Here is a 66,623-nt window from a genome sequence, read left to right on the forward strand (position 1 = left end):
CCGAGAATTGACAATCACACTGAGCACCACAGAAGAGAGATGAGATACGGAGCTTCCCCAAAACCTACAATAACTCAATCCTAGTCTTTGTGCAGATTTGCGGTGGGAATTTACACACTGTAGCCAGCTGACAAGGTAAAACTCCCCAGCATGCTGGCATATTCCACCATGCCACGGATGTGCCCCCGAGACAACTGCTCAGTCCACAGACACCACACAAAACAAACATTAACCATGCCCAACATATTCCAAAAATTGAAACACGTCGCTAAACCTATCAGGGGGAAAAGGCTATAGCTCCGGGTAGCAAGTTCCACTACCCTACCCAAATCTCTCACCGAGGTACACAGCCGATTACTCACCTCAGACTGACATCCCAACAGAAAGTAGAACAAGAGTTCAGGCTAGGCAGGGCCTGGAAACTAACCATTATACTCTCTCCAACACAGCACACAAACCAAACAAAGGCAACCAATACTGGGCCTATCAAACTCAAACAAAATATGCAAACCAAACACGTACCTTCACGGTCTCCCAAACCAATAGTTCAAATATCCCGGATGAGCCCCCACTTGTCACGAACCGGCTCAAAGCCCGTAACAAAGGGGAGACAACGTGGAGATAAGGAGTAATAAAATATATATTTATTAAATAAGTACCTAAGTATAATATACAATGGTGTCTGTAATCAGTAGTCAGTAGTGTGAGTGTTTTGCATGAATGTGATAATGCAGGGTGTTGAAAGGTTCCAAAGCAAACAACAACAAAAAAAAAAACCACCAAGAAAAACAACCAAATCTATAAAGGTGTCTGCATGGAGAGAGTCTCCTCCATGAATGGGGAAGTGGTGTATTTATCCTGGGAGACACCGGGCCCAGGTGTTTCCCATGTAGCTGACGACCCTCCCAACTCCGCCCACCAGCATCCTAATAAGGAAATAACAGAGAGAATACGGCAGACTTGGGCGAAGGCCTTGCCTGCATTATCATTGGACCCAACACAGAACTTACCACATGTGAAACGAAATGCAGCATATGCAGTATCTGAGTATTACTGCCACTTTCTTCCTATGAAGCAGTTTCTATTAAATTAGTGTTTTTGGACAGAACCTGCAGCTAGGATATGATTGTAGGCTAACCTGGGCTGGCTCCTCTGTTCCAAGATAATCAGGAACAGTCAGAGGTGGAGGCTACTGTGAGCCATTATGGCGGTGTTTGTAAAATGATGGGTAGACTCTGCACACAGAACTAGCTGGAGCTCGGCAGAATTATCACTGTTGGGCTTTGCAGTGGCCTCAGTGGTTTGCTGCTGCTGCTCATTGCTCTCCTTCTCCTTTGTTTGGGTACTTTGGCAAAGCCAATTTCTGATATCCATCGTGGCAGATTAGCTGATTCGAGCTAGCTAAATAGTCTGAGGCTAATACCACTAACACTTTTTACAGCTATAGCTAAGAGGGAAGCAGCTTCAACTGTAAACTGGTGCTTAACCTGTTAATCCTACCCCCTACTTTTTCGAACATTCTGTTAAAAATCGTGCAACATTTCAGCGCCCTGCTACTCATGCCAGGAATATAGTATATGCATATGATTAGTATGTGTGGATAGAAAACACTCAGACGTTTATAAAACTGGTTAAATCACGGCTGTGACTATAACAGAACGTGCGTTTCATCGAAAAGCGCAGGAAAATCTGATCACTGAAAATGGAAATATATATCCATGCGCGACTTGAACCCATTGATAAAGGTGAACCACATTTAATGGGGCTGAGGTTGCAATACCTACAGCTTCCACACGTTGTCTAGAGTCTTGTCATTTGCCTAGGCTTTGACATTTTTTCCAGACGGACAGCTAAAGAATATACTTCGCCTCGTGATCAATTTGATTGCTTATGAACGTTTAATAATACCTAAAGTTGCATTACAAAAGTATTTCGAAGTGTTTTGTGAAAGTTTATCGTCGACTTTTTTAATTTAAAAAAATGACGTTACGTTATAAGACGCTATTTTTCATAGATCGATATCTAGGCTATATATGGACCGATTTAATAATAAAAAAAGACCCAATAGTGATTATGGGACATCTAGGAGTGCCAACAAAGAAGATGGTCAAAGGTAATGAATGTTTTATATTTTATTTGTGCGGTTTGTGTAGCGACGACTATGCTAATTATTTTGTTTACGTCCCCTGCGGGTCTTTTGGGGTGTTACATGCTATCAGATAATAGCTTCTCATGCTTTCGCCGAAAAGCATTTTAAAAATCTGACTTGTTGCCTGGATTCACAACGAGTGTAGCTTTAATTCAATACCCTGCATGTGTATTTTAATGAACGTTTGAGTTTTATCTAGTACTATTAGCATTTAGCGTAGCACATTTGCATTTCCAGATGTCTAGATGGGACGCCTGCGTGCCAGGTAGGACCAAGAGGTTAAGAACAGCCCTTAGGGCCTCCCGGGTGGCACAGTGGTCTAAGGCACTGCATCGCAGTGCTAGCTGTGCCACCAGAGACTCTGGGTTCGAGCCCAGGCTCTGTCGCAGCTGGCTGTGACTGGGAGGCCCATGGGGCAACGCACAATCGGCCTAGCGTCGTCCGGGTTAGGGAGGGCTTGGCCGGCAGGGCTTGTCTCATCGCGCACTAGCGACCCATGTGGCGGGCCGGGCGCAGTGCACGCTGACCAGGTCACTAGGTGTACGGTGTTTCCTCAGAACATTGGTGCGGCTGGCTTCCGGGTTGGATGCACGCTGTGTTAAGAAGCAATGCGGCTAGGTTGTGTTTCGGAGGACGCATGGCTCTCAACCTTCGCCTCTCCTGAGCCCGTACGGGAGTTGTAACAATGAGACAAGACAGTAACGACTAACAATTGGATACCATGGAATTGGGGAGAAAAAAGGGGGTAAAAAAAAAAGAACGGCTTTAAGCAAAACATACCAAACATGTAAATAAAGCAGAGCGTTTGTGGTATATCGGCCATATACCACAAACCCCTGAGGTGCCTTATTGCTATTATAAACTGGTCACCAACATAAATAGAACAGTAAACAAGTATTTTTATTCATACCCGTGGTGTCTGATACAGTAAACACATGGCTCAAATGTTGTTTCAGCCACTCAGCATCCAGGACCCAAACTACCTGGTTTTTAATCTGTATTACACAGAAGCTTTAGCCATTACTCTATTATGTTGTGTTTGTTACCAACATGGCACTTATCATACAGACACATTTATATACTGATACTTATATTGGACAAGAAGGATTAGCTATGCAAATCACTGAATGTTTTGGTTTTTCTGTGTTCTTGGTCAGACTTGACATGTTTTGCCAGTCTAGTTCACAGCTTTGTAGAGGAGCACACCACTAGTGTGTGTATTGTATTATTCTGATTGACATTAGACACTGCTTACTCAACATCAGGTGCAGTAATGAGTTTATACTCTTTATTCATTATTTATCTCATGGAGACGACAAATTTTCACACGAGGGACCTAAATGTAATATATTATTGTAATTATTGTAGAATTACATTCCTAAATAAACATCATTAAATGTGTATGGTGCTCTTGGCTAGGTAATTTCTTTCACTTTTCAAATGCATATCTACTGAGGTTAAATTTCTAAAAAAAAAAACAGTTGTCTTCCAAGATTCAGTGTTGAGCTGATACATTGCACTGAGACAGTTGTATCTCTGATAAGAGAACCAGGACTCAGTGTGTGTGTTTGGTTGTGAACCAGATGACAGCACCAAACATCTGTGTGTGTGTGTCAGAGAGCGAGCTACTCCCCTCTATCACAAGGACACTCAATAACCCATGTCATACATAACATTGCATCTTCAGAAAGGCATAACACACACACACAAAGACAGAGGGACTCACAGAAGACCATTGGATTACTGAAGAGTGGTACGAAATGATATAGTCCTTTAATTCCAGCCATTTAGAAAGTCCTGCAGAGAGAGAACCCCACTACAGTCATGGGGTTACAGAGAGAGAGAGTGGAGGTATGTGTGTGTTTGTGTGTGTATATCTGTATGCATGTACATGTATGGTGTGTGTGTGTGTGTGTTATGCCTTTCTGAAGATACAGTGTAGTGTATCACATGGGCATGGGTTATGGGGAAGGTTGATCAGTCCGTTATACTTTCTAAACCTTGGTGTCGTCCCACCACTGAGTCTGTTCCTAACCCAACCCAGAGTTGCCCTAGTCAGCGCCTTCTATTTACAATATCCACCTATTCATTTATGTTCTAAATAGAAGATTCTGGCCCCAGTGATTCCCAAACACTGCAGCCTTTACAGCCATGCAGCCTCTCTCTTCGACTGCTCATTCACTCATCAAATCAACAACATCAAATCAACATACATCAGTTATTACTCAAAGCTAATTAAAGAGATGCTACTCTGTGGTGAGCCTGGCTCCTGATTTGTTACTATGTCTTGAGCTTGGCTCTTGATTGGTTAAGGCCACCTATGTTTGGGCCCCTGCCCTCAGTGAGGTTTGTGAGATTTTAGGCACCACGCTGTTCTGTTCATTAACTTAGCCGCTAATCTACCGCGGTTAGCGCTGAAGCTCTACTGGCCCGAGGCAAGAAAAAATAATTAACAAAAAAAGAAAAGAAAATGTGATAAACAATTACAAAAAACACCTTACTTATAGAATAAATATAGTATGTACAATTTGCTTTGTGTGCATCTAAAAATAAATAGACAAAGCATTCCTTCCCCTGAAGAAGTATTCACAACCTCTGACCCGTGCTGGGGCAGAACGCTGGCACAGGTTCACTAACATCCAGGCTTCTGCTTCAAGAATCCAGAGGACTTTCTAGAATAAAATCTTGGATACAGCTTCTAGAATCCAGAGGGTATAGATGATATAATCAAGGATACAGGTTTTAGAATCCAGAGGAAAGGTTCTAGAATAGAATCTTGGATACAGCTTCTAGAATCCAGAGGGTATAGATTATATAATCAAGGATACAGGTTTTAGAATCCAGAGGAAAGGTTCGAGAATAGAATCTTGGATACAGCTTCTAGAATCCAGAGGGTATAGATTATATAATCAAGGATACAGGTTTTAGAATCCAGAGGAAAGGTTCGAGAATAGAATCTTGGATACAGCTTCTAGAATCCAGAGGGTATAGATTATATAATCAAGGATACAGGTTTTAGAATCCAGAGGAAAGGTTCGAGAATAGAATCTTGGATACATTTTCTAGTATTCAGAAGGTATAGTAGATTCTACAACCAAAGATAAAGGTTCTAGAAAAAAGAAGATACAAGTTCTAGAATCTAGAAAACACAGGTCCTAGATCAGAATCTTGGATACAGGTTCTAGAATCTAGATGAAGGGAATGGTGAACAGAGAGGCGATCAGCACAGAGGCGATCAGCAACATGACATGTTGCACTGTCTCATATTCACACATATGACAATCTCTCCATCTGGTATCTATGTGTATACTACAGTACTTTCCACACAGTGACACTATAATCCACTGGGGCTGCCTCAATTATAGACATGACATAATCATTCTCTATGACCAACACACAAGATGACAGAAGGATTAGGAAAAATAATCAAGTTAAAGAAAAATCTAACAGACTCAACTTCTACTTTGTAAAATGGGTCACAAACCTAAGCAGGAAAAAATTATAATTTTAAAGAGAAGGAAACTTAATTCATAACACACAAGTTTTGCATATTCATATTATGTGCCCTGCACATGCATTCTGCTGGCCCCTTAAAATCATATAAATCTAACAAGCACCTGATAAGGAAACATCAGATGATACATGCATTTTAACATCAAGCTGGGCTCTGCTGCGTAGAGAATTAGTGTCTATACTGACAGTAGGTAGATGAGGGTTGGATAAGAGACCATTTTGAAGCATGGCGTCTATCTGTCAGATATTGTCGGGCAGCTGCACATTGTGTGTGACGTTGTGTGTTGTACCATGATAAAGAGAAAGGGAGAGAGAGAGACATGACATTTTGTTACACGATATCCCTAACAGAAAGATCGAGAGAGAGAGACATGACATTTTGTTACACGATATCCCTAACAGAAAGATCGAGAAAGAGAGACATGACATTTTGTTACACGATATCCCTAACAGAGAGAGAGAGAGAGACATGACATTTTGTTACATGATATCCCTAACAGAGAGAGAGAGAGAGAGAGAGAGAGAGAGAGAGAGACATGACATTTTGTTATATGATATCCCTAACAGAGAGAGAGAGAGAGAGACATGACATTTTGTTACATGATATCCCTAACAGAGAGAGAGAGAGAGAGAGAGAGACATGACATTTTGTTACATGATATCCCTAACAGAGAGAGAGAGAGAGAGAGACATGACATTTTGTTACATGATATCCCTAACAGAGAGAGAGAGAGAGAGACATGACATTTTGTTATATGATATCCCTAACAGAGAGAGAGAGAGAGAGACATGACATTTTGTTACATGATATCCCTAACAGAGAGAGAGAGAGAGAGAGAGAGACATGACATTTTGTTACATTATAACCCTAACAGAGAGAGAGAGAGAGAGACATGACATTTTGTTACACGATATCCTTAACAGAGAGAGAGAGAGAGAGAGAGAGAGAGAGAGAGAGAGAGATGACATTTTGTTACATGATATCCATAATGGTGGGAATATTGGCTTGACAAATCATCCTTCAACAAACTTCAATTTTTGATAATGTTCATCTCACATCAGTTGACATCCTGTCTTTCCTCACTAACCACTGAAGCCCAGTTAAGTCTTCCAATCAGAACACACCAAACAAGTGAAGCCATATTTTTTACAGATTCTCCTAATTTCTTGCGCTGGAAAACATGTCATACAATTTGGAGAGCAGATTTCACCTAGAAAGGCCTCTTTCTCAATAAGAGCTGTTTCTACCCTCTCTGCTCTCTCTGGCCTCCCAGTAAGGGGGAGGAGGCAACGAATACACATGAACATTTAAAAAAATATTATTTTCGTTTTCTCAGATTTATCAGGGGGTGCTGCAGCACCCTCAGCACCCCTACTTCCTGCAGCTATGTTTGTGCATAACCGTCATCCTGCCAGAAACTTCGGCAGGCCGGACAAACATAGAGACAGAAATTTGGGCTAAGTGTTTGTGTGCAAAAAAAGTAAACAAAGAAACAACAATCTAATTTAAGACATTTCACTATCATAGCCCTTTGGGGGGATTTAGGGGAGAACAAGGAAGTGTTGACACTTAGTTGTGGGGCGCTGCTGCCCCAGGGACCACTAAGGACAGGGTTGGTAAGAACTGGGCTGACTTTAATTCAAGAAACAACCCTCCAACTGAGTGTGAAACATGATTGTGTATAGAGGTTCCTGGCACCTGACCTTACGACCTGGCACCACGTTAGTGACCTCTGTCCACAGAATAGTTTAAAGTTGCCTCTCACTGCTGATATATGGTTAGGTATGTTTTCATCTCTCCCCAATGGTTCAGGTTAGGATTTGGGAAGGGTAAGCTGATCCAAGATCTGTGCTTAAAAAGCAACTTCTACCCAGAGATGTTAACACTTCCTGTTTCTGTTCAGGTTAGTGTTCAGATGTCTACTGACTGGGATGGAAGGTTGTTACCTAAGTGGATTCAGGTCTATACATTCTGATCCGGGTCCCTGTGCAGCATACCCCACCGAATCACTACTCTAAAGGCAAGGCAATGGGATGGTCATTTAAGGCCCTGTGCACTCTCCTTCATCAAACATTTTTCACATAGGGACCGATTCCGACTTAGGAAATGAATGCCTTTGATACGCAATTCTCAGTAGTTGGTATTCAGACTTACCTTATGCAGGTACGAAACGGGCTTTGCAGACGTGGTTCCCTTGAGCATGCTGAATACGTTTAATTAAACTGCTAAAAACCCTACCGCTAGTTGGCCAACAGATTTTCTTGTGCTCTTTTCAATCAATACGGTTTTCAGTACATTTGTCTTAAGACATTCCCTAAATACGGGGTATTTGAAATTTGAATTTTGTCAACCAACTCATTAGAATACATTGGTTCAGAATAAAGGATTCAATGAAGGAAAGCCATCTAAATACACTACCTGTCAAAGGTTTTAGAACACTTACTCATCCAAGGGTTTTTCTTTATTTTTACTATTTTCTACACTGTAGAATAATAGTGAAGACATTAAAACTACGAAATAACACATGGAATCATATAGTAACCAAAAATGTGTTACACAAATCAAAATATATTTTATATTGGAGATTCTTCAAAAAGCCACCCTTTGCCTTGATGACAGCTTTGCACACTGTTGGCATTCTCTCAACCAGCTTCACCTGGAATGCTTTTCCAACCGTCTTGAAGGAGTTCCCACATATGCTGAGCAATTGTTGGATGCTTTCCTTTCACGTGGTCTGACTCATCCAAAACCATCTCAAGTTGGTTGAGGTCGGTGGATTGTGGAGACCAGGTCATCTGATTCAGCACTCCATCACTCTTCTTCTTGGTCAAATAGCTCTTACACAGCATGGAGGTGTGTGTTGGGTTGTTGTCCTGTTGAAAAACAAATGATAGTCCCACTAAGCCCAAACCAGATGGGATGGTGTTTCGCTGCAGAGTGCTGTGGTAGCTATTTAAAGAAATGTTTAAAGTTCTTACATTTTCCTTGTTGACTGACATTCATGTCTTAAAGTAATGATGGACTGTTGTTTCTCTTTGCTTATTTGAGTTGTTCTTGCCATAATATGGACTTGGTCTTTTACCAAATAGGGCTATCTTCTGTATACCACCCCCACCTTGTCACAACACAATTGATTGGCTCAAACGCATTAAGAAGGAAATCAATTCCACAAATTAACTTTGACGAAGGCACACCTGTTAATTGAAATTTATTCCAGGTGACTACCTCATGAAGCTGGTTGAGAGAATGCCAAGAGTGTGCAAAGCTGTCATCAAGGCAAAGGGTGGGCTATCTGAAGAATCTCAAATCTCAAATATGTTTTGTTTAACACTTTTTTGGTAACTACATGATTCCATATGTGTTATTTCCTAGTTGTGATGTCTTCACTATTATTCTACAAAGTAGAAAATAGTAAAAATAAAGAAAAACCATTGAACGAGTAGGTCTTCTAAAACGTTTGACCGGAAGTGTATATGCATATTCGTCTCCTTTTCAGCACCAACTGATTTAGAAATACTGTGCTTGTGTAGATTATTTGGGCACATTTTAGGGTTAGGAAAGTATGTATGAATCATAAGGGGAAAAAATGGTTTGGAGAGCCTTTACACACTAAACATATTGATGAATCAAAAATACAGTAGTTTAATTTATCCTGAATCAAGTACAATCCATTAAATATTGGAAGGTGGCCTCCCGAGTGGCGTAGTGGTCTAAGGCAGTGCATCGCGATTCTAGCTGTGCCACTAGAGATCCTGGGTCGAGTCCAGGCTCTGTCGCAACCGGCCGTGACAATTGGCCCAGCATCGTCCGGGCTAGGGGAGGGTTTGGCCGGCAGGGATGTTCCTGTCCCATCGCACTCTAGCGACTCCTGTGGCGGGCAGGGCGCAATGCACGCTGACACGGTCGCCAGGTGTACGGTGTTTCCTATGACACATTGGTGCGGCTGGATTCTGGCTTAAGCGGGCATTGTGTCAAGGGTTGGCTTGTGTTTCGGGGGACGCACAGCTGTCAACCTTCGCCTCTCCGTACGGGAGTTGCAGCAATGGGACAAGACTGTAACTATCAATTGGATATCACAAAGTTGGGGAGAAAAAGTGGTAACATAAAAATAAATAAATAATTTAATAACAAATATTGGAACTGTATGACAATGGTCAAACTGCTACGTGTGGTCCGAGTTCCATAATGATTCAAATAGGCTACATGTCCCTAATTATTGGACAGCATTAACCTAATATGATCCAGTAATGCTACCCTCAGGAACAACTTCACAGACGTGACAGAGGAAAGAAAGTTAAACGGAATGGAATGATGCAAAGGGTAAGGTACAAATTGAAGAACTAACACTAAAGTGACAGTTATAAATGTATGTGGGTATTACTGATGGTGGCTCCCGATAGTGGCTAATATTTAACATGATACAAATTGTAAAATAAAATGGAGAAAAGCCAGGGCATATAATTAAAACATTTTAAAGCGCTTATATCAACTGGGCAGGTTCAGCCCTACAGAAGCCTAAAGCGTGGGTCTCCAAATTTCATCTACGCAAATTATGAGGGCACTGTCACAACTTCCGCCGAAGTCGGTCCCTCTCCTTATTCGGGCGGCGTTCAGCGGTCGACGTCACCGGCCTTCTAGCCATCGCCAATCCACTTTTCATTTTCCATTTGTTTTGTCTTTGTTTTACACACCTGGTTTCAATTCCCCAATTACATGTTCATTACTTAACCCTCTGTTTTCCCCATGGTTTTTGTGCGTGATTGTTTTATGTATGTTCGGTCCATTATTGTGGGCTCGGTATTACGTCATGTTATTGGAATATTTGAGTAAAGTTACTTGTGTTACTCATCTCTGCTGTCCTGCGCCTGACACCTCTGCACCAGCTACACCCAGACCATTACAGGCACACAATACAACTGTGGAATAACAGCACATCTATTTATAGCCTACTTCACAGTGGAAAAGGGGCCACAATACATGTCATGTTGATATGATTTTCAGTTTGGTTTCATATTCGTCTCCACGGATCATTAGGAAAAATCATCTAAAACAATTGCTGTGTGTATTTACAATCCCCTTCTCCAAATGGATTACTCATGTATCTAGATCTTATCTCCACTCTTATCAATTTACAATTTATAGTTATTGGAGAAAGCTGTTATTTCTATTGGAAAAAAGAAAGTAGACGCTTTTTCCACTTGGAACCGGCAGGTTCGCTCAATCTTACTCCTGGTTTCATCGCGCGTAAAGGTGGTGGAATCAAGTCAAGGTCAGAATACAGTGTCCTCCACCTCCACCACACCTTCATTTCTTAGATCTCCACCCTGAATGAATAGCGGGTGAATATCATGCTATTCTCATGCTTAAATTCAAGGTCAGAATACGCGTACAGAGAAAAGTGCATAAAAGGGGAATTCACTTCCATTTACAGGCGCTTAACTCGGATCGGAATCGGCCCCTTATCTCATCATTAATTCATCTCTTTATATATATATATATATAGCACTTGGTGATAAAGCATTCTAGGCTTGTGTGAGTTTTTTTGCTGTCTGTCTTCCCAAGTCTTTAAAATATATCTCATCTTTACAAATGTGGCCAACGTGACTGGCCCAAGGGAGAATGTCCCCATTGAAAATAATGAGGATTAATCTGCCCAAAGATAAAACAGATATAGATTCATATCAAATTCACTATTACCAATAATAATCAGAATCATTGTAGTAATAATAATAAAAAACAATAGTAGTAGAACTCTCTTATTTAGTCAAATAAAGAAAGAGTTGAGTCGTCTGAGACCCAGTGAGGGGAGGGGGGAGGAGGTTGGGTCAAAGGATCAGGGGTTAGGTCTGGGACTGAAAGTCATTCAGCTGTTCTGTGGTTCAGATGTCTAAAGGGAGATACTGTACAGTTCCGTTGTTCAGGTTGTTTCCGGTGTTCTGGTGTTGATGCCGTGTATGTATGCTGTCCAGGTGTGTGTGTGTTCAGTCTCCCACGTCGGTGTCTCTGTCTCCAATGAGCCAGAGGACATGGAAGCAGAGGGCCAGGAAGCCGGTCCCCAAAAGATCTCCCAGGGCCGTCAGGTAAGGAATAGAGAAGTTATCAGGGTTCATCCCCCTACTCCACATCCAGTGGACCATCCAGTCAGCCAGGTACAACAGGATCAACACCTAGAGACAGAGAGGGAGAGTTGTGAGGAGGAGGGGGGAGGGGGGTGGGTGTGAGTGAGTGGTGCGTGTGTGTGCGTGTACCTGCAGTAGAGCAGCTGCCATATAAAAGGCAATGAATGTGGATGTTAGAGTGGTGTGTCCTCCCTGCATGGAGTTGATAGTGTAGAGGAAGACCAGGTGACCTGGAGCGACCAGGAGGAAGAGCACCCGCGCCGAACGAGAGTTCACATCTGAGATAGGGGGGCAAGAAAGACGTGTTTACATAATAACACTCAACAAACCAACATTTTGCCTCCTTCACTCACGCCGCCAAACTTACCCTAGTAAAACTGACTATCCTACCGATCCTCGACTTCGGCGATGTCATCTACAAAATTGCTTCCAACACTCTACTCAGCAAACTGGATACAGTTTATCACAGTGCCATCCGTTTTGTCACTAAAGCACCTTATACCACCCACCACTGCGACTTGTACGCTCTAGTCGGCTGGCCCTCGCTACATATTCGTCGCCAGACCCACTGGCTCCAGGTCATCTACAAGTCCATGCTAGGTAAAGCTCCGACCTTATCTCAGTTCACTGGTCACGATGGCAACACCCATCCGTAGCACGCGCTCCAGCAGGTGTATCTCACTGATCATCCCTAAAGCCAACACCTCATTTGGCCGCCTTTAGTTCCAGTTCTCTGCTGCCTGTGACCGGAACGAATTGCAAAAATCGCTGAAGTTGGAGACTTTTATCTCCCTCACCAACTTCAAACATCTGCTATCTGAGCAGCTAACCGATCGCTGCAGCTGTACATAGCCTATCTGCAAATAGCCCACCCATTTTTACCTACCTCATCCCCATACTGTTTTTATTTATTTACTTTTCTGCTCTTTTGCACACCAATATCTCTACCTGTACATGACCATCTGATCATTTATCACTCCAGTGTTAATCTGCAAAATTGGTATTATTCGCCTACCTCATGCCTTTTGCACACATTGTATATAGACTCCCCCTTTTTTTTCCTACTGTGTTATTGACTTGTTAATTGTTTACTCCATGTGTAACTCTGTGTTGACTGCTCACACTGCTATGCTTTATATTGGCCAGGTCGCAGTTGCAAATGAGAACTTGTTCTCAACTAGCCTACCTGGTTAAATAAAGGTGAAATAAATAAAAATGTTGATTGCAATCTTGCATCAGTAAACATTTACCCTTAACATAAAACCAATCAATACTCACGTGTGCCAAAGAAGGAGGTGCAGGGAGTGGGGCATTTTCTGGGGTTGGGGTCAGGCTCTCCCATTGGGATACCGTTCATGTGCAGATAGGTGGAGATTCTACTGGCCTGCACTGCAACCAGGTTACCTCCCACACCTGGCAGAGCACATCACAGTACACGTATGAGACAGACAGGCATAGTCTATGAGGGGTCTCGTATCAGTGGTTGTGTATGAGTGGTTATGTGCTGGGTATTTCAATGCCAGGAGTCTCACCGTTGATAACAGGAGTGAAGACAGCCATACCAGCAAAGTTGGGGTTGGACACAGTCTTATCTAGGATCAGACCCCCAACACTAAGGAGAGCACAGAGGAGGGGAGGTGAGACACATGACAGACACGGGTGAGACAGAAGAGATGAGAGGTAGGAGAGACAGGTTAGAGAACAGTGACATAGATAAGAGGTGGGTGAGACAGGTTAGAGAACAGAGACACAGATGAGAGGTAGGTGAGACAAGTTGGAGAACAGACACAGATGAGGTAGGTGAGACAGGTTAGAGAACAGAGAAACAGATGAGAGGTAGGTGAGACAGGTTAGAGAACAGAGACACAGATGAGAGGTAGGTGAGACAGGTTAGAGAACGGAGACAGATGAGAGGTAGGTGAGACAAGTTAGAGAACAGAGACACAGATAAGAGGTAGGTGAGACAGGTTAGAGAACAGAGACAGATGAGAGGTAGGTGAGACAAGTTAGAGAACAGAGACACAGATAAGAGGTAGGTGAGACAGGTTAGAGAACAGAGGCACAGATGTGAGGTGGGTGAGACAGGTTAGAGAACAGATACACAGATGAGAGGTGGATGAGACAGGTTAGAGAACAGATACACAGATGAGAGATGGGTGAGACAGGTTAGAGAACAGTGACACAGATAAGAGGAAAGTTAGGCACAGAGAGAGGAGAGAAGGGGCGAGACACAAGAGACACAGGTGAGAGAGTGGCTCAACATAGGTCTTATACCTGCTGATTGCCATGGCGATGATGACAGGTTCCCAGCCTGAGTAGAGCACCTCTCTGGTGGACGGGATCCTCCGAGCGATCAGCACCCACAGAGGGGTCATTGCCACAAACACAGCACACACCAACGGGTTGGCATAGTCGTTAAACTCTATAAGAGAACACGAACACACACACAGGGGTTAACATCAACGCTATGCTATATAACACACACTTCATCAGCTCAATATAGAAACTCAGACTGGGTGTAAATGGGAAATCGTGAGTGTTTCCATGTACAGTGCCTTGCGAAAGTATTCGGCCCCCTTGAACTTTGCGACCTTTTGCCACATTTCAGGCTTCAAACAAAGATATAAAACTGTATTTTTTTTGTGAAGAATCAACAACAAGTGGGACACAATCATGAAGTGGAATGACATTTATTGGATATTTCAAACTTTTTTAACAAATCAAAAACTGAAAATTGGGCGTGTAAAATTATTCAGCCCCCTTAAGTTAATACTTTGTAGCACCACCTTTTGCTGCGATTACAGCTGTAAGTCGCTTGGGGTATGTCTCTATCAGTTTTGCACATCGATAGACTGACATTTTTTCCCATTCCTCCTTGCAAAACAGCTCGAGCTCAGTGAGGTTGGATGGAGAGCATTTGTGAACAGCAGTTTTCAGTTCTTTCCACAGATTCTCGATTGGATTCAGGTCTGGACTTTGACTTGGCCATTCTAACACCTGGATATGTTTATTTTTGAACCATTCCATTGTAGATTTTGCTTTATGTTTTGGATCATTGTCTTGTTGGAAGACAAATCTCCGTCCCAGTCTCAGGTCTTTGCAGACTCCATCAGGTTTTCTTCCAGAATGGTCCTGTATTTGGCTCCATCCATCTTCCCATCAACTTTAACCATCTTCCCTGTCCCTGCTGAAGAAAAGCAGCCCAAACCATGATGCTGCCACCACCATGGGGATTGCTTTTACGCCAAACATAATGTTTTGCATTGTTGCCAAAAAGTTCAATTTTGGTTTCATCTGACCAGAGCACCTTCTTCCACATGTTTGGTGTGTCTCCCAGGTGGCTTGTGGCAAACTTTAAACAACACATTTTATGGATATCTTTAAGAAATGTCTTTCTTCTTGCCACACTTCCATAAAGGCCAGATTTGTGCAATATACGACTGATTGTTGTCCTATGGACAGAGTCTCCCACCTCAGCTGTAGATCTCTGAAGTTCATCCAGAGTGATCATGGGCCTCTTGGCTGCATCTCTGATCAGTCTTCTCCTTGTATGAGCTGAAAGTTTAGAGGGACGGCCAGGTCTTGGTAGATTTGCAGTGGTCTGATACTCCTTCCATTTCAATATTATCGCTTGCACAGTGCTCCTTGGGATGTTTAAAGCTTGGGAAATCTTTTTGTATCCAAATCCGGCTTTAAACTTTTATAAGCATTTATATGGAGACTTGATTACACACAGGTGGATTGTATTTGTCACCATTAGTCATTTAGGTCAACATTGGATCATTCAGAGATCCTCACTGAACTTCTGGAGAGAGTTTGCTGCACTGAAAGTAAAGGGGCTGAATAATTTTGCACGCCCAATTTTTCAGTTTTTGATTTGTTAAAAAAGTTTGAAATATCCCACTTGTTGTTGATTCTTCACAAGAAATACAGTTTTATATCTTTATGTTTGAAGCCTGAAATGTGGCAAAAGGTTCAAAGTTCAAGGGGGCCGAATACTTTCGCAAGGCACTGTATTTATGTGTGGTCGTGGGGGCAATAAAAAACACCTTATTCTGAATCACATGCCGCAGAGTGTGGTGATGAGCTAACACTGGACGGCATACAGTGAGGGAAAAAAGTATTTGATCCCCTGCTGATTTTGTACGTTTGCCCACTGACAAAGAAATGATCAGTCTATCATTTTAATGGTAGGTTTATTTGAACAGTGAGAGACAAAAAAATCCAGAAAAATGCATGTCAAAAATGTTATAAATAGATTTGCATTTTAATGAGGGAAATAAGTATTTGACCCCTCTGCAAAACATGACTTGGAGGCAAAACCCTTGTTGGCAATCACAGAGGTCAGACGTTTCTTATATTTGGCCACCAGGTTTGCATACATCTCAGGAGGGATTTTGTCCCACTCCTCTTTGCAGATCTTTTCCAAGTCATTAAGGTTTCGAGGCTGACATTTGGCAACTCAAACCTTCAGCTCCCTCCACAGATTTTCTATGGGATTAAGGTCTGGAGACTGGCTAGGCCACTCCAGGACCTTAATGTGCTTCTTCTTGAGCCACTCCTTTGTTTCCTTGGCCGTGTGTTTTGGGTCGTTGTCTTGCTGGAATATCCATCCACGACCCATTTCCAATGCCCTGGCTGAAGGAAGGTGGTTCTCACCAAAGATTTGACGGTACATAGACCCATCCATCGTCCCTTTAATGCTGGGCTGATTCCTCACTGTTCTCATGATCTTTGCAACTCCACGAGGTGAGATCTTGCATGGAGCCCCAAGCCGAGGGAGATTGACAGTTCTTTTGTGTTTCTTCCATTTGCAAATAATCGCACCAACTGTTGTCACCTTCTCACCAAGCTGCTTGGCGATGGTCGTGTAGCCCATTCCAGCCTTGTGCAGGACTACAATCTTGTCCCTGACATCCTTGGAGAGCTCTTTGGTCTTGGCCATGGTGGAGAGTTTGGAATCTGATTGATTGCTACTGTGGACAGGTGTCTTTTATACAGGTAAAACACTGAGATTAGGAGCACTCCCTTTAAGTGTGTGCTCCGAATCTCAGCTCGTTACCTGTATAAAAGACACCTGGGAGCCAGAAATCTTTCTGATTGAGAGGGGTCAAATACTTATTTCACTCATTAAAATGCAAATCCATTTATAACATTTTTAAAATGCGTTTTTTTCTGGATTTTTGTTGTTATTCTGTTCAAATAAACCTTCCATTAAAATTATAGACTGATCATTTCTTTGTCAGTGGGCAAACGTACAAAATCAGCAGGGGATCAAATACTTTTTTCCCTCACTGTAGCTATGGGATCACACAGTCAGACATACATCCCCTACCACTGTGAGGTTAGTGGTGGAGCCAAACCTCAAGTAGGCCTATGTTAAAATAAGATCCTTACTTTAAGAGTCTAGCAGTTATTAAGGGGTGAGTTAAAGTGTTTCTAATGGGACTTTTACTGCCACACTCACACCCTGGGGTGAGACAGATAGGTGTAAAGCTGGAGTGGGGAACTCCAGTCCTTGAGGGCCTGATTGGTGTCACACTTTTTCTCCATTCCTAGCAAACACAGCCGATTAATCAAACTGCATTCTAAACTGAAGATCATGATTAGGTGATTATTGGAGTCAGGTGTGTTTGCTGGGGAAAAACTGTTACACCAATCAGGCCCTCGACGACTGGAGTTGCACACCCCTGGTGTAACGTAAAGTGGGTGTTTGTGATGAGTGTGTTTGAGTGTGTGTGTATCTGTATCTCAAGCATAGCGATACTATGCACTATATATACACATGTTCTATTTAATTCTGAGATCACAAGTGTGTGTTTGTGTGTCTGTGTTTGTATCTGTATCACAAGTGTGTGTGTGTGTTTCTGTATCATTTGTGTGTGTTTGTGTGTGTGTGTGTGTGTGTCGTACCTAGCTCCTTGTACAATCCTGTGCTGATGCCAGCCAGCAGAGAGAGGGTGATCAGGTCTCCCAGACTGGCAGCGATGGGCGTGGCCACGTTGTCAGGGTTGATGCCCACCTTCCTGGCTGCAATGATCACACCAATCATAATGATCCCTGCAGACAGAAAGAGGGGCTTAATGTTAAACCCACCAATCATAATCAGTTTAGAATTTGTAACATAAACTCAGCAAAAAAAGAAATGTCTCTTTTTCAGGACCCTGTCTTTCAAAGATAATTTGTAAAAATCCAAATAACTTCACAGATCTTCTTTGTAAAGGGTTTAAACTCTGTTTCTCCTGCTTGTTCAATGAACCATAAACAATTAATAAACATGCACCTGTGGAACGGTCGTTAAGACACTAACAGTTTACAGACGGTGGGCAATTAAGGTCACAGTTATGAAAACTTAGGACACTAAAGAAGCCGTTCTACTGACTCTGAAAAACACCAAAAGAAAGATGCCCAGGGTCCCTGCTCATCTGTGTGAACGTGCTTTAGGCATGCCACAAGGAGGCATGAGGACTGCAGATGTGGCCAAGGGCAATAAATTGCAATGTCTGTACTGTGAGACGCCTAAGACAGCGCTACAGGGAGACAGGACGGACAGCTGATCGTCCTCGCAGTGGCAGACCACGTGTAACAACACCTGCACAGGATCGGTACATCCGAATATCACATCTGCGGAACAGGTACAGGATGGCAATAACAACTGCCCGAGTTACACCAGGAACGCACAAACACATGCTGAGAGAGGCTGGACTGAAGGCTTGTAGGCCTGTTGTAAGGCAGGTCCTCACCAGACATTACCGGCAACAACGTCGCCTATTGGCACAAACCCACCGTCGCTGGACCAGACAGGACTGGCAAAAAGTGCTCTTCACTGACGAGTCGCAGTTTTGTCTCACCAGGGGTGATGGTCGGATTCAAGATTATCGTCGAAGGAATGAGCGTTACACCAAGGCCTGTACTCTGGAACGGGATCGATTTGGAGGTGGAGGGTCCGTCATGGTCCGGGGCGGTGTGTCATCGGACTGAGCTTGTTGTCAATGCAGGCAATCTCAACCCTGTGCGTTACAGGGAAGACATCCTCCTCCCTCATGTGGTACCCTTCCTGCAGGCTCATCCTGACATGACACTCCAGCATGACAATGACACCAGCCATACTGCTCGTTCTGTGCCTGATTTCCTGCAAGACAGGAATGTCAGTGTTCTGCCATGGCCAGCGAAGAGCCCGAATCTCAATCCCATTGAGCACGTCTGGGACCAGTTGGATCAGAGGGTGAGGGCTAGGGCCATTCCCCCCATAAATGTCCGGGAACTTGCAGGTGCCTTGATGGAAGATTGGGGTAACATCTCACAGCAAGAACTGGCAAATCTGGTGCAGTCCATGAGGAGGAGATGCACTGCAGTACTTAATGCAGCTGGTGGCCACACCAGATACTGAGTGTTACTTTTGATTTTGACCCCCCCTTTGTTCAGTGACTCATTATTCAATTTTTTGTTCGTCACATGTCTGTGGAACTTGTTTAGTTTGTCTCAGTTGTTGAATCTTGTTATGTTCATACAAATATTTACACATGTTAAGTTTGCTGAAATTAAATGCAGTTGACAGTGAGAGGACGTTTCCTTTTTTGCTGAGTTGATATTATCCATTTTCCTCTGTCAAATCGTATCTAGGGTTACCATGTGCCTATGAATAATTACAGTCTGAAAAACGTGAATCAGTATTAAAGATTATTGTCTCCTATCCTCCTAGTGGTACCTAGTATCAGAGAGGCGATGAATGCGGTAGCCACACTGGAGGCACACAGCAAGATAGCATGTCCCAGTCTAAAGTTCCCCTCTGGGATCCAGCCAAAGATCACTGCTGCGATGGATGCCAGGAACCCTACTACTGTGGCCTGGACCTAGGAGGCAGAGAAAGGGAGGGAAGGGTTACTGTAAACTGTAGTGTGTGTGCGTGTGTGTGTGTGTGTCAGTTTCCTGTAACCCCCTGGTGAGCTGACCCAGCACGCAGGGATCCATCTAGCAGGTTACGTGACTGTTGGGGATCCAAAGTCTGGGGTTGAGGGGTTCCATGAACCACAGATTCATCACTTTTACATCTGACACTGTTCATGTATGGTAACACAATGATTGGGCATATTTTGTTTTATATCTGTGACCTGTTTTGTTTGGGAATATGTTGAATGTTGTTCTGTGTTCCCCAGTGTTCCATCCAGGTATTATGGGATGTTCCATAGTGTTTCGTACCTGGATGAGGGCGAGGTTTCCAACGATCATCTTCCACATGTCCTTGGCTGAGTCCATCTGACCAACATTAGCCTGCACAGAGAGACACACACAGAAGACCATAAGAGACCACGACCAGAACACAACTATAACACAACCACAACACAACTATAACACAACTATAATACAACCATAACACAACAATAACACAACCATAACACAACCATAACACAACTATAACACAGGAGACCATAAGACCATGAGTCCACGACCACAACACAACCATAACACAACTAGAAAACAGGAGACCATGGAGTCCACAACCACAACCATAACACAACCACAACACAACCATAACACAACTATAACACAGGAGACCATGAGACCATGACCGCAACACAACTATAACACAGGAGACCATGAGACCATGAGTCCACGACCACGACCACAACACAACTATAACACAGGAAACCATGAGACCATGACCACAACACAACCATAACACAACTATAACACAGGAGACCATGAGACCATGACCACAACACAACCATAACACAACTATAACACAGGAGACCATGAGACCATGAGTCCACGACCACAACACAACCATAACACAACTATAACACAGGAAACCATGAGACCATGACCACAACACAACCATAACACAACTATAACACAGGAGACCATGAGACCATGAGTCCACGACCACAACACAACCATAACACAACTATTACACATAAGACCATGAGTCCACGACCACAACACAACCATAACACAACTATAACACAGGAGACCATGAGACCATGAGTCCACGACCACAACACAACCATAACACAACTATAACACAGGAGACCATGAGACCATGACCACAACACAACCATAACACAACTATAACACAGGAGACCATGAGACCATGAGTCCACGACCACAACACAACCATAACACAACTATAACACAGGAGACCATGAGACCATGACCACAACACAACCATAACACAACTATAACACAGGAGACCATGAGTCCACGACCACAACACACTACCATCTGACTGGCCACGGTTTGAATCCAGAAAAGGTAACCAGAATCATGATGTTTCAAAAACATAGAATGTGTTCGCCTGAGTGTGAAAGTGTACATGAACACGTGTGTGTTTGAGTATGTGTGTGTGTCAATGTGTGTGTGTGTGTGCGCTGTGCCATTGGCCCTGGCTTCTATCAGAACAATCAGGGGTCAGTTCTCTGGACAAAGGAGCTCTGGAGTTCTGACCCCTTCACCCTGTGGCCGACTCCAATTATCTCATCTCTCTCCACACACACACACACACACACACACACACACACACACACACACACACACACACACACACACACACACACACACACACACACACACACACACAGCTAACCTTGTGGGGACACACAATTCAGTCCCATTCAAAATCCTATTTTCCTTAACCCCTAACCCTAACCCATACTCTTACCCTAACCTTAACCCTAGCTCCTAAGATTGGACTAAGAAGCATTATCAATGGAGGATCTCAAATGAAAATACTTCCCCGTCCAAGACTAGGCTTAATGTGTCGGGGAAAAGGCCCTTAGAGCTGTAGCAGGACAGGTGTGTATGTGTGTGTGTAGCAGAGAGCTGATAGAGGAAGACTGAGTCAGTGGCTGTGTTTGAAACCCATCTCTCTTTACTTCCTCTCATTCACGGATCCTTCCATTGATTACCCAGTTATGTAGGAAACAAGATGACATGATGTAAAAGTGATCGTTACAGTAGATGCTCTTTACAGATGTGTTACACAACTATACATACAACTGGATGAGCTATGCAAATGAATTAATATCATATTAGATCTGTGATTAGGCTACTTCTCTGAAAGGCAGAAGGAAGGATGCTTTTTCTAAGTATTCAAACAGGGTGAAATGCTGAGTATCTTCTCCCCCCCACCCCCAACACTACATCAAGCTCTAGTGACTAGCCACATGACTGCCAAAAACAGAGAGAATGCTTTGGAAGGAGAGAAAAGAACATGTTTGAAGGAGAGAGCAGAGAGCAAGAGTGAGAGTGAGTATATATATATATAGAGAGAGAGAGAGAGAGAGAGAGAGAGAGAGAGAGGGAGAGAGAGGGAGGAGAGGGAGAGGGAGAGGGAGAGGGAGGGGAGAGAGAGGCAGAGGGAGAGGGAGAGAGGGAGAGGGAGAGGGGGAGAGGGGGAGAGGGAGAGGGAGAGGGAGGGTTTGAATGGAGAAGTTGGCTCAGAACCAGACCACATTGGCATCTAGGTCTCAGCTTGAGCTTCTGTTCCCAATGGGAACACACATATGGGGCTAGTACTAAACACTACTGCCACTCATGTGATCCTGATTCAGTTACAGCAACTCTGCCTCAGTATCAGCAGTATTTTTATTTGTGTGTGCCTGTGAGTATCCGAGTGTGTGTGTGGCAGAGAGTTAATAAGAGGAAGACTGAGTCAGCAGCTGTTTTTCAAACCCATCTCTCCTTCCTTCCTCTCTTCCACTAATCCTTGCATTGATTACCCAGCTATGTAAAAAAAGACAAACAGATGACATAATGCAGTAAGCTGGCTCTCAACACTATGTGTTAGCTAATGCGATTATGCCTGCCTGCAGTCATTCACTAAATATGATTATTCCAATACTTATAGTCAATTAGGGTCACAAACAAGGATCATAGAGAGTTACAAAAACAAATGTTTGTAAGAAGGAAAAAGAGGGAGGGAGAGAGATAGAGGGGCAGAAAGAGAGACAGAAAGAAAAGAGAGAGAGAGAGAGAGAGAGAGAGAGAGAGAAAGAAAGAAAGAAAGAAAGAAAGAAAGAAAGAAAGAAAGAAAGAAAGAAAGAAAGAAAGAAAGAAAGAAAGAAAGAAAGAAAGAAAGAAAGAAAGAAAAAATTATACTAGCCTCATTTCCTCTCCTATTCTTTAAACAAAGATGACAAGTTACAGCAGACCAAAATAACAAGCAATTCAAGGAGAAGCGTGTTCATGTGTATGGCATTCTGCCTTAGCCCCTGGCGGTTCTTTTTTATTTGATAAGTGCATTAGGAAACTTACAGTGGGCTTAATCTGCTGATAATTAGTAATGCCATGGAAAGAAACGTGGCCGACCGGGGCCAGCCAAGATCCTCAAAGAAAAATAATAACTCTGGGATATACAGGGAGTCTATCATACCATACATATTACATACTCAGGTCACCTGCCACACAATACACACTAAGCTCCCTTGTCATCAAGCCTCAGCAAAGAAACAGCCTCGACAAGGAAACAGCCAGGAAACGCAATGGAGAAGCTTCTCATCCTGGAACGGGGTACGTATACCCACCACAGTAATATCAATAAACACATGCGGGGGCCATGATTTCTTAAGAAACCCTATAATGAATTGCGTACTACGTCATACTGTATATGTGCAGATATGTGCACCACATCATTGCTCTCTCTCGCTCTCACTCAACTGTTTGTGCATCTTGCTAGCTGTCACTCAAATGCAGATGGGCTGAACCTCATTCACTGGAACTTCAATTGCTAAGGGCCCATGTGGTGTAAAATGGCACTGTACATCTTCCAGTAAACAGTTGCTTTCAAACTAGGGATTGTGTTGCTAATTGACATAAAAACAGTAATTCTGCTCATAGACACATCCTGTCCAAAGCGGGAGGTTTAAAAATGACTCACTAGTCGCCAAAGTTCCGGTGCATGTCTTTAATAATCAGGACAGGAAAGAACTGGAAAAGCTTATCACATTCTGCTGTGTTTGTCAGACTGTTTTCCCACAAGCCAATGGAAGGAATGTGTGGATTGGTGTACTTAAGAGCAGCAGTGGACTAATTCGCATTTAGCACCACATAGCTCCAGGGATAGGAGGCTAGGCTAGCTAGCGCCTCCTGTTAACAACACCAGTGTCCCAATGACCCCTCTGCCTGCTGCCTACAATGGACAATAGTGTTGTGTTGTTCTAATGGTGTGGTTAGCTGAGTGTTAGCTCATGATCTAAGAGCCTAATAGAGATTTAAACACTTGCCTGGTGGCAGGTACAACAGACCCATGGCGTTAAACTTTGAGCAAAATCAGAGAAATCAGTTTAAACCAGAGAAATAACAGGAAAGCTGGGATCTGTTACGGTTAGTTAGCCTGTCAAATGTCTTACGAAACCAGAAACATACAGTACAAAACTCAACTGACTAAAGTCTAGCGAGAAAATGCAAACAACACTTGGTTGTCAGGTTGGTAAGTGTTGTTGTTGATAAAGTGTATGTGTGAGATATTCAGCCTTTCTGAAAATATTTTCCCATTGACACAATTCTTCAGACATTGTTACGTCTGGAGAGGAGACCGGTCAACAAGTGCCCAAACTGATTACACACTCCCATACACCTAGGGCAGGTTGACGCTGGATCAGATAGCTGTGTTGGATCAGTAGAGCAGGGGAGTGGAATGTTGGCTTGAGGTCAGGTCACAACCCAAGATAAATAACATTGAGCAATCATGACCTCTGACTTTTGACTGTTGACCAATCACTTGAGAGGTTCCAAGTGAGTGATTAAAATAACAAACTTTTCCCTGAATGAGTAAAAACCCTTTTGGAATCTAGTCACCACTGAGCATTATTTTGTTTTCCATGGGGTTCTAGATACATCAAATAGAATGGAACAATTGATTACGTTTCCATGACAACACTGACAAAGCTCTTTCAGACACTGAGGTGAGTGTGAACCCCTGTCTCTTGTTAAGACACGTGATTAGTGCTTGTTCACCTGTAGCCCACCTGCAGGCCCCTGTTAGTCAAACACTCTACAGTCATGGCCAAAAGTTTTGAGAATGACACAAATATTAATTTTCACAAAGTCTGCTGCCTCCGTTTGTATGATGGCAATTTGCATATACTCCAGAATGTTATGGAGAGTGATCAGATGAATTGAAATTAATTGCAAAGTCCCTCTTTGCCATGCAAATGAACTGATCCCCCCCCCCCCCAAAACATTCCACTGCATTTCAGCCCTGCCACAAAAGGACCAGCTGACATCATGTCAGTGATTCTCTCGTTAACACAGGTGTGAGTGTTGACGAGGACAAGGCTGGAGATCACTCTGTCATGCAGATTGAGTTTGAATAACAGACTGGAAGCTTCAAAAGGAGGGTGGTGCTTGGAATCATTGTTTTTCCTCTGTCAACCATGTTTACCTGCAAGGAAACACGTGCCGTCATCATTGTTTTGTACAAAAGGGCTTCACAGGCAAGGATATTGCTGCCAGTAAGATTGCACCTAAATCAACCATTTATCGGATCATGAAGAACTTCAAGAAGAATGGTTCAATTGTTATGAAGAAGGCTTCAGGGCGCCCAAGAAAGTCCAGCAAGCGCCAGGACTGTCTCCAGAAGTTGATTCAGCTGCGGGATCGGGGCACCACCAGTACAGAGCTTGCTCAGGAATGGTCCTTCTGTAGCTCAGTTGGTAGAGCATGGCGCTTGTAACGCCAGGGTAGTGGGTTCGATCCCCGGGACCACCCATACGTAGAATGTATGCACACATGACTGTAAGTCGCTTTGGATAAAAGCGTCTGCTAAATGGCATATATATATATCATATATATATAATGGCAGCAGGAAGGTGTGAGTGCATCTGCACGCACAGTGAGGCGAAGACTTTTGGAGGATGGCCTGGTGTCAAGAAGGGCAGCAAAGAAGCCTCTTCTCTCCAGGAATAACATCAGGAACAGACTGATATTCTGCAAAAGGTACAGGGATTGGACTGCTGAGGACTGGGGTAAAGTCAGTTTCTCTGATGAATCCCCTTTCCGATTGTTTGGGGCATACGGAAAAAAGCTTGTCCGGAGAAGACAAGGTGAGCGCTACCATCAGTCCTGTGTCATGCCAACATTAAAGCATCCTGAGACCATTCATGTGTGGGGTTGCTTCTCAGCCAAGGGAGTGGCTCACTCACAATTTTGCCTAAGAACACAGCCATGACTAAAAAGATTGGTACCAACACATCCTCCGAGAGCAACTTCTCCCAACCATCCAGGAACAGTTTGGTGACGAACAATGCCTTTTCCAGCATGATGGAGCACCTTGCCATAAGGCAAAAGTGATAACTAAGTGGCTCAGGGAACAAAACATCGATATTTTGGGTCCATGGCCAGGAAACTCCCCAGACCTTAATCTCATTGAGAACTTGTGGTCAATCCTCAAGAGGCAGGTTGACAAACAAAAACCCACAAATTTTTACAAACTCCAAGCATTGGTTATGCAAGAATGGTCTGCCATCAGTCAGGATGTGGCCCAGACGTTAATTGACAGCATGCCAAGGCGGATTGCAGTGGTCTTGAAAAAGAAGGGTCAACACTGCAAATATTGGCTCTTTGCATCAACTTCATGTAATTGTCAATAAAAGCCTTAGACACTTATGAAATGCTTGTAATTATACTTCAGTATTCCATAGTAACATCTGACAAAAATATCTAAAGACACTGAAAACTTTGTGGAAATTAATATTTGTGTCATTCTCAAAACTTTTTGCCACAACTGTATTGTTAAAACCAGTGGGTCTGATTAATCTGGCAAGAACATTATGATAATGTTATGGTTTCTAGTGTTACACTCTGCTGCACCTGATTAATCTGACAAGAACATTATGATAATGTTATGGTTTCTAGTGTTACACTCTGCTGCACCTGATTAATCTGACAAGATCATTATGATAATGTTATGGTTTCTAGTGTTACACTCTGCTGCACCTGATTAATCTGACAAGATCATTATGATAATGTTATGGTTTCTAGTGTTACACTCTGCTGCACCTGATTAATCTGACAAGAACATTATGATAATGTTATGGTTTCTAGTGTTACACTCTGCTGCACCTGATTAATCTGGCAAGAACTCTGCTGCACCTGATTAATCATTGATAATGTTATGGTTTCTGTTACACTCTGCACCTGATTAGTGATCATTATGATAATGTTATGGTTTCTAGTGTTACACTCTGCTGCACCTGATTAATCTGACAAGAACATTATGATAATGTTATGGTTTCTAGTGTTACACTCTGCTGCACCTGATTAATCTGACAAGAACATTATGATAATGTTATGGTTTCTAGTGTTACACTCTGCTGCACATGATTAATCTGGCAAGAACATTATGATAATGTTATGGTTTCTAGTGTTACACTCTGCTGCACCTGATTAATCTGACAAGATCATTATGATAATGTTATGGTTTCTAGTGTTACACTCTGCTGCACCTGATTAATCTGGCAAGAACATTATGATAATGTTATGGTTTCTAGTGTTACACTCTGCTGCACCTGATTAATCTGGCAAGAACATTATGATAATGTTATGGTTTCTAGTGTTACACTCTGCTGCACCTGATTAATCTGACAAGAACATTATGATAATGTTATGGTTTCTAGTGTTACACTCTGCTGCACCTGATTAATCTGACAAGAACATTATGATAATGTTATGGTTTCTAGTGTTACACTCTGCTGCGCCTGATTAATCTGACAAGAACATTATGATAATGTTATGGTTTCTAGTGTTACACTCTGCTGCGCCTGATTAATCTGACAAGAACATTATGATAATGTTATGGTTTCTAGTGTTACACTCTGCTGCGCCTGATTAATCCAAACAGTATAGCAACACAATGGTTGCCAAATGTAGAGACCACAACAAAACACACTCACTGCTGTTGATAGTCTGGAGGCCAATGTCATCTCCAGGTTGCCCTTTAACCCCAGCAGCGCCGGGACCAGGATGAAGACCTCTGTCACCTCCGTAAACACCGTCCAGTGCTGCAACACAACAACACACAATTACACAACTACACACAACACAATACCAGGTGTGTATTCATGGATTCCAAGGGAAGCCAGGCTTCCCCAAAAATGTGATCATTAAAACCATTTTTATTATATAACAACTTATTTTTCGTCTCTCTGTCTTTTCATAATTGTCCTTCAATTCTCACCGGAGAAATCATCCGAGCGAGGGAAACAGCGCCCCGCTATCTCAGTATGTGTAGACCAAGTATATGATGCTGTCTCGACAAAAATAGTATGACATGTTGCCACCGTAGCATTTCATTAATTGATTCCAGCATTTGACCTTCATTCATAAAAAAATATATAAAATAATTATCCAATCAGTGTTGAGCTGAGCTCAACTGTGGGTGGTCCTGGCGCAGCTAACTTAACGGGTTCATGATAAATCAGGGAAGTTAGGGGCCTGGCAAGTGTGTACTATTGTTTGACAGTCATAGACCATTTTGGCAACATAAAAGAGAGGACAATTGCTTTGGAGTTCATCCAGTCTAGTTGATAGGACTAAATTGTCTTTGGTGTGTTTAAGTTTGTTTTCACTGTATTAGGATAAGTATATATAGCCTAGTTGATTTGATTACGTTTAAGTTGAAACCCACTGGGCACAAATGTAATTGGATTTAAAAGTTGGGTGATAAAAATAAGCAATTCCCTGACGTTGATGACTTTTTGCAAATCCAATCAGTTTTCCACATTGATTCAACGTCATCATAAGGCGGTGGCCCGTTCCTGTAGGTTCATGCTCTACAACATCCGCAGAGTACGACCCTGCCTCACACAGGAAGCGGCGCAGCTCCTAATCCAGGCACTTGTCATCTCCCGTCTGGATTACTGCAACTCGCTGTTGGCTGGGCTCCCTGCCTGTGCCATTAAACCCCTACAACTCATCCAGAACGCCGCAGCCCGTCTGGTGTTCAACCTTCCCAAGTTCTCTCACGTCACCCCGCTCCTCCGCTCTCTCCACTGGCTTCCAGTTGAAGCTCGCATCCGCTACAAGACCATGGTGCTTGCCTACGGAGCTGTGAGGGGAACGGCACCTCAGTACCTCCAGGCTCTGATCAGGCCCTACACCCAAACAAGGGCACTGCGTTCATCCACCTCTGGCCTGCTCGCCTCCCTACCACTGAGGAAGTACAGTTCCCGCTCAGCCCAGTCAAAACTGTTCGCTGCTCTGGCCCCCCAATGGTGGAACAAACTCCCTCACGACGCCAGGACAGCGGACTCAATCACCACCTTCCGGAGACACCTGAAACCCCACCTCTTTAAGGAATACCTAGGATAGGATAAAGTAATCCTTCTCACCCCCCCCCCCTTAAAAGATTTAGATGCACTATTGTAAAGTGGCTGTTCCACTGGATGTCATAAGGTGAATGCACCAATTTGTAAGTCGCTCTGGATAAGAGCGTCTGCTAAATGACTTAAATGTAAATGTAATGTAAATGTAAATCATATAGATGTTTTGTTATTTAAATGAATTGGAAACATTCAAACAGTTTTTGCCCAGTGGGAATGGTTCTGGAATGACAGAGGAAGTGCACCAGTTGTCTTTGTGCTGACTTGCTGTAACTCCACGTGGTTCTAAATCAGTAATTGTTTAGTAAACTGTCGGAAATATTAACTTGCTTGACCACTCTTTGTTAGGTGGAATACTTGCTATTGTGAACTTCAGCAGACGGATGTTGCTCTCCGGTTTTGTGATGGAACAAATGTATGTGTGGTTGAATTTATTCCGCCACTGTGTGACTGTTGTCTTTTTGTTGTCTCTGCCTTATTGTACTGTATATGACAGTGGCGTATGAACAAATGGGTTAACTTCTTTGGGATAGGAGGCAGCATTTTCACTTTTGAATGAACTGCCTCCTACTCAGTCCCAGATGCTAATATATTATTAGTATTGGATAGAAAACAATATGAAGTTTCTAAAACTGTTTGAATGATGTCTGTGAGTATATCAGAACTCATATGGCAGGCAAAAACCTGAAAAAATCCAAACAGGAAGTGGGAAATCTGAGGTTTGTAGTTTTTGAACTCAGCCCCTATCGAATTCATAGTGGGGTATGGGTTATTTTGCACTTCCTAAGGCTTCCACTAGATGTCAACCGTCTTTAGAACGTTGTTTCAGGCTTCTACTGTGAAGTGGGAGCGAATGAGAGCTGTTTGACTAAGGGGTCTGGCAGCAGCCTCGTTCTCAGTCATGCGTGTTCACATGAGAGGTATCTCTCATTCCCACTGCTTTTCTACAGACAATAGAATTCTCCAGTTGGAACATTATTGAACATTTAAAAACATCCTAAAGATTGATTCTATACTTAGTTTGACAAGTTTCTTCGACCTGTAATTGAACTATTTGAAGTTTTCGTCCGACTGGACCTGAACACGCGTTTGGATTTGCCCTAACAAAAGAAGCTATTTGGACTTAAATGATGGACATTATCGAACAAATCAAAAATTTATTGTTGAACTGGGATTCCTGGGAGTGCATTCTGATGAAGATCATCAAAGGTAAGTGAATATTTATAATGCTATTTATGACTAATGTTGTCTGCGCAACATGGCGGATATTTTGGCTGTTTTCGGCTCTGAGCGCCGTACTCAGATTATGCTTTTTCCGTAAAGTTTTTTTTAAATCTGACACAGCGGTTGCATTAAGGAGAAGTTTATGTATATTTCCATGTATAACACATGTATTTTCATCAACATTTATAATGAGTATTTGTGTAAATTAATGTGGCTCTCTGCAAAGTCACTGCATGTTTTGGAACTACTGAACATAACATGCCAATGTAAAATTAGAGTTTTGGTTATAATTATGAACTTTACCGAACAAAAGATACACAATACATGTAACATGAAGTCCTATGAGTGTCATCTGATGAAGATCATCAAAGGTTAGTGATTAATTTTATCTCTATTTGTGCTTTTTGTGACTCCTCTCTTTGGCTGGAAAAATGCCTGTGTTTTTCTGTGAGTTGGTGGTGACTTAACATAATCGTTTTTGGAGCTTTCGCTGTAAAGCATTTTTTAAATCAGACACTGTGGCTGGATTAACGAGAATTGTATCTTTAAAAAGGTGCCTAATACTTGTATGTTTGAGAAATTTGATTTATGAGATTTCTGTTGATTTGTATTTGGCGCCCTGCAATTTCATTGGCTGTTGGCGAGAGGGGTTCCCCAGTCCTAGAAAGGTTCATTGCACAAACAATGCAGTTATCACAACAGGTTGCAATATGGCTTTTTTCCTGGCTTGTCTTCCTCAGTGAATTTACCAACGCACCACTACTGCACAATACAACACGCCACCTACACAACAAAATAACCTTTACTGACCTACAAATTAGTATAAAGTCTGATTTAGATTGTGATAAAACAGTTATCGTGATGCAGTTATCACTGAGTTTTCATGCTACAATATCTCATTATATTACAAACCTAACAGCGTATCACACTGGGCACTTGCTGAGGTCGACAATGTCTTGCTGATATTGAGTTTGACATTGATTCAATGTGAAACCTGATCTCTGTCTCATATTAGTAATATTCTATTTGTCGAGACTGTGTTGGGATCATATGATCTTATTCACTCTGGAGAGGAGCAAGGTCATTTTGACCTCACACTGCATCAATTCACCACCCTCTTTCTGCCACTTCTCTCTCCCTCTCTTCTCTCAACCTCCACCCGCGCTTTCTCTCTCTCTTGCTCTCTCTCTCCACCAGCCTCTCTCTCTCCGTGGAACAACAGTGGACAAGAGGGCATTTTATTATCACCTTTCGTACAGTACTTGCAACCCACAGTGTTTTAATGTAACCCTCCATCTGCCTGCTACCTCACTGCCTCAGCACAATTACCCTACCTTTCCACAGTGAACAACTTGGGGCAAAGTCAGCCAGGAGCAAGAGCAGCTATACTGAACAAAAATATAAACACAACATGCAACAATTTCAAAGACTTTAGTGAGTTACAGTTCATATAAGGAACTCAGTCAATTGAAATAAATAAATGAGGCCCTAAACTATGGATTTCAAATGACTGGGCAGTGGTGCAGCTATGGGGGGGCCTTGGAGGGCATAGGCCCACCCACTTGGCAGCCAGGCCCACCGACTGGGGAGCCAGGCCCTACCAATCAGAATGAGTTTTCCCCCCACAAAAGGGCAGAAATACTCCTCAGCACCCTGAAACATGGGACCAACACTTGTCCCATGTTGCATTATATTTTTGTTCAGTGTCAATCTGAAAGGTAATTTAGGCTTGTGGAAATAAATAAATCATACACACAAATGCATGTGCTCACACAGCTAAGGTGTTCTAGAATCAAATAGAAATTCAGTGGATGACTCTGTGGTACTGGAGTTGATTACTGGCCCACTTTGGCCCCCACTTTGGCTGTTTTCCAGCCCTTGAGATGGTCTCTATGAGTCCCTGAACTAATGAGTTTGGGCTCCCGAGTGGCGCAGACACCCTGGTTTGTATCCAGGCTGCATCACAACCGGCTGTGATTGGGAGTCCCATAGGGCAGCGCACAATTGGCCCAGCGTCGTCTGGGTTTGGCCGATGTAGGCCGTCATTGTAAATAAGAATTTGTTCTTAACTGACTTACCTAGTTAAATATATATATATTTTTTCAAAAGACTGGGGTGAAGTACATCTCTGGTGTTTCTCCATTAGCCCAGTGCAATGGGAGGAGAAGCAGAGTGGGGCTGGGGTATGAGGATGAGTTTGGGGTAAATAGCTAGGGATGGGCTGAGTTAGCCTAGAAGGCTGGGACGGGGGTATAAGCCTGGGGTATAAGGTTGGGGCTGAACATTGATCCATCAACAGAGAAAGTGCTGATATTTAGAGCCAGTCCCACTGGCCCCCAGCACTTACAGCTCAGCCCAGCCAGCCCACAGCTTAATCAATACTGAGAGGCTGTCAGAGAAAGGAGAGGAGGAGAGAAGAGAGAATGGAAAGGAGGAGAGGAGAGATGAAGAGAAGAGAAGAGGGAATGGAGAGGAGGAGAGGAGAGAAGAGAGAATGGAGAGGAGAAAAGAGGAGAGGAGAGAAGAAGAGAAGAGAGAATGGAGAGGAGAAAAGAAAAGAGGAGAGAAGAAGAGAAGAGAAGAGAGAAAGGAGAGGAGAGGAGAGAAGAAGAGAGAATGGAGAGGAGGAGAGGAGAGAAGAAGAGAGAATGGAGGAGAAAAGAAGAGGAGAGAAGAAGAGAAGAGAGAAAGGAGAGGAGAAAAGAGGAGAGGAGAGAAGAAGAGAAGAGAGAATGGAGAGGAGAAAAGAGGAGAGGAGAGAAGAAGAGAAGAGAGAATGGAGAGGAGAAAAGAGGAGAGGAGAGAAGAAGAGAAGAGAGAATGGAGAGGAGAAAAGAGGAGAGGAGAGAAGAAGAGAAGAGAGAATGGAGAGGAGAAAAGAGGAGAGGAGAAAAGAAGAGAAGAGAGAATGGAGAGGAGAAAAAAGGAGAGGAATAATACCTAGATGATGTTGTCCTGCCTACTGGGCAAAAACTGGTTGAATCAATGTCGTTTCCACGTATTTATTAACAAAATAATTCAATAAGTCATAAATAAGTCATCAACCTAAGGGAATTTCATCTGTTTTTCAACCAACTTTTAACCTAAATCAAATGACACGGTGCCATTTCTGGTTGATTTCACATTGAATTCATGTTAGTTGAACATCTATTTTGTAAATCCAAAATAGATGTTGAACTGTCTGTGCCCAGTGGGAGGTTAACACTGCTGCTCTCTGTCTGTCAGCAGCCTGAGCTCTTTAAAGCAGCCGACTCCGCAGGGACCCCACCACCCTACCTCCTGGCACTCTGCCACCCCAGCTCTGATTCCCCTAGTGCCCCTAGACCCCCCCCCCCATGTCATTTCTACCCTTTAACCCAATTTACTCTCTCGTTCCCTTCCTATCTACCCACAATCTTTTCCCCAATCTCTCTATCTTCCCCAACCCACTTCTCTCTCTCTCTGCCTCTCTTCCATAAACCCCCTTTTCCTTTCCTGACCCACCTTTCACCCTCTCCTCCTCTCTCTACTCTCTTCTCCAGCTGTGATATATGTTGTTATCTCCAATGGAACAGTGGAGCCCAGCCAACAACCCCCTCACTCCCCAATGACCAGCCCCAGTTCTGCGAACTCTGTGGACAGTCAGTATCATGATGTATCAGAGGCATACAGGCTGTGGTATGCCGTCCAAGGGGTCAGGTTGCAGAGTTAGGTAATGCAGCCCCGTTTGCCCACTGTTGCTGAAATGAAACCACTGTGCATATAGAGGGCTGTGAAAAAGTACTTCCCCCCTTTCTGATTGTATCTATTTTTGCATATTTTTGATACTGAATGTTATCAGATCTTCAACTAAAACCTAATATTAGATCAAATGAACCTAAGTTACCAAATAAACAAAATTGATACTTATTTCATTTATTGAATTAACAAAGTTATGCAACACCCAATTCCCCTGTGTGAAAAAGTAATTGCCCCCTTACACTCAATAACTGGTTGTGCCACCTTTAGCTGCAATCAAACACTTCCTGTAGTTGTTGATCAGTCTCTCACGACGCTGTGGAGGGATTTTGGCCCACTCTTCCATGCAGAACTGCTTTACCTCAACAACACGTGTGGCTTTTCAAGCATTAACTGCTCGTTTCAAGTCCTGCCACAACATCTCAATTGGGATTAGGGGTCATGGGTCCCATTATGCCTGGCGAGAACCAAACACTGAATTCTACACTAAGACCCTCATACCAGCATTCAAGTGTAGTGGTGGTAGTATAATGATTTGGGGATGCTTTGCTGCCTCAGGACCTGGACGACTGTCACGCCCTGATCGAAGTATAGTATGTTTGTCTTTATTTATTTGGTCAGGCCAGGGTGTGACATGGGTTTTTGTGGTGCGTTTTTGTCTTGGGGTTTTGTGGGGTGTCTAGCATAGACTATGGCTGCCTGAGGCGGTTCTCAATCAGAGTCAGGTGATTATCGTTGTCTCTGATTGGGAACCATATTTAGGCAGCCATATTCTTTGAGTATTTCGTGGGTGATTGTTCCTGTCTCTGTGTAGTTTCACCAGATAGGCTCGGTCACTTTGGTTTTTCTTTTTTACTTGTTTTGGAAGAGAAGAGAACGAGCGCCATTCTCCTTGCGGAGATGGTGCTAAATACATCAACACAGCACACAGTGCCCATTTTCTACTGTGTCGGTCCCTGGGATTGGGCTGGCCAACACGATTCGGTTTGCTTGGAAGGAAAAGGAGTTGGAGCCTTTAGGACGGGAATCTTTTGGAAGGATAATATTGATGGGGATTCTAAAGCTGACGGTGAAGGACGTGTTTTGTTTCCAAGGCAACTCGTTGGAGGGAGCATACGACGTGGCACTATATACAGAGGAAAAACACGATGATATCCTGAGAAGGGCAAGAGCAGTGGGAGGTGAGAGGCCGATGTGCCACTACGAAATAACAAGCCTGGCGAAGAATAACTTTAGGGTTGTAACTGTCAACATTTACAACCCTTACGTTAAGGACGAAGAGGTGAGGGCTTTTCTGGGGAGATACATGGATAACGTCTCCTCAGCAAGGCACCTCAAAGACTCCCTTGGGTTTTGGAATGGGAGGAGAGGCTTCCAGGCCCTCCTCAGAGAGGACCCAAAGAGACATGGTGGCTACCTCCATCCTCCTGCTATGTTCTCCTTAGGGGCTGACAGGGGGACGTTGTTTTATGCACGTCAGCCCCCATTTTGCAGGCGCTGTATGGCCTACGGTCACATATTCGCCTCGTGCAGTACAAGAAAATGCAGATTTTGTGCATCTGAGGATCACGAGGCGAGGGATTGTGACAAGCCTAAGACGTGCCATGGGTGTGGCTCGTCAGCACACCTGTGGCGGGGGTGCCCGGCCCGTCAGAGGTCATATGCGTCTGCGGCTGGGGGGGGAGCAGGAGCTGGAGATGGGGGAAGAAGAGGAGGGGAAGAAAGCACGCCTCATGACCAGAGTACAGGTCCAGAGGGGAAGGCCACAAGGAAGGAAGAGGAGCAAGAAGCGGCGGATGGAAGAGAGAAGGAAACGGAAGGCACGGGAGTAGGAGAACCAGGAAAAGCGGCGGAAGAAGGCAACCGAGTGGAGGAGCATGAGAGAGAAGAAAGCGAGGGAGGAGTGGTGGAGAAGGAGACGGTGGAAGAGCAAGTGGACTGGGGGAAAGTGCCCTGGTGGAAGAGATGAGGGGTATGGTGGAGGAGCTGGCGGGGGGGGGTGTATCTCTCCACTGCCGCCATCACCAAAGAAGAGAATGAAGAGGAGGGTGCGATTGGCCGACAGTGAGGGGAGGGGATGGCCAAGAGAGTGATGGGGGTGGGAGAAACCTCTGGGTTGCTGCTGGTTTCCCCAGGCCCTCAACTTCTGTTGGGTGGGGACACACCTAACAAGACTCCGGACTGGGTACAGGAGGAGGTGGGGAGTTTTTTGTTTGGGGACTCAGCCTCCCCAATTTTTTTCCAAACCAGCTGCAACACTGGGGAGGGGGAGGATTGTGGGGGTAGAGCCAAACACTATTCCTGCATCCTGGGATGGTGTGATGGAGGAAGAGGGGGGGATGTCGGGATTACGGATGGTGTTCTCACCGGTAGATATGGAGCAGGGGAGCATCGGGTGAGTCTCCTGTTTTTTTTTTCTGTCTGGGTTTAGAATTTGAGTGTATTACATGTTTTTATTTTTTCATGGAGTCTAATTTTACTTTTGTTAGTTTAAATGTAAGGGGTTTAAGGGATTTTGTTAAGAGGAGGGCGGTTTTTAGTTATTTGGAGGGTGTGGGGTTTGATTTTTGTTTTTTTACAGGAGGAGTTGAGCGGAGGCTCGACTATATTTTTGTACCCAGGTCTTTGGGTAAGTTGTCTGGGCGGCTGTTGCCTGTTTTCTTTTCGGATCACGACGGGGTGCTCCTGCAGGTGGGGTCGCCAGTCTGCCTCTTTGGTAGGGGGTACTGGAAGCTAGATCGGGATGTGCTGGAGGAGCAGGCTTTTGGTGACGGGTTTTATGGTTTCTTTTGGAGGCTTGAGGGCCTCCAGTCCATGTGCGAGGGGGTGTTAGAGTGGTGGGAATTAGTTAAGGTGAGGATTAGGGCTTTTATAATAGGGTATTGCAAGAGGGAAAAAAGGGAGGAGAGGAGGGAGGTGGATCGTATCCAAAGGTTAATTGAACTTGAATACGAGGCAGGCAACCTCGACGGGTCGTTTGACTGGGAGAGATCCGCAACCCTAAAGGCGCAGCTCAGGGAGTTGCAGGAGCGGAAGGCTCGGGCTTTCCTGGAGCGTGCGCATAGTGGCTTTCTAGAACATAATGAGACTTGTTCTGCTATGTTCTTTAAGTTGGTTAGGGCAAGACAGAGTAGGAAGGTAATGCATGGTGTTAGGGAAGAAAATGGTAGTATAGTTAGAGAACCAGAGGATATGGTCAGGGTGAAAACTGATCATTTCCAAGGTTTATTTAAGGAAAGGGAAATAGATGTAGAGCAGGGAAATGTGTCTTTAGAACACTTGTCCAGGCGGTTGCCGGAGGACATTAGAGAAGTGATGGAGGCCCAGATCTCACTAGAAGAGGTTGAGAGCGCTCTTAGGAGGATGGGAAAAGGGAAGGTGCCTGGGATGGATGGGCTGCCGGCTGAGTTTTATCTCAAGTTTTGGGGTATACTTGGACCAGTGGTCCTCGAAGTCTTGAAGGCCATCCTTGAGACGGGGTCCCGGGGGATCAATGGCTGTTGGTGTGCTGTCACTTTTATATAAAAAGGGGGAAGTAACAGACCTTGGCAACTGGCGGCCGTTGACCATGCTGTGTGTAGATTACAAGCTACTTGCAAAGGTTTTAGCAGACCGGTTGCGCACAGCCCTTCCCTACGTCGTTCATGAGGATCAGACGTGCGGGGTAGAGGGCCGCTCTATTAGATGGAACCTACAGTTAATCAGGGACTCCATCGCTTGGGTTGAAGATAGAGGACTGCCTTTTATGGTAGCAGCGCTAGATCAGGCGAAAGCCTTCGATCGCGTGAATAGATTATTTTTATTCAGAGTGTTAGGTCGATTAGGATTTGGGGAGAAGTTTACAGGATGGATTCGTACATTATATGTCGGAGCGGGGTGCCGAGTTAGTGTAAATAGTCACTTGGGTGACGTTTTTGACCTCTCGTCTGGGGTCAGGCAGGGGTGCCCACTCTCGGCTCTCCTCTTCGTTCTGTACATGGAGCCTCTGGGGGCTGCCATTAGGGCAGACACAGGGGTGGAAGGTTTGCTGATCCCTGGAAGTGGTGGGCTGCGTGTTAAGATGACGCAGTATGCCGACGACACTTCCTTGCTGTTGTGCAAGGACTCGTGCCTGACAAGGTCCCTTGCCATCTTTGGGGATTTCACCCGAGCGTCTGGAGCAGTTCCGAACCATGCAAAGTCTTCCGTCAAGTTTTTCGGAAGATGGCGCGGTAGAACGGATGTGCCTGGGGGGTTATCTCTCTGTGAGGGGTCCCTGAGGATTCTCGGGGTCCATTTTGAGACCTCCGGCTCAGCGACGCTAAACTGGAACATGCGTATCGCAGTGGTACAGAGGAAGCTAGCAATGTGGAAAGCTAAGTATTTGTCTTTTATGGGCAAAGTCCTGGTCCTAAAGGTGGATGTGTTGCCGTCTCTTTTGTATTTGGCGTACATCTACCCATTGCCGGCTTGTCTGAGGAGGCCTCTAGTGAGGCTTGTGTTTCAGTTTATGTGGAGTGGCAGGTGCGAGTGGGTCGCCAGGGCACGCATGATCTGTCCCATCGGGGAAGGAGGTAGGGGGGTACCACATTTCCCCCTCAAGCTGGACACAATTTTTGTTTCTTTCTTGTTAACGGAGCTTGCTCAGCCAGTGATACACCCGTCCGGTTACCTCCTGCGGGTGTTTTTCTCGTATCAGGCGAGAAGCATAATGGTGTGGTCTAATACGGGTCCTCGGGCGGAACAGCTGCCGTGGCACTTTGGTCATGCGGCCAAGTGGCTGTGTGCGCACCCTGAGGTTGAAGTTGCCCGAGTAGGTTTAGATCATAGGCACCTGTACGAGGAGGTCAGAAAGGCAGGGAGTCCGGCGCCTGTAGTGGGCATCTCGGAAGTGGTCTGGGAGGGAGTGCAGGCGCGGGGTCTGGACAACAGGCTCAAGGACCTGAATTGGTTGAGCCTTCATAAGTGTTTGCCGGTACGTTCCATCTTGTACCGGTATAGTTTGGTGCAATCCCCCACCTGTCCAAGATCCTCTTGTGGCAGGGAGGAGACTGTGCGCCATGTCTTTTGGGACTGTGCCTTTGCCGGAGTAGTATGGGCTAGGGCACGGGTGTTGTTAGGTTTGGTAAAGGGGATTTTGTATTGACGTGGGCCAGGTTAGAGAGGGGTGTAGGGAGAGCGAGAGGGACGGATAGGGACAGGTTTCTGCTCTGGCTTCTCATGAGTCTCTTTAAACGGGGGCTGTGGGAAGAAAGGCAGAACATGGTGAAGACAGGGAGAGATTGGGGGGTGGAAGGGATAGTGAGGAGGGTGGAAGGAGATTTGAGGGGGAGGATGAAGAGGGAGGAGAGGAAGTGTGGGCAGCATGCTCCTCGGGAGAGGTGGAAGGGGGGTTTAGGGCTGGGTGTCATTTAGATTTGTAAGAGGATAGATTAGGGACGGGGAGATAGGGAAAGGTATTTTTTAGGGTGACGGGGAGGGAAGATGCTCCCCTGAGGTTTTTGTTTGGGGTTTATGTTTAGTTTAATTAGTTTAATTAAAATACCATTATTTGAGTATGTATGTAAATTATGAGTTGTAAAGAATGAATGGTATTGAAGGTACATTTTATATAAAAATAAAAAAATAGGCTGTATAGGTTCTCGTTCCGTTTGTTGTTTTGTATATTTAAGTTATTTCATGTATAGTTCATTTTTTCATTAAAGAACATGAGTAACCACCACGCTGCATTTTGGTCCGCTTCTCCTTCGACGGAAGAACACCGTAACAACGACTTTCCTTAATAGTAGGAACCATGAATTCTGCTCTGTATCAGAGAATTCTACAGGAGAATATCAGGCCTGAAATCAAATTTTATTTGTCACATGCGCCAAATACAACAGGTAGATCTTACAGTGAAATGCTTACTTATAAGCCCTTAACCAACAATGCAATTTTCAGAAAAAAAACAGAAAAAACAATTAATTAAGGAATATGTCTCTCATCCGTCTTTCTGTCTGCCTTACATTGTGGCATCGGATGATGTGCAGATGACCAATATAAAACAGCAAGGCGAGACGTGGGTTCAGCCTCAGTGCCTCAAAAACAGACAAACAATCTACAATCTATCATTTTGACCCCTAGCTTTAAAAATGAGTATTTCTTGTTAAATAAGATATCTTTCTCTGAGCAACTGTATTAATATAAAATAACATAATTTACCAATATTTTTGAACACACGATATAGCTCAGTGTTTGAATTATTTATTTTATACAGTAATGTTTGCTAATCTTTAAAAAGGGTGTCAATAATGTCAGACCCCCCTGTATGTATCTAACCTGGCTTGGTCTCAATAAACTAAACAAGCTTCCTTTCCTTGTGCCCATTCCTCAATGATCTCTGATCTGGTAGAAAATGTAAGTTTAAAGCAAATATTTAGTAGAAATAAGGAAAGCACGTGAAGGGAGGGAGGTGATGAGAGACATCCATTTTGTCATTCATGATAGTGTGTGTGACAAGAGCTTAGCAGATCAATTAAATGATTTTTAGCAACATAGAGATTATATCTTTATTATCTTCTGTGGATAACATTCCAGATTAAAATGAGAGAGACAGCTGGATTTACCAGATTATGAGGCGGTGACCAAGCCCACACTCTGGTTTCCCACAGGCGACCAAGCCCACACTCTGGTTTCCCACAGGCGACCAAGCCCACACTCTGGTTTCCCACAGGCGACCAAGCCCACACTCTGGTTTCCCACAGGCGACCAAGCCCACACTCTGGTTTCCCACAGGCGACCAAGCCCACACTCTGGTTTCCCACAGGCGACCAAGCCCACACTCTGGTTTCCCACAGGCGACCAAGCCCACACTCTGGTTTCCCACAGGCGACCAAGCCCACACTCTGGTTTCCCACAGGCGACCAAGCCCACACTCTGGTTTCCCACTGGCTCCTGTGGATGTGGTTGACTGAAAATGGCCTCCCTTGGGCAGAAAGGGCTTGGCTGTTGTGAGGCCTTTGTGTTGATTGTGTTTTCCTGTTTACGGTTTCCTATATTTTTAGATTGTTTGTCTGTTTTTGAGGCACTGAGGCTGAACCCACGTCTCGCCTTGCTGTTTTATATTGGTCATCTGCACGTCTTCCGATGCCACAGTGTAAGGCAGACAGAAAGACGGATGAGAGACAGATAGCTAGGATAAATTCCACAAACCAGCAGACAAACAAGTTACCACACATATTTACACTATTTAATCTGTGAATGTCAATAAACTGTGTCTAACACTATCTGGGGTGTTCTCCCTTTCTACTGGAAGCATCACCCTCCTTCCAGACAAACATGAAAACAACCATTGCACCAGTCTTGACCTTTGACATACCTAGGAATGTAAACACAAAAATCACATCCAACGAAGAACAAATCTGTGACCTGTCCTCTCAATGACCTACAGTAACCAGTGGTGGAAAACGTTCTAAATTGTGTCAAATGTAACGAGTACTTTTGAGTGTCAGGCAAAATGTATGGGAGTAAAAAGTAGATATTGTATTTAGGAATGTAGTGGAGTAAAAGTAAAACCGGTCAAAAATATGAATAAATAAAGTACAAATAGCCCAAAAAACTACAGTACTTAAGAAGTATTTCCAAATATTTTTACCACTGACAGTAAGTGTCCATTTCAGAGGACCATTTCAGCTAGGGCCATTTCAGCAAGCCCACTGCTCATGGATTGGCATTGACAGACAGTCTTGGGACACTGTGTCTTGAGGTATGGGGTTGAAAGACAGTACTGAACCAAACCATGGTTTGTTGATGCAAAATGTTGGCCATTGAAAGGCTTTAAAGCCACGAGTAGACCATATTGGCACTCCCCAGTAGGAACTGTCCTCCATAGTAATTCATGGATTTCTATAGTATTTAAATTAAATTATTCAAGTATTTAAGTATTGTTGTTGTTGTAGTGGGGACAGTAACATTCCTAATCTCTCAAAATTATACTTGAAGGAAAATGATTTTATATTTGTAATGTTTTTTTTCATGTTTTATGTTTTTTAATGTTCTTTTTTAATGTTTAGCACACATAATATAATTGAAATGTATGCATTAAGGTGTCCGTAATAAAATACAATGGCAAGAGAAAGTATGTGAACCATTTGGAATTTCCTGGATTACTGCATAAATTGGACATAAAATTTGTTCTGATCTTCATCTAAGTCACAGCAATAGACAAACACAGTGTGCTTAAACTAATAACACAAATTATTGTATTTTTCTTGTCTATATTGAATACATAATTTAAACATTCAGGTTGGAAAAAGAGTAGGTTGGAAAAATTATGTGAACCCCTAGGATAATGACTTCTCCAAAATCTAATTGGAGTCAGGAGTCAACTAACCTGGAGTCGAATCAATGAGATGTGATTGGAGATTTTGGTTAGAGCTGCCCTGCCCCCCAAAAAACACTCACAACATTTGAGTTTGCTATTCACAAGATCCGCAACTACAGAAAACATTTATTTGAGGTTATTGCTGCCAAAGGAGGGTGAACCTGTTATTAAATCCAATGGTTCAAATACTTTTTCCAACCTGCACTGTGAATGTTTACACAGTGTGTTCAATAAAGACATGAACAATTATAATTGTTTGTGCGTTATTAGTTTATGCAGAATGTGTGTCTATTGTTGTGACTTAGATGAAGATCAGATTAAATTTGATGACAAATTTATGCAGAAAACCAGGTAATTCTAAAGGGTTCACATACTTTTTCTTCCCACTGTAAATGTGGCAAAAACTAATGTAGATATTAATAAATATATTTATATAGCTTCTAAAATATTTTTTTGCCATGGTGGGGGAGTGCCAAGATGGAGTCATTTTCGACTTCAACACAGCGCCCATTACCAATCATCTAGTGTATTTATAAATCAGTCCCTTCCTTTTCCATACTGTCCTGTGTTGTCTATCCTGGGCAACTCTGGCGGATTTGGGCTAGAGGGTGTGTGTGCATATGTTTGTGTGTTTGTGTGTAAAGGGGGAAACTAAGTGAAGTTAAAGAGGTGGGTCACATTTTACACAGACATTGTAGAGAACACTGTTGAGAACATGAACATGCATCACCCTGGGCAACAATTACCTTTCCAGAAGCTGAGACAAGGGGCAACATACACACACACTGAGGAGATGAGATATTTTGCATCTACCATACATCTGAGTCAGAGCCAGCTTGCTTAATTAATTAATATGAGAGAGAGAGAGAGAGAGAGAGAGAGAGAGAGAGAGAGAGAGAGAGAGATGCCTCCTGCAAGGGCAGAAGGGGATTAGCTGAGTTAGCAGTTAGCAGTGTCAAGGGAGGGGAATTAGAATGTGATAGAATCTACTAGACAAACTTCTAGAACCATTCACTATACTGACAACATTGTCATTATTATGTCTCTTCACATAGGGAATGATATAACTTTCTCTTATCTTTATCATCACAGCTGTTGTTATTGACTCTGAGATCAACAATTGCTTAGATGAATCAGCATGATATGAACGAATTAGAAAATGAGAGAGGTAGACAGACAAGGAGAGAGAGAAATTCTGAAGTGAACAATTCCTGAGCACATGGTTAACGGCATGAGAGTGCAGGCTTTAAACCACAGTAAGGCAGTAATCTGTCCTTATAACAACAGTTATAACACTAGAACCACTCCCACCTCACAGGTAGGCACTTTCTTTCTCTTCACCCTCTCTCTCTCTCTCTATCTCTATCTCTCTCTCTCTCTCTCTCTCTGTTCATTCCACTCCCTACTTACCCCTCTCCTCTCCTTCTCCCTCCCTCCTTCCCCCTCTCCGCCTTCCCTCTCTCTCTCTCTCTCTCTCTGTGTGTTCATTCCACTCCCTACTTACCCCTCACCTCTCCTTCTCCCTCCCTCCTTCCCCCTCTCTGCCTTCCCTCTCTCTCTCTCTCTGTGTTCATTCCACTCCCTACTTACCCCTCTCCTCTCCTCTCCTTCTCCCCCTCCTCCCCCCCTCTCTCTCTCTCTCTCTCTCTGTGTGTTCATTCCACTCTCTACTACCCGTCTCCTTCTCCCTCCCTCCTTCCCTCTCTCTCTCTCTCTCTCTCTCTGTGTTCATTCCACTTCCTACTTACCCCTCTCCTCTCCTTCTCCCCCCTCTCCGCCTTCTCCCTCTCTCTCTCTCGCTCTGTGTTCATTCCACTCCCTACTTACCCCTCTCCTCTCCTTCTCCCTCCCTCCTTCCCCCTCTCTGCCCCCCTCTCTCTCTCTCTCTCTCTCTCTCTCTCTCTCTCTCTGTTCATTACACTCCCTACTTACCCCTCTCCTCTCCTTCCCCCCCTCCGCCTTCCCTCTCTCTCTCTCTCTCTCTCTCTCTCTCTCTCTCTCTCTGTCCAGAGTTCCTGGGGTACACCATGTTGGCATCAAAATGGGTAGTCGGAGCCAGCGCTTGGTCTCCCAGCAACCAGGCACCTCCAGCTTTATCTGTAGCAGAGGCTGACCTTAAAGAAATATATGACCTGCCAGGCGCCCAGGACCGTATTTTTACACTGTACACACTTGTACGCAAGTGTTCACACACACATGTACCAACAATAATACCCACACCATGTGTTCACACATACACACACATGTACCAACAATAATACCCACACCATGTGTTCACACATACACACACATGTACCAACAATAACACCCACACCATGTGTTCACACATACACACACATACCAACAATAATACCCACACCATGTGTTCACACATACACACACATACCAACAACAACACCCACACCCAGTTTACACCAGGCTAGTCAACAGGAAAGTTGGAAGGAGAGTAATTATAAGTTAGTTGAATTGTTTTCCCTGTGGCTCTCAGAACCCAGCGGTTCTGTTGTTGGTCTCCTTCGGGTTACAGTCAGCTACAGTGGCTGAAATACCCACTATATTTACAGCTGCATGCACATACTATCCTCTGTTCCACACTATGTGTTATTCTATTCTGTTCTGCTATATTATTTTTTATCAGAACCATGAGGATAAACCTATGTGTTTGAGTCTCTGTCTCAGCAGTATTCACAGATATGTCAGATAAATCATCAGACAAGTCTTTATTAAACGGCCCAGCTGTCCTCTCTACCTCCTCAACCTCCCCTCCCCCTTCCAAGAACAGACTGTGTTCCAACATGTGCCAGGTGGGGGGGGGGGGGTGAAGGGGTCATATGTTACGTAGATACTCCCATGGTCTCCGATAACCTCCCATTCTGTCCATCATCAGAGCTGAGCTGTCACATTGGCTGGCAGGAAAGGGATTGACGGGCGCTGGGCCAATCTGACTCGAACCAAGCAGTTCATTGAAACATGCCCAAGACCAGCCCCTTAGTAGTCATCGCTCATCATCATCACACAATGACAGCAGCTTAGGCCAAACATTGCAATGCTATTTAGTTTAGGATTAGTTATGCATACTAATATAAGAATATATGTGACTAAATCAATCAGACAGGCAACAGTGTCTATTCCACTTCCTCCCTCCCTTTGTGTCAGTGACAAGCATGACTAACAACACGACTGCAGCAATAGGCTGAACACTGGGCCCTTATTGTCTTAATAGGACTGGGACTGTAGTGACTACTAGATTGTGGATGAGGTAGCATAAGCACATCACAGTACAGTTCCTGACACAGGGAATAGTGTTGTCTATAGCCTACAGGTGGAAAAGAACTATGTCTCAACATTCTGTTTCTTAGTCCATACTGCAGATTGAATCAGTAGGAGTTTTTATCTGACCATGTGACCTGTCACATCAGAAATAAATTGGTGTGAATCTAAAACAGGGTAGACACTAATCAGAATCCTAGGGACAACCCTCCCCTAAACCCTAACCATTACCTTAACCCTTTAAAATGTCTTCTTCAATGGGGTGACGTCGGAATTAGGTTGTCCCAAGCATCCCGATTAGCAATAAACATCAAAATAGTCTCTCCTCACCTGAACGATGTCCAGCACCATACCCGCCGCCACTGTCCCGAACCCGGCCAGCAGGAACGGTAAGACCACCTGGAGACCAATGGAGAAGGAGGTCTCCTTCAATGGCGCCGGTGGCTCTGGGCTCTGGTCAGTGCTTATGTCGTCACTCTCGTTGCTCTGGCTGGCGTTCTCCAGGAGAGCGTCCTCCTCGCGCTGGCCCTTGGCATTCGCCCTACAGTCTATCACCACTATCTCCCGGTCCTCATCTCCTGGTTCACCAGACCTGTCCGCGACGGATGTCACCTCCGTGAGCTCGTACTCGCCCCTCTCCTCAGGTCTCATCTCCTCCGGGTCCTCGGTGAGGATGGCTGGGTGAACGGAGCCGTTGGAGTGGAGGTATGCTGGTGGCACCACTTCCTTCTTCATCTCTATCGCCCCCAATGACATGTCAGTGTCCAACGGTTTGTCTTGATCTTTCGACCAAAGTACCATGCGGAAGCTTTTGGGGACAGTAGACTGAATGAGAAATATAGACTATGGCCAAAAGGTGTGGGACGTTTAACTGAGTTTAGATTTGCCTTGATCGGTTTTTAATAACCTGATCTCACAACATAATTTATCCCATTAAAAAATGCTGGTGAGTGGCACTCAGGTGTGGTCACGAACGCGAAATTATGTGGTAATAAAAAAACGATTCAAGGTCGCAACTAGGCTACTCTTGCGTCTGCAAAGGCAGGTGTGAGTCGCCGTTCTCCCCCAGGCGTGCGTACCCTCTTGCCGGTGCTTCGGGAGAAGCTCGAGTATGTTCTCCATTCACTGCGTGCTCAAGGTAGGCAGATGGATAGAAGAATGAAACATATATTTTCCAAAAAGATATCAAAAACAAAGAAACAAACAAATTGTTATCTGGTCAATGTTATCTGATAGCATAATCTGGTCAATAACGTCTGGTAGCCAAAGGGTATTGAAAAGTTGGTCTTAAAAGGTAAATGAAGTAGCCTAGGTCCAGTTGTTATTTTCAGAAAGTCATCCAAGAGCGCAGTCCAGTCCTGCACGCACTCTGACAGTTCTCTCAGACTAGCTCGCGCCAGTCGGTGTCCGGGGCTGGGAAGGTCTTACCTTACACCACGTGGTTATTTTATGAAGAGTATTTAAAGATCTGCAGCACGGATTGGGTTACTGAACTGCGGAAAAGTATTTATCCTCCAGCGCTCTGGCCACGGTTCTCCTGAAAGAGAAGAGATTATGAATAACGTTTATGCATAGGCTACATGTTCTGTCTCTTTCACATGAAATATTAGCTTTATAAAATTTATTCAAACTAGTTTTATTGGCTTTTGTAGCCATTTGCCTTTAAATAGCATTATTGCGCGCACATTTCCAATGGAATGGACATGGCAATACTGAATTTATTTGGTGGGCACTGGTGAGATATTTAAAAATACAATTTTAAGCTGTTTGCCCATGTTATCCTCAAACGGGTGATATCCATATCAATAGGCCTACATTGTTACCTAATTCCACAGCGGCATCATTTATTGACATGATCATGTTCTATGGATGAACAGAACCCTTAAAAACGTAGGCTCTAGCCCACCTAAATCAGCATTTACTTTCAGCTGTCTACTTCAAGATGAGTTTACTAAGGTTCGGCTAACCGTTAAAAGCGGTGTTTTGTGCCAACACCTCTCCACGCTTTACACTCTTGTTTGGCGTTGTGAAGAGGGGTTTGCCTATTGGAACGTTTACAAATGGGTATATATATACAGGATATAGCGCCAAACATGTCATTTCCTCTGACCGGCTATAAATAATCTGCCTTCAATCAAGGTGTACATCCTCTAACGTTGATTCTCTCCCAGCATGTTATGACATCCGTAGAGGATACGCTGAAACGTCAGTGCGCATTTGGTTTCCCCCCTGGTCCGGGAACAATCCTTTGCTCTGTTTAGTAGTCAAGACCAATACTCCGCAGCCCAACATGGCAAAGGCGTAAATTAGTACAAGCTTGGTCGTAGCTGAATAGGGGGAATCCTCCTGTTTTAGTAATAATTCCAACACGATCGCTGTATTACATGACAGATCATGTGGATTTTTTCTTTCAAAGTGAAGCAACTGGCTTGACAGATAAACTAGCCATAACATAACGCTAACATGAGGCAGGAAATATTCTCTGAAGTGGCCATGACAACAACAAAAAATATTCCCTTACCGATAATAAACATTTATTCACACACACACACAGAGAGAGAGAGAGAGAGAGAGGGGAGAGAGAGGGGGGGTGCAGTGAGTAATAAAACATGAAAATAGTCTATGGTCAGCATCCAATCGGTCTGGATCGGTACCAGCACATCAGGTATAACAGACAGTTCTTTACCTAAACCGCGTAGATCCACAGAGGAGACGAGAGAACTCAAAACAGAAGCAGAACAGAGGGCACTGCTGAACGCCACACAACGGTTGTCTCATATCCTACACTCGGTTATAATGTGTGCTGCAGCCTGTGTGGGCGCAGGTGTGCATGCCTTATGTACGGTAACGGCCCGTACCAGGTTTAATCGTTAACCCCGAGTGGTTAAGGCTGTCACTTTCCGACCGTCACATTGTTCCATTCAGAAGAACCATGCGAGCCGCTACATGCGCATCTACTGTATAAACCACATCCTGGAATAGGAAATCACAAGGCGGGTCCACCAGAGATGACGTGAGCACGTGTGCGTGAGAGCCCCCTCCTGCTTCTCCCTGTTTATAAATTAATGTTTATATTTTCTCCATGAACGGTCTCTGTCCGATAAGCACGGAAGTGATTTGATCTATCCCTGCCAATAACACCCATGGAGCGAAGAGTTGGGATGGTTATAGACTGGATACTTCATTGCATCTGAAGTGGACTTTCAGATAACCCTTCCACCAACACATCCTTAATTATATAACTGGATTGGTCATCACCATGCTCATTCAGAAGTACACATAAACAATACAGGATTAGGATGATATTCTAATATCCTTATAGTACACTAGTAGAGATCATAGACAATAGCACAGGGGAAATGGTATTGAGCCCAGGTCATCTGTACTTTCCAACACCTTGAAAGTGAGCTAAAACTTAGGCATTCACAGAATTACATCAACTATAATTTGACCTCAGCAACTGATAGGCTAGATATCAACTATGTGACTCAGGTCAAGGCACCAATGTGACCTGTTTTCACCAATGTCAAGTGGACTGACTAGGTATTGATCTTGGGTCATCTGTTTCACTCAAGATGACATTTACCCAAAATGTTTATGTTTCTGTCTCCATATGACATGGTAAATATATACAACACAAAAAACCAACGCTAAAGCCACTATAGGTGTTAGTGCTGGATTACACTCAGGGTTTTCACAATGGCAGGCAGGGGCCAAATGCTGTTTCCTGTTGTTTGCTAACTGACTGGTTGGGGTTGTACCAGGTTGGAGATGTAACAAGAAATACATAAAGTGTTAGCTACAGTTAAGGTTGCACATTTTGGGGAATATTCAGAGGTGGCAACTTTCCGTGGGAATTAACGGGAATAGATGGGAATTAACGGGAATATATGAGAATTAATGAAAATATATGCAAATGAATATGAATATCATTTAAATGTAGATGTTTTTTGCGTTGTATATATTTACCATGTCATATGGAGACAGAAACATAAACATTTTACCTTATAAGTAGACATAATTGCAAATGATTTCCTTCCAATATAAATAAATAAAACAATTTAGTTAAAGATTGAACTAATTAAATGAGTTGACTCTTCACACGGGGTGATTTCACTAAACATCAAAAGAAAGGGAATATCGAATGATCCCCAATGATCCATTGCATCTCCCAAAAACGTTTTCAACATACATCTATAAAATTATAGTCTAGAAACTAAAGCTTTGGTTGACTTTCTCTCAGGATTCCATGTCTTCTCCCTGGACCTCCTCAATGTCCACCTCTTGATCATCTGACTCTGAGACCTCATCTTCACTGTCACTTTCCATCCATGATGAGGATGTCTAGTTATCAGGCTCAAAAAGCATCAAATTTGCCTGGATAGTCACCAAATTTTCAACCCTTGTATTGTTCAGCCTGTTGCGTGCTTTGGTGTGTGTGTTCCCAAACAAGGACCAGTTGTGCTCTGAGGTGGCTGATGTTGGTGGGATTTGGAGGATGATGAAGGCAACAGGGGAAAGAGCCTCAGATCTACAAATTCCCTTCCACCAGGTTGCTGATTAGATAAGATGGCACGACTGCCATATTTTGCATCTCCATCCCAAAGCACTTCAGTGTCATGATGTCCTTGAGGAGCAGATTCAATGCATGAGCAGCACAGCCAATGGGTGTGATGTGAGGGTATGACTCCTCCACTTTAGACCAAGCAGCCTTCATGTTTGCAGTATTGTACAGTGGGGAGAACAAGTATTTGATACACTGATGATTTTGCAGGTTTTCCTACTTACAAAGCATGTAGAGGTCTGTAATTTTTATCATAGATACACTTCACTGTGAGAGACGGAATCTAAAACAAAAATCCAGAAAATCACATTGTATGAGTTTTAAGTAATTAATATGTGTAGTAGACAGTGTGTAATCCCATGGGAGGGTTTGAGTGCTGTATAAACAAGTTGAGGAGGGGAAAAGAGGGAGAGAAAGAGACAGAGAGAGAGATAGGAGAGAGAGAGAGAGAGAGAGAGAGAGAGAGAGAGAGAGAGAGAGAGAGAGAGAGAGAGAGAGAGAGAGAGAGAGAGAGAGAGAGAGAGAAGGAAATAGAGTGGGCATAGAGGCAGACATACTGTACCTGCCTCCCCTTCCCACCTTTCCCCCTTCTTCCCTCCTTCTCGCCCTCCCTAGGGGAGCCCAGCTAATGAGTTCCCCAAACTAGTAGCACCACAGGGATCAGGGGGCTTAACAGCAGCAGGAATGATGGAGGACGGCTTACTGTTTATCACCACATCTCAGGCCTCTGGTGCTGCTGGTGCTGCCCGGCAGCCTGTATGCCTCAGTGTACACACACCACCCCAAACCATCTCCTGGAATGGTGCTGCCTGGCAGCCTGTATGCCTCAGTGTACACACACCACCTCAAACCATCTCCTGAAATGGTGCTGCCTGGCAGCCTGTATGCCTCAGTGTACAAACACCACCTCAAACCATCTCCTGGAATGCTAATGAGGCTAATGAGGTGTTTAGCTCACATGGAGAGCCTGTTTGGGGAGTGTGTGTGTGCACGTGCATGCACAGGATTAACCACCACTCCTCTGAGTTGTGTTCATGCGTTTATAAAGTCTAGATAAGGCCCCTTTTGAAGGCCCTCAGATCAATTTCCCCCCCAAAAAGTATATAGCATAATATGGAGTTGGTCCTCGCTTTGTGCACGGGTGCATTGTCATGCTGCAACAGGAAAGTGCCTTCCCCAAACTAATGCCACAAAGTTGGAAGCACAGAATCATCTAGAGTGTCATTTTATGCTGTAGCATTAACATTTCCCTTCACTGGAATTAAGGGGCCCGAACCAGGAAAAACAGGTCAAGACCATTATTCCTCCTCCACCAAACTTTACAGTTGACACTATGCATTGGGGCAGCTAGCGTTCTCCTGGCATAGACCAAACCCAGATCCATCTGTCAGACTGCCAGATGGTGAAGCGTGATTCATCACTCCAGAGAATGCGTTTCCACTGCTCCAGAGTCCAATGGCGGCGAGCTTTACACCACCCCAGCTGACACTTGGCATTGCACATGGTAATCTTAGGCTTGTGTGCAGCTGCTCGGCCATTGAAACCCAGGGTTTTTCTTAATGTTTCACTATTTTCTACATTGTAGAATAATAGTGAAGACATCAAAACTATGAAATAACACATATAGTAACCAAAAAACTTGAACAAATCAAAATATACAGTTGGAGAAGTCGGAAGTTTACATACATTTAGGTTGGAGTCATTAGAACTAGTTTATTTTCAATCACTTGCCAAGTTGGTTAGGACATCTACTTTGGGAATGACAAGTCATTTTTTCAACAATTGTTTACAGACAGATTATTTCACTTATAATTCACTGTATCACAATTCCAATGGGTCAGAACTTTACATACACTAAATTGACTGTGCCTTTAATAAAACTTCCCAGGGCTGAAATCTCATCAACGGGATCGATATGACAACAGCCAGTGAAAGTGCAGGGCGCAAAATTCAAAACAACAGAAATCTCATAATTAAAATTCCTCAAACATACAAGTATCTTATACCATTTTAAAGGTAATCATGTTGTTAAACAAACGATTATGTTAGGTCAGAGCCAAGCCACAGAAAAACACAGGCATTTTTCCAGCCAAAGAGAGGAGTCATAAAAATACAAATAGAGATTAAATTAATCACTAACCTGTGATGATCTTCATCAGATGACACTCATAGGACTTCATGTTACATAATACATGTATGTTTTGTTTGATAAAGTTCATATTTATATAAAAAAATCTCAGTATACATTGGCGTGTTTTGTTCAGCAGTTCCAAAAACATCCAGTGATTTTGCAGAGAGCCACATCAATTTACAGAAATAATCATTATAAATGTTGATGAAAATACAAGTGTTATGCATGGACTTTAGATACACTTCTCCTTAATGCAACCTCTGTGTTAGATTTCATAAAAGATTTACGGAAAAAGCAAACCATGCAATAATCTGAGTACGGCGCTCAGAGAACAAATATATATATCCGCCATGTTGGAGTCAACAGAAGTCAGAAATAGCATTATAAATATTAACTTACCTTTGATGATCTTCATCAGAATGCACTCCCAGGAATCCCAGTTCCACAATAAATGTTTGATTTGTTCGATAATGTCCATCATTTATGTCAAAATAGATACTTTTGTTATCGCGTTTGGTAAACAAATCAAAACCCACGAAGAGCGTTCACTAGTTGCAGATGAAATGTCAAAAAGTTCCGTTACAGAGTGTAGAAATTTGTCAAACTATGTATGGAATCAATCTTTAGAATGTAGTTAACATAAATCTTCAATAATATTCCAACCGGAGAATTCCTTTGTCTTCAGAAAAGCAAAGGAACAGGAGATACCTCTCATGTGAAATGCGCTTGACTGCTGGCAGACCTCTGACTCATTCCCCTCTCATTCAGCCCCCCTTCATAGGAGAAGCATCAAACACGTTTCTAAAGAAGGTTGACATCCAGTGGAAGCCTTAGGAAGTGCAACATGAACAATATCCCACTGTAACGTCAATAGGGGCTGAGTTGAAAATCGACCAACCTCAGATTTCCCACTTCCTGGTTTGATTCTTTCTCAGGTTTTTGCCTGCCATATGAGTTCTGTTATACTCACAGACATCATTCAAACAGTTTTAGAAACTTCAGAGTGTTTTCTACCCAGAAATACTAATAATATGCATACATTCACAACTGGGACTGAGGAGCAGGCAGTTTACTCTGGGCACCTTATTCATCTAAGCTACTCAATACTGCCCCCCAGCGATAAGATGTTTTTAATTAAACATCTTGGAAAATTCCAGAAAATGATGTCATGGCTTTAGCAACTTCTGATAGGCTAGTTGACATAATTTTTGTCAGTTGGAGGTGTACCTGTGGATATATTTCAAGGCCTACCTTCAAACTCAGTGCCTCTTTGCTTGACATAATGTGGAAATCAAAAGAAATCAGAAAAGAGAGAAAAATATTGTAGACCTCCACAAGTCTGGTTCATCCTTGGGAGCAATTTCCAAACGCCTGAAGGTACCACATTCATATATACAAACAATAGTAAGCAAGTATAAACACCATGGGACCACACAGCCGTCATTCCGCTCAGGAAAGAGACATGTTCTGTCTCCTAGAGATGAACGTACTTTGGTGCGAAAAGTGCAAATCAATCCCAGAACAACAGCAAAGGACCTTGTGAAGATGCTGGAGGAAACAGGAACAAAAGTAGCTATATCCACAGTAAAACGAGCCCTATATCAACATAACCTGAAAGGCCGCTCAGCAAGATAGAAGTCACTGCTCCAAAACCTCCATCAAAATGCCAGACTACGGTTTGCAACTGCACATGGGGACAAAGATTGCACTTTTTGGAGAAATGTCCTCTGCTCTGATGAAACAAAAATATAACTGTTTGGCCATAATGACCATCGTTATGTTTGGCGGAAAAAGGGGAGGCTTGCAAGCTGAAGAACACCATCCCAACCGTGAAGCACGGGGGTGGCAGCATCATGTTGTGGGGGTGCTTTGCTGCAGGAGGGACTGGTGCACTTCACAAAATAGATGGCATCATGAGGGAGAAAAATTATGTGGAAATATTGAAGCAACATCTCAAGACATCAGTCAGGAAGTTTGGTCACAAATGCGTCTTCCAAATGGACAATGGCCCCAAGCATACTTCCAAAGTTGTGGCAAAATGGCTTAAGGACAACAAAGTCAAGGTATTGGAGTGGCCATCACAAAGCCCTAACCTCAATCCCATAGAAAAATTGTGAGCAGAACTGAAAAAGTGTGTGCGAGCAAGGAGGCCTACAAACCTGACTCAGTAACCCCAGCTCTGTCAGGAGGAATGGCAATGGTGGTGATCCTCACTGACCTAAGACAGGGAATTGTTACTAGGATTAAATGTCAGGAATTGTGAAAAACTGAGTTTAAATATATTTGGCTAAGGTGTATGTAAACTTTCGACTTCAACCGTATTTTAGATTATAGATTCTTCAAAGTAGCCACTCTTTGCCTTGATGACAGCTTGGCACATCCTTGGCGTTCTCTCAACCAGCTTCATGAGGTCGTCACCTGGGATGCTTTTCCAACAGTCTTGAAGGAGTTCCCACATATGCTGAGCACTTGTTGGCTGCTTTTACTTCATTCTGTGGTCCAACTCATTACCAACCATCTCAATTGGGTTGAGGTCGGGTGATTGTGGAGGTCACATCATCTGATGCAGCACTCCATCACTCTCCTTCTTGGTCAAATTGCCCGTACACAGACTGGAGGTGTGTTAAAATCTAGAATTGCAGGAAATTAGCTGGAAAACAACGCATTTTCGGCCCCATGGCAAAATGTGTAGAATTGCATCAAACTTGCTTTGAAGCTGCCTAATGGCAAAATGTGTAGAATGGCACAAAATGTATTCTAAAATGTAAAAATGTTCTATCCGCTGTCAAGAGGGGGGCTGCTAAAATAAGGGTACGCAGACCCATGAGCAACTGCAGCCCCTCATGATGAGTTCAGATTTTTTGTGGCCCCACCCAAATCAAAGTTGCCATCCCTGGGAAGAGAGAATCAGGAGCAGGTTGTGGTTTGGATGGTGGCTGCTTGGGGACACATTGATGCGATGTCATCATGTCACATGTCAATTACCTCTGCCAAATCTGCCAGGCCAGTTATGCTATCTGTGCATTGTGTGTTTGAGAGGGAGAGAGAGAGAGAGAGAGAGAGAGAGAGAGAGAGAGAGAGAGAGAGAGAGAGAGAGAGAGAGAGAGAGAGAGAGAGTGAGATGATATTATACTTGTGCAGAGATGTTGAGTGCTCACTTGCTCCACGTCACACAGGTTAACACAGATGTGTGTCCTCAGAAGATGGCTGATCCTGTTGTCCATAGTGAGTCTGTTGTATGTGTGCTGTGCTCTGGAAGGAGCCTGTTCTATTGTGGTGTGCAAGTGCTAGCCGGGGCCGAATGAATGACTCTGTGAAGGGGGGTTGTGTGACCTCTCTCACAATGATAGTGCTGTACGAGACAACCCTGTCAAAAAGACCAGCCGTGCCCATATCTGTAAAACCAGAAAAACCACAATGGTTAATCAGAATCTGTGGTGCGTCTGAGGTGAGAGAAGGACAGAAGCAGAGGGGCAGAGGAGGGGGTCAGTGAGTCTAGACATGCTGAACTGAGCTGAGAGCAGTGGGACAGGAAGCAGAGACTGGCCCGACCGGCAAGACACACACACACACACACACACACACACACACACACACACACACACACACACACACACACACACACACACACACACACACACACACACACACACACACACACACACACACACACACACACACACACACACACACACACACACACACACACACACTACGAGGGAGTTCTGAGTTGTAACATTACTATAAAATTGGTGTCCCACTGGGCACATACGTCAAGTCAACGTCTATTCCACCATTGGGCCACCATTGTTCCTGTTCCCAAGAAAGCTAAGGTAACTGAGCTAAACGACTACCACCCCGTAGCACTCACTTCTGTCATCATGAAGTGCTTTGAGAGACTAGTCAAGGACCATATCACCTCCACCCTACCTGACACCCTAGACCCACTCCAATTTGCTTACCGCCCCAATAGGTCCACAGACGACGCAATCGCAACCACACTGCACACTGCACACTGCCCTAACCCATCTGGACAAGAGGAATACCTATGTGAGAATGCTGTTCATCGACTACAGCTCAGCATTTAACACCATAGTACCCTCCAAGCTCGTCATCAAGCTCGAGACCCTGGGTCTCGACAACCGCCCTGTGCAACTGGGTACTGGACTTCCTGACGGGCCGCCCACAGGTGGTGACTGTAGGTAACAACATCTCCACCCCACTGATCCTCAACACTGGGGCCCCACAAGGGTGTGTTCTGAGCCCTCTCCTGTACTCCCTGTTCACCCACGACTGCGTGGCTATGCACGCCTCCAACTCAATCATCAAGTTTGTGGACGACACTACAGTGGTAGGCTTGATTACCAACAATGACGAGACAGCCTACAGGGAGGAGGTGAGGGCCCTCGGAGTGTGGTGTCAGGAAAATATCCTCACAATCAATGTCAACAAAACGAAGGAGATGATTGTGGTCTTCAGGAAACAGCAGAGGGAGCACCCCCCTATCCACATCGACGGGACAGTAGTGGAAAGGGTAGTAAGTTTTAAGTTCCTCTGCGTACACATCACGGACAAACGGAATTGGTCCACCCACACAGACAGGGTTGTGAAGAAGGCGCAGCAGCGCCTCTTCAACCTCAGGAGGCTGAAGAAATTTGTCTTGTCACCAAAAGCACTCACAAACTTCTACAGATGCACAATCGAGAGCATCCTGGCGGGCTGTATCACCGCCTGGTACGGCAACTGCTCCGCCCACAACCATAAGGCTCTCCAGAGGGTAGTGAGGTCTGCACAACACATCACAGGGGGCAAACTACCTGCCCTCCAGGACACCTACACCACCTGATGTCACAGGAAGGCCATAAAGATCATCAAGGACAACAACCACCCGAGCCACTGCCTGTTCACCCCGCTATCATCCAGAAGGCGAGGTCAGTACAGGTGCATCAAAGCTGGGACCGAGAGACTGAAAAACAGCTTCTATCTCAAGGCCACCAGACTGTTAAACAGCCACCACTAACATTGAGTGGCTGCTGCCAACATACTGACTCAACTCCAGCCACTTTAATAATGGAAATTGATGGAAAGAATGTATCACTAGCCACTTTAAACAATGCCACTTAATATAATGTTTACATACCCTACATTACTCATCGCATATGTATATACTGTACTCTATATCATCTACTGCATCTTTATGTAATACATGTATCACTAGCCACTTTGTTTACATACCCTACATTACTCATCTCATATGTATATACTGTACTCGATACCATCTACTGCATCTTGTCTATGCCATTCTGTACCATCACTCATTCATATATCTTTATGTACATATTCTTTATCCCCTTACACTTGTGTCTATAAGGTAGTAGTTTTGGAATTGTTAGCTAGATTACTCGTTGGTTATCACTGCATTGTCGGGAACTAGAAGCACAAGCATTTCGCTACACTCGCATTAACATCTGCTGTGTATGTGACAAATAACATTTGATTTGATTTGGTTGAACGTAATTTTGTTATAATGATGTGGAAACAATGTTGATTCAACCAGTGTGTGCCCAGTGGGGTGTCTCTCATACAGAAATTAAACTTCAACGTGTGGGTCAATCAATGGTGTGGGTGTATCCGGGGTGAATGTGCGTCTGTAGACTTCCTTCAGTCAAGTAGATTTCCATTTGGAATGTATTCAGGCATATGGGGGGGGGGCCTGATAGACCTACATGACACACATTTGAGTCCTTGCAGGATTTCAGAGAATATGGAAACTCACATGGTTTCCCTTAATGATTTAAAAGGATTCAGCTTTGGATTTAGAGCATGACATTTCTTTCATACTACAATTATGGTCACATTCTCCCACTTCTGAGCTTTCATCAGGCACCTTTCTTGAAATTCTGAGTGTTAAAAGAATTGGGAGGTTGGGTGTAGGGTAAAGTAGAGTAGATCTGACTGTGTTGGCAAATATAGGCCATGATAGGCCACTGAAATGTACATGAAACATCATGTTAACAAATGAGACATTTGTCTCTGTCTGGTGTTCCAGCATGTGAAGTCGTGGGCCGCTAATAGAAAATAATTACTGTTCTATTAATTACTATCTAGTGATTCAATTTCTATGGGGCCTCCTGTAATTGCATCGCTGTTGCTCCCTGGCCTATCAGCCACAGGCCCGGTGGATTGAGGACATATCTTGACACCACAGGGTCATGGTTAGAGAGTGTAAGCTCTCCGAACAAACACAGAGAGTATGGAAAGATCTGGCCCGGGTCAGTCTGTTAACCAGTCAATACAACTACTGGAGGTATGCAAGAGTTTTTCCTTTCTTGAAAGCCTCCATTACTCAAAAACCTGCACCATCCCTCTGTCTGCCCGGTTACACTGGTGTATGAATGTTTGTTTTAGTACAGCTAAAAATAATGACATTTGCTGCCGGAGGACAGAAATAGGTAACCAAAGTGGGTGGTGAGACTGTAGAGATGGTGTTGGCACTGCTGGGGGGGTTCTGGTTGGACAGTAGGGGCACTCAAAGGGTTAATGATTCTCTTCCTTCTTTTGTCTCCTCCATATTCTCCAACAGGAAGTGAGGTGGCAAAGGGACAAAAAACAGCATTCACCCTGGCAAAGCTTCAGGAAAGCGCTTCTCCTTAGCAACCGGGGGGGCAGTCTGTGCCAGTTCTGTGCCAGTTCTGTCCCTGTGTTTCTTTGAGCCCAGAAGAATGTCAGGGGAGATTTGGAACCTTCCCTTGGGCCTTGGTGAATAGCTGTCCGCTGACCTGCCCCCCCTTCACTACCTCTTTTAAAAGTTGAGAGGCCCAAATAAGCAACTTCAACCATCAGGTTTGTGGATCTTTTTTGTCTCACACTGCACAATCTGGCTGAACATACTTGCTTGTGCTCTTTCAAAGTTGAGATGTGCTTTCAATTTTTTTTAACCTTTATTTAACTAGGCAAGCCAATTAGGAACAAATTATTATTTTCAATGACAGCCTGGGAACAGTGGGTTAACTGCCTGTTCAGGGGCAGAACGACAGATGTTTTCCTTTTCAGATCGGGGATTTGATCGTGCAACCTTTCGGTTGCTAGTCCAACACTCTAACCGTCTAACACTCTAACCACTAGGCTACCTGCTCTAACCGTCTAACACTCTAACCACTAGGCTACCTGCTCTAACCGTCTAACACTCTAACCACTAGGCTACCTGCTCTAACCGTCTAACACTCTAACCACTAGGCTACCTGCTCTAACCGTCTAACACTCTAACCACTAGGCTACCTGCTCTAACCATCTAACACTCTAACCACTAGGCTACCTGCTCTAACCGTCTAACACTCTAACCACTAGGCTACCTGCTCTAACCGTCTAACACTCTAACCACTAGGCTACCTGCTCTAACCGTCTAACACTCTAACCACTAGGCTACCTGCTCTAACCATCTAACACTCTAACCACTAGGCTACCTGCTCTAACCGTCTAACACTCTAACCACTAGGCTACCTGCTCTAACCGTCTAACAGTCTAACCACTAGGCTACCTGCTCTAACCGTCTAACACTCTAACCACTAGGCTACCTGCTCTAACCGTCTAACACTCTAACCACTAGGCTACCTGCTCTAACCGTCTAACACTCTAACCACTAGGCTACCTGCTCTAACCGTCTAACATTCTAACCACTAGGCTACCTGCTCTAACTGTCTAACACTCTAACCACTAGATTACCTGCTCTAACCGTCTAACACGCTAACCACTAGGCTACCTGCTCTAACCGTCTAACATTCTAACCACTAGGCTACCTGCTCTAACCGTCTAACATTCTAACCACTAGGCTACCTGCTCTAACCGTCTAACACTCTAACCACTAGGCTACCTGCTCTAACCGTCTAACACTCTAACCACTAGGCTACCTGCTCTAACCGTCTAACATTCTAACCACGAGACTACCTGCTCTAACCGTCTAACACTCTAACCACTAGGCTACCTGCTCTAACAGTCTAACATTCTAACCACTAGGCTACCTGCTCTAACCGTCTAACATTCTAACCACTAGGCTACCTGCCGCTTCACTGTAACTTTGTTAAAAGGAATCACTTAATACGATAGATTTATTTTATTTTCCTGGTAAAAATGTACAGTCATTCAAATCTGAACACGACTTAAAAACTAGCTAGCATAAAACATCACAATTTCAAGCAACCCAGGCCACTTCATCACCAACCACATACAGAGCACAGTACCGTAACTGATGGATCTACAAATCAGTCAGCCAGTCAGTTAGTCAAGATGGAAACTTGGAAAGTGGTTATGTCTATAATGTACTTTAGAGTTAGGTCAGCGATAAACATTTACAGTGGACAACATCACTCATTCACACCAAACTCACTGACAAGAAATGATGCAGTTTGTCAACCTGCGTCATGTTAGAGATTAACAAGGAACCTCACCCATTAACCACCACACCTCTCTCTGTGTGTGTGTGTGTCTGTGTGTGTGTGTGTGTGTGTGTGTGTGTGTGTGTGCGTGTGTGTGTGTGTGTGTGTGTGTGTGTGTGTGTGTGTGTGTGTGTGTGTGTGTGTGTGTGTGTGTGTGTGTGTGTGTGTGTGTGTGTGTGTGTTTGCGTGCGTGTGTGTGTGTGTGTGTGTGTGTGTGTGTGTGTGTGTGTGTGTGTGTGTGTGTGTGTGTGTGTGTGAGAGTGAGTGAATAACTTAATTTATGCATCTCATAACCATACATCTTCTTACCATCAAGGAAGCAGAATCATAGATGACCGTTAGGGGGTTGGTCCTAGGGGGTGGAGGGGTGTGATCCTTAACCTTAGTGGAAGAGGACACACTCTGCCCTCACTCGAGCATGAATGTCCTCTCTTCTGTATAACCTCAGGGAATATATAGAACACGTTTTGTTGCATAAGTATAGGATGAGCGTTGACTGGCCTGTATTTCTATATCTGACCCATGTTTCAGGGTCAGGTGTGGGCTGCCATGTACCTGGCAGATGTAAACCCAGGGCAGGTACAGTACACAGAGGGAGGAGGGGAGATGGTGCTTTAGCTTTTGCTGTTAGACAGTTGAGACCACAGAGATGGAACCTACGGTAAAAGGTTGATCTGATCAAGAAGATCTCATACTGTATGTTCCATAGCCAGCTAAGGTGGGATGTTGTACGGTGCAAATTGTGATTAAATAGTTATGCATATACAGTATATAAACTCAGCAAAAAAGAAACGTCCCTTTTTCAGGATCCTGTCTTTCAAAGATGATTAGTAAAAATCCAAATAACTTCACAGATCTCCTTTGTAAAGGGTTTCAACACTGTTTCCCCTGCTTGTTCAATGAACCATAAACTATTAATGAACTTGCACCTGTGGAACGGTCGTTAAGACATTAACAGCTATCAGACGGTAGGCAATTAAGGTCACAGTTATGAAAACTTAGGACACTAAAGAGACCTTTCTACTCACTCTGAAAAACACCTTGTGCCTATGGGCACAAACCCACTGTCGCTGGACCAGACAGGACTGGCAAAAAGTGCTCTTCACTGACGAGTCACGGTTTTGTCTCACCAGGGGTGATGGTCGGATTCGCTTTTATCGTCGAAGGAATGAGCGTTACACCGAGGCCTGTACTCTGGAGCGGGATCGATTTGGAGGTAGAGGGTCCGTCATGGTCTGGGGCGGTGTGTCACAGCATCATCGGACTGAGCTTGTTGTCATTGCAGGCAATCTCAACCCTGTGCGTTACAGGGAAGACATCCTCCTCCCTCATGTGGTACCCTTCCTGCAGGCTCATCCTGACATGACCCTCTCGCATGACAATGACACCAGCCATTCTGCTCGTTTTGTGCGTGATTTCCTGCAAGACAGGAATGTCAGTGTTCTGCCATGGCCAGCGAAGAGCCCGGATCTCAATTCCATTGAGCAGGTCTGGGACCTGTTGGAACGGAGGGTAAGGACTAGGGCAATTCCCCCCAGAAATGTCAGGGAACTTGCAGGTGCCTTGATGGAAGATTGGGGTAACATCTCACAGCAAGAACTGGCAAATCTGGTGCAGTCCATGAGGAGGAGATGCACTGCAGTACTTAATGCAGTTGGTGGCCACACCAGATACTGACTGTTACTTTTGATTTTGACCCCCCCCCCCTTTGTTCAGGGACTCGTTATTAAATTTTTGTTAGTCACATGCCTGTGGAAATTCTTCCTTTTGTCTCAGTTGTTGAATCTTGTTATGTTCATAAAATATTTACACATGTTAAGTTTGCTGAAAATAAATGCAGTTGACAGTGAGACGACGTTTCTTTTTTTGTTGAGTTTATGATAGTATGTTTGTGAAGGGGATTGTTTGTCTCTGAGGTCTATAGACCGTAGTCTGTACTTTACCCAGATGCTTAGATCACACCGACAGCGTCATTGCATGTTGGTACACCAGAATGACATTCATTTCCAATGAAACGCTGGGTTTGCCTTACAGCGTTGCGTTGCAGTGAGGTCGGTGAGGTGCATACGTTGGATGTATCCAATGTATGCAGTCACACTGTGTGCGTAGACGGCTTGACAGAAACGGTAGCAGAAGCTGATTGTTGAACTTTTGTTGCATACATATCCAGATGATGCTGCGACTATTTTGCGCAATGACACTGTCGGTGTGTTGGAAGTGAGACACACACACACAGCTCCCTCTGTCTCAGAATTCTATCAGGAAATGCCCCAGAGATTGGTTTATAATTTCACTTTTAAAATAATGATGCAACATGTCTATTTGACATTCTGGTCAATTCTGTTCTTTTCAAAGAGCCAGGAGCAAACTGACTACTAAAAATGTTCAACCACTCCCGGAGGACAATGGGAATTCAATACAAGTGCATGTACTGTAGACAGTTCTACTAAATACAGTATTACTAAAGACCAATGCATTTCAGTCAGAAATCCTTTGTCAGTCAGAAGACAAAGTTAAGATGAAAGTTTAAAGACCCAGGAACAGACGAGACCAAAATATTCAGATATCCACAGACAGCACAGAAAGGAAACATTTCACTGTAAGATCTACCTACACCTGTTGTATTCGGCGCATGTGACAAATACAATTTGATTTAATGAAAAACAACAAACAGTTGAAACAAAGTAATTCTTCTCACTTCACTGAAGATCTGGGATGGGCACCAACACAATCCCGGTCCTGGTTTATATGCCGCCCTAGGTGAGACAAAAACAATGCTTCCCTCCTCCTATTCCTGCAAAGTAGAATAGTATCCTAGGCTATACAGTGTCGGCCGCAATCCATTTTTATGAATGCCTATCCATGTGGTTTGTAAAACAGGCAGTTGCATTGGCTTTAGACTTAAGACTAATCATGTTGGCTATTCAAACTCTGAATATCAGCTGCCTACCATAGGCAGTGTGTCCTAAAGTAAATTGAAATATATTTGGCAAAATTATGTAATTTCTCCTGTCTTTACAGAAAAAAATGAAATCATTAAAATACTTCCCCAGAGAGTATGACTTAGCCCCAGAGGATCATTAAAATACTTCCCCAGGGAGCATGACTTAGTCCCAGGGGATCATTAAAATATTTCCCCAGAGAGTATGACTTAGCCCCAGAGGATCATTAAAATACTCCCCCAGGGAGCATGACTTAGTCCCCGAGGATCATTAAAATACTTCCCCAGGGAGCATGACTTAACCCCAGAGGATCATTAAAATACTTCACCAGGGAGCATGACTTAACCCCAGGGGATCATTAAAATACTCCCCCAGGGAGCTTGACTTAACCCCAGAGGATAGTTAAAATACTCCCCCAGGGAGCATGACTTACAATGTTGCAAGGTCGCTAGCCAGTTGATTGATTTGATACAATGTTGCACTTCACTAGCTCAAGTCAAGACCAATAGAAAGGGAGGCAGACAGGCGGAGTAGACAGATGAATGTGATTGAAAGAACCTGAATTTCCATCAGGATATTTTCTACTGTTTTTATTTGTCCGTTTTATGTATTTTTACTTAGTTGACAATGGAAGTTTTCGGCCTACTGCTGAATCTCGGAGTCCCGTGCGCTCATTTCCAATGGCTTGTGGTTTAGACCTATCAATGTGTCCATAAGGCAGAGGCTGGTGCTCTCGCATTAGTTGAATTTGAACTTTTAGATTTTTAAAATAATTTTAATTCAGATTCGTTTTATTAACCACGTAACAACGATTTTGAGAAAGAAAAACGAAAATGCAAATATTAAAATCATAACTGTCACGCAGATGGTCGAAATGGTAGAATAAATTCTTAGCTTTCCCAAACATGGAACTCACATGTCACGCCACCTACTGTATGTCAGCTATACCCAAGTTTATCAGGCATCACTTTGTCTTGGAAAATGCGGTTCGTATTTTCTTCTTTGCCATGATCAGCTAAGAAATGGATGATTAAGTCTAATTATCATGACAGTTTAGCCCAATGAGTGGTGAAACTCCGGGACAGCAGTCATGAGTAGCCTAATTTCATTCCATAGGCTATTGTCCTGCTTTTAGGATATGGTGTGTTTGTTAACATGTCAATTCATATTCACAACGATGCAAATGTGTATTTGCTATGGCGCCATTTAGGCTATTTGATTGGAAACACACATGATGTAAAAAAGTGTCTGTCTCATGTCATAAATTCGGTTGCCCTGTGGGCTTTTTCCACTCCTCAATTGTCCATTGTTGTTGATTGTGTTCCCACTGGAGCCGCTTCTTGTTTTCAGCTGATAGGAGTGGAATCTGGTGTGGTCGTCTGCTGCACTAGTCCATCCGTGACAAGGATCTATGAGTTGTGCGTTCCGAATTGCCGTTCTGCACACCACTGTTGTACTGCGCCGTTATTTGTCTGTTAGCTTGCACAATTCTTGCCATTCGACCTTCGACCTCTCTCATCAATGAGCTGTTTTCACTCACAGGATTCCCACTGACTGGATGCATTTTGGTTGTTGCACCATTCTGGGGAAACCCGAGAGACTGTTGTACGTGAAAAGCCCAGGAGGGCAGCGGTTTCTGAGATAGTCGCTTAGGTCTCCCGTTTTGCCCATTCTAACATTCAATCGAACAGTAACTGAATGCTTCGATGCCTGTCTGCCTGATTTACAGTATTTAAAACAAGCCACGGCCACTTGACTCACTGTCTGTAGGAACGATCCATTTTTGTGAACGGGGTGGTACCTAATAAACTGTCCAGTCAGTGTATGTTAGATGACTTTGGTTGAGTGTTGGTTGAGCGCAGCAATGCTCTAGGTTGCGGTCTACTCCTGCCTAGTGGGCGGGCCGGCCCTGGGCACCATTGTTAGTAACGTTACATTGAATTCCTCATGGCAGGATGGCTGTGATGCTCTGACCATTTTCTTACTTCCTGCCTTGGTCACATGCTCTCAACCAATCATATTCTGACACAGACGAGCTGATGGTGAAGCCATGACTTCCTTCCTTCCCCACTTTTCTCCCCATATCCTCAGTAGCCACATTGTCTTTCGACAGGTGGCATCACTCCTATGAGATACTAGTCCTTTGACTGAGAATTTCACAATCTGACATAAGACAATGTCATAGCCATTTAGGGGCCTAGGGCTGACTGAATATGACTGTGATCCATTGAAAGGATACAGCAGTTATGGATCCTACCCATATCATGGCCTGTTGGCAGCAGTCACGAATGAACAGTTAAACATGCGACTAGTCTGAACTGAAGCTGTCCCACTGTCCATCATAATGTCTCCTTCTCTCTCTCTGCTGCAGGGCAGGGCCATAGAGGCAGGCCATTTACCCAGAGTTAATAATGTGGAAAAAGCACAGGGGAGAATACAGTGGTCACAGAAAACAGTCAAGCCTGGGACACGCAAACTCTCTCCTCTGAAAGCAAACAATCCATTAGGCAGTGGTGACTCAGTGTGTGTGTGTGTAGGGGCAAAGAGGGGTCAGGGGGTGAATTTAAACCAAAAATGGACACCAGCAGTCATCACAAACAGGAAGTCTAAGTTACAGCATTAGAATTAAAAGGACAGAGGTTTCCATTCACAACAAATCTCCTCTGTGGTGGATGAACAGGAGGAATACTATTTTGAGGAATGTTAATGTTGGTTTCTCAAATGATTGCCTCGCCTGGTTCACCAACTACTTCTCTGATAGAGTTCAGTGTGTCAAATCGGAGGGCCTGCTGTCCGGACCTCTGGTAGTCTCTATGGGGGTGCCACAGGGTTCAATTATTGGACCGACTCTCTTCTCTACGCAGACGACACCATTCTGTATACTTCTGGCCCTTCTTTGGAC

General features: G+C 43.9%; 1 protein-coding gene across 1 annotated transcript; it reads right to left on the minus strand.

Moving 5' to 3' along the window:
* Window positions 1–3,899: 3,899 nt before the first annotated feature.
* Window positions 3,900–48,611, minus strand: LOC118388507 (solute carrier family 41 member 1). The gene is made up of 11 exons (XM_035777668.2): window positions 48,339–48,611; window positions 45,983–47,189; window positions 27,673–27,780; window positions 19,982–20,053; window positions 19,491–19,635; window positions 17,696–17,842; window positions 14,057–14,204; window positions 13,315–13,394; window positions 13,061–13,195; window positions 11,912–12,060; window positions 3,900–11,830 (listed from the first exon to the last, which is right to left on the minus strand). The coding sequence occupies exons 2-11, from the start codon at window positions 46,451–46,453 to the stop codon at window positions 11,645–11,647; spliced, it is 1,641 nt and encodes a 546-aa protein (XP_035633561.2). The 5' UTR covers window positions 46,454–47,189; window positions 48,339–48,611; the 3' UTR covers window positions 3,900–11,644.
* Window positions 48,612–66,623: the final 18,012 nt, after the last annotated feature.

The sequence above is a fragment of the Oncorhynchus keta genome, chromosome 10 (genome assembly GCF_023373465.1).
Source record: "Oncorhynchus keta strain PuntledgeMale-10-30-2019 chromosome 10, Oket_V2, whole genome shotgun sequence".
NCBI lineage: Eukaryota > Metazoa > Chordata > Actinopteri > Salmoniformes > Salmonidae > Oncorhynchus > Oncorhynchus keta.

Excerpts from the sequence above, each read along its gene's own strand:
- LOC118388507 (XM_035777668.2), bottom strand. The coding sequence starts at position 46,453 with ATGGTACTTTGGTCGAAAGATCAAGACAAACCGTTGGACACTGACATG. Across the intron at positions 13,196-13,314 it reads CTTCACTCCTGTTATCAACG|GTGTGGGAGGTAACCTGGTT; the intron begins GTGAGACTCCTG and ends GTGCTCTGCCAG. Across the intron at positions 11,831-11,911 it reads TGGCAGCTGCTCTACTGCAG|GTGTTGATCCTGTTGTACCT; the intron begins GTACACGCACAC and ends CTCTGTCTCTAG.